At 52.2% G+C, this 70,687-nt stretch overlaps 3 long non-coding RNA genes and 1 pseudogene across 7 annotated transcripts; 2 read left to right on the forward strand and 2 right to left on the reverse strand.

Annotated features, from left to right (window-relative positions):
* Positions 1 to 200: 200 nt before the first annotated feature.
* LOC147571817 (uncharacterized) lies at positions 201 to 6,358 on the reverse strand. 2 transcript variants are annotated; one of them, XR_015246932.1, is made up of 3 exons: positions 6,136 to 6,358; positions 763 to 837; positions 201 to 509 (listed from the first exon to the last, which is right to left on the reverse strand). It is a non-coding gene; the product is annotated as an uncharacterized LOC147571817 (long non-coding RNA). The 2 variants fall into 2 exon arrangements; XR_015246931.1 differs by lacking the exon at positions 763 to 837.
* Positions 6,359 to 8,190: 1,832 nt separating this feature from the next.
* LOC147571818 (uncharacterized) lies at positions 8,191 to 19,196 on the forward strand. 3 transcript variants are annotated; one of them, XR_015246930.1, is made up of 2 exons: positions 8,191 to 8,991; positions 18,746 to 19,196. It is a non-coding gene; the product is annotated as an uncharacterized LOC147571818 (long non-coding RNA). The 3 variants fall into 3 exon arrangements; XR_015246928.1 differs by lacking the exon at positions 18,746 to 19,196 and adding an exon at positions 10,572 to 12,755; XR_015246929.1 differs by lacking the exon at positions 18,746 to 19,196 and adding an exon at positions 11,267 to 12,755.
* On the reverse strand, positions 15,650 to 16,089 carry LOC112859409 (glyceraldehyde-3-phosphate dehydrogenase pseudogene; annotated as a pseudogene).
* Positions 19,197 to 46,016: 26,820 nt separating the features above from the next.
* On the forward strand, positions 46,017 to 50,369 carry LOC147571819 (uncharacterized). Of its 2 annotated transcripts, XR_015247067.1 has the most exons (4): positions 46,017 to 46,567; positions 47,421 to 47,659; positions 48,113 to 48,541; positions 49,367 to 50,369. It is a non-coding gene; the product is annotated as an uncharacterized LOC147571819 (long non-coding RNA). The 2 variants fall into 2 exon arrangements; XR_015247066.1 differs by lacking the exon at positions 46,017 to 46,567 and having other exon boundaries at positions 47,112 to 47,659.
* Positions 50,370 to 70,687: the final 20,318 nt, after the last annotated feature.

Below are 70,687 nucleotides of genomic sequence, written 5' to 3' on the forward strand. Positions count from 1 at the left end.
TAATGTTGGGAGCCAGAGACACGAGGGCAGGCCAGGCCGGAGACGTGGGAAAAGAGTGTCTGGGACAAGATGGTTGCCTGGGATGGGCCCCTGGGGGTAAGACGTATGCGGAGAAGGAGATGTCAAAATTCCAGAGCAGAGCCGGTGAGAGATGCCAGGTCTTAGATTGAGCTTCCCAGAACCAGATTATGGCATAAGGATTTACGTGCAGGGACTTTATCTGGGAAATGATCACAGGGACTGGGAAGGTGAGGCAGGGAAGAGAGAAGGATGTCAGGTACACGCACGAGCAGTCTACCACGATGGGCACCCGGGGCTCGCTCCGACTGGGGTTCCCCGACAGACTGCAGAGATCGACTCAGCACCGTGGCACGGAGGGGCGGGGGAGCTGGACGTCAGCCACCAGCCTCCATCTGCCATTGTTTACTGGGGCCCCTAGAAGTCCTCGATTGCTCCGGCCTCTCCCACGCACGGGCTGAGTCTGCTCCTGCTCAGGGGTATCGTGGGTCCTGGGGAAAGAAGCAATCAGCCACCGAGAGAAAGTGGGTGCACACAGGCAGGGGCATGGTGGCTTTCCCTGGGACGTCGTTGGCACCGGACGAACCCCCGCGGACTCTGCTGGACTCATATGACCCTGCTCCGACCCCAGGCCACCTCTTCTGCTTCTGACCATTGCGGGGGCGGTGGGAGATAAACCCTGGTCTCACGGGCCCAGAGTCCCACCCCCTCCACTGTTGACGGTCTTCTAGAAGGAATGCTCACTTTCAGCACGGCCGAGGGAACCACAAGACCAGCCACGCCCTCCCATGCAATTCCGACTGGGTGAAACTGTGTTTCCTGCCAGGGGAATGAATATATGTATTTCTCTTCCCTCTTTATGACTTCATAAGCAATACTTTCCTACTCCATAAAGGTCTGGAAAAATACAGAAATGTGGAACAAAGGAAATGAATGACACCTGAAGTCCCCTTACCCAGAGATAAATATTGTTAACATTTTTGTAATTGATTTTTGCAGATTATTTTTTATTACATGCAATTTTTAGATGATTGAAGTTATAGTTTTATATATATATATATATATATATATATATATATATATATATAGTTATCCTATCTGGCTTTTTTTAAACCTAACATATCCCGAGCCTTTCTTTTCCCCTCCCTAAACAAACATCTGCAAACATGACTTTTATGACTGCTCTTGGCCCAGCATGTGGTTTGCTGTTATCACGTCCGCTCAGCATGTAATAGCTGGTCATCAAGGTTGTATCAAATATTTGTATTCTAGCAAACACTCTGGTGACTCTCCTTGTGCCCGGAGCTATTGGTACACCCCAAATTATTTCCTTAGGATTCCACCCCTCCTACTGACTCAAGAAGTGGGAGTTTCATGATAGGGTGTAAACAATAAAACTAAAAAAAAAGAAGAAGGCAGAATGGGAAGGAAGCCAGAAACGCATGGCAAAGTCCACCAGAAAACTTCTCGAGAACACGGAACCTCATACTGATCGATTTTCGTTTTTTCTTTCTTCTTAAAATTGATATGATGAGGACAAAGCATAGGAAAGGAGAAAGAGAAGGAAAGGAGAAAATGTCTCTGTCATCAACAACGTCTTTCACATTTTCTCCTGCGAGTAATGGAAGTGACTTCTAGCAGGGGCAAGGGAAATAAAAGCAAAAATGAACGATTGGGACCTCATCAAGATAAAAAGCTGCTGCACAGCAGAGGAAACAATCAGCAAAACTAAAAGGCGACCCATGGGATGGGAGAAGATATTTGCAAATGACCTACCAGATAAAGGGTTAGTATCCAAAATCTGTAAAGAACGTATCCAAATCAACACCCCAAAAAGCAAATAATCATGAAATAAATAGTGAAGAAATGGGCAAATAAATAGCAAGAAATGGGCAAAAAAAAAAAAACCCACAAATAATCATGAAATAAATAGTGAAGAAATGGGCAAAAGATATGAATAAACACTCTTCCCAAAAAGATGTCCAGATAGCTAACAGACACATGAGAAGATGCTCAACATCGCTCATCATCGGGGAAATACAAATCAAAACCACAATGAGATACCACCTCACACCTGTCAGAATGGCTCACATGAACAACAGATGTTGGCGAGGAGGCGGGGAAAGAGGAACCGTGTCGCGCTGTTGGCCGGAATGCAAACTGGTGCAGCCACTCTGGAAAACAGCGTGGAGGTTACTCGAAAAATTAAACATAGAATTACCCCATGACCCAGCAATTGCACTACTATGAATCCTCCCAAAGGATACAAAAAGGCTGATTCGGAGGGGCACCTGCACCCCCAGTGTTTATAGCAGCGTTATCAACAATAGCCAAGTATGGAAAGAGCCCACATGTCCGTTGACCGATCAATGGATAAAGATGTGGTATATATACACAAAGGAATACTACTCCGTGATGAAAAGAATGAGATCTTGTCATTTGCAGCAACATGGATGGAACTAGAGTGTGTTATAGCCAAGTGAAATAAGTCAGAGAAAGACAGATATCATCATATGTGGAATTTGAGAAACTCGACAGATAAACATAGGGGAAGGGAAGGCACAATGAGATGAAAACTGAGAGGGAGGCAAACCATTAGAGATGCTTAAATACAGGGAACAAGCTGAGGGTTGCTGGAGGGGAGGGGGGCGACGGGCTAGATGGGTGAGGGGCGTGAAGGAGGGCACGCGCGTTGGGATGAGCACTGGGTGTCTTGCGTAAGAGACGAACTGCTGGGTCCTACTCCTGAAGCCAAGGCTACACTAGATATCAACCAACTTGAATTTTACAAAAATGACTTGTAGCTGCCAATATCCACCTTGTTGGTAATGGAACCCCGGCTTTGAAAGGGGCACGTAGCTGAGCAGTTAAGAAACTACATCCCTGGGTTCCTGTGCACCGTGGTGACTATGGGACCGGCTTTTAGCCCACGGGAGGCTAGTGTCATAAGGATTGGGGTAGACCAACTGTTACTGCGGCGCCTGTGGCCCTTGCTTCCTGAGGCTCACGTCTTTGCATGATCCCCTCCCCTGGAGGTGGGTGGGAGCTTGACCTGCTGCTAGACCGGCAGAACACAGCCAAGGTCAGAGGATGCCCGTGAGCGTGTGGTGATCACAGGTACATGTACACACACATATGTACACAGGTGGCCATGTCCTACAAGGACACTTGCTCGTTTGATGAAGTACGTAGGCCAGTTAAGGAAGCCCACATGACAAATGGCAGGCGGTTCCTAGGAGCTGAGTGAGGGACGCTTCCGGCAAACAGCCCGAAAGAAACTGAGGCCCTCGGCCCCCCAGCCCTTCAAAGGACTGGAATTCTGGCAACAAAGCCACCTTAGCTTAGAAGTAGCTCAGAAGCCACCAGCTGGTACCTCCAAGGAGACAGCAGCACTAGCCTATACCTGGATTGAGGGGCCATAAGACTCTGAAGTAGAGAACCCACCTGAGCCGTTTCTAGACTCCTGACCCACAGTAACTGCGATGTGACGGATGCACAGCATTTTAAGCTGCTAAATTTGTGGTAATCTGCTACATGGCAATAAAAAAGGTGCATGAGACGTCCAGAAAATGGCCTTAAAGAAAAAGAACGCCTTCTTCTTACCCATCTCGTCCTGCTGGTGACTTGGAATTTGGGTGTTGCCATGGCTGGAGCTGTGGCAGCCCTCTTGGGCCATGAGACCTTGAGATCAAAGCTGTGTGTTAAGGATGGAGCAGAGAAATCAGAACCCTGGGTTTCTGGGGAGACTGCTCTACTGCCCTGCTGCCCCCAACTGCCTGCCTCTGGGCTCCTTTTACACAAGAGAGAGAGAACTTCCCTCCTATTTAGGCCACTGTCGCTTGGGATTCTCCGGCACTTACAGCAAGATCTAACGCTCACTGATGCAGGAGTACAGCGGGTCATAACCCAAGCTTGGAATTGGCCAACTAGGGCTCGAATCGTGGTCTGCTGTTTCCAAGCGGGTGAGTCCAAATGTTTCTTTACTCCTCTGAGCCTGGGCTCCCCCATCCGCCAAATGGGGGTAAGCCTTGCCTCTAACTCATGGTTTCGTTTAAAAGAACACGAGTGAAGACCTTAACACTGCATCTGGCTCAATGTTCATTCTTGAGAAAGAGAGAGAGCGGGGGAAGGGCAGAGAGGGAGGGAGACACAGAATCCGAAGCAGGGTCCAGGCTCTGAGCTGTCAGCCCAGAGCCCGACGCAGGGCTCGAACTCACGGACCGCGAGATCGTGACGTGAGCCGAAGTTGGACGCTCAACCGACTGAGCCACCCAGGCGCCCCAAGAGACTCACTTTAGATGTGAGGACACATGCAGACTGATCATGAAAGGAAGGAGAACAATATCTCATACAGATGGGAACTGAAAGTAAGATGGACCAGCCCCACTAATAACAGACAGAAGAGACTTTAAGTCAAAACTGATGATACACGGATGAATTCAGCAGGAAGATGGAACTGGTGTGAATGTTCATGCACCCAACATCAGAGCCCCTAAATATTTAAAGTAAACACTGACCGGATAGAAGGAGAAACAGCCATGCGAAAAGAGTAGATTTCAAAGAAGTCTCCATGCCATGAATACACACTTCTCTAAAGAAGACATCCGGACGGCCAACAGGCACATGAAAAGATGCTCAACGTCACTCCTCATCAGGGAAATAGAAATCAAAACCACACTGAGATACCACCTCACACCGGTCAGAGTGGCTAAAATGAACAAATCAGGAGACTCTAGATGCTGGAGAGGATGTGGAGAAACGGGAACCCTCTCGCACTGTTGGTGGGAATGCAACCTGGTGCAGCCGCTCTGGAAAACAGTGTGGAGGTTCCTCAAAAAATTAAAAATAGAGCTACCCTATGACCCAGCAATAGCACTGCTAGGAATTTACCCAAGGGATACGGGAGTGCTGATGCATAGGGGCACACGTACCCCAATGTTTACAGCAGCACTTTCAACAATAGCCAAACTATGGAAAGAGCCTAAATGCCCATCAACTGACGAACGGATAAAGAAGATGTGGTTTATATATACAATGGAATACTACTTGGCAATGAGAAAGAATGATATCTGGCCTTTTGTAGCAATGTGGATGGAACTGGAGAGTGTTAGGCTAAGTGAAATAAGTCACACAGAGAAAGACAGATACCACATGTTTTCACTCATATGCGGATCCTGAGAAACTCAACAGAAGACCAGGAGGGAGGAGAGGGAGAAAAAAAGTTAGAGAGGGAGGGAGCCAAACCATAAGAGACTCTTAAAAACTGAGAATAAACTGAAGGTTGATGGGGGTGGGAGGGAGGGGAGGGTGGGGGATGGGCACCAAGGAGGGCACCTGTTGGGATGAGCCCTGGGTATTGTATGGAAACCAATTTGACAGTAAATTTCATACTGAAAAAAATAATAGTAACAAAATAAAAATAAATAAATAAATATCAAGTGGAAAAAATACCAAAAAACAAAAAACAAAGAAGTCTCCGTGCAAGGACCAGCATTGGAGCTGAGATCTGAAATACGGAAAAGATTGTCTAAGGTAAAGAAATGAGATGGTACTTATTTTTTGTAAGACCATCGGCTGATTTTTTTTTGTGTGCATTGTAAAAAAGTTTATTTTTTTTTAAGTTTACTTATTTATTCGGACAGAGACAGAGACGGCGTGAACAGGGGAGGGGCAGAGAGAGAGAGAGGGAGAGAGAGAATCGCAAGCAGGCTCCATGCTGTGAACGCAGATTCCCGATGCGGGGCTCGAACTCACACACGGTGAGATCGTGACCTGAGCCATAATCAAGAGTTGGACGCTTAGCTGACTGCTTCGGATTCTGTGTCTCCCTCTCTCTCTGCCCCTTTCCCGCTCGAGTGCTGTCTCTCTCTCTCTCTCTCTCTCTCGCTCGCTCAAAAATAAATAAACATCCAAAAAAAAACAAGCCTTCAAGGGCGTAAAGCAGAAGGGGATTGATGCTCAGCCTTGCTTTTCTGGTAACTCGCCCCTGCTTCAGAAGGGAGGGGACGATGGAGGCCAAGGGAGAAGGGTGTGGGTAGGGAATAAACATGGTGGGGAAAGAGAGGAAGCATGACCTTTAGAGAGATATCCTGCCAAGTTCAAGCGATAGACACTCACAGCACCAACTCTGTGCGGGGCCCCGTGTTGGGTGCTGTTGGCATAGTCAACTCCAAGAGGTCCTTCCACGGAGAGCCGCTCCTGGAGGAGACAGACCCGTCCAGCCCAGGAGGGTGGTATTACCACACCTCCTCCCGCACGCGTGTGCGTGCACACACACACACACACACGCACCCGAGACAAGCCAGGGCAGGGAGGTTTCCCAAATGTCAAGCCATGGGTTGCACTGCCGGCGACGTGAAGGGTTGCCACTGCCTCCTTCAGGAGAGGAAGCCAGAGGAGGAAAAGCTTCATTCTGCAGACGGCTGTTGGGTCCCCACTGTGTGCCAGGCCCCTGGCTCGAGCCAAGAGCTAAGGACTGAAGATGAAGGTCAACATGCCCCTGACCTCCAGGAACTCAGCTTAATGAGAGACCTGCGGAATGAAACAGGTAACCAGAGATGCTTTGAGAGGCTCAGCCAGTTAGCATCAGAAATGCCATCATGGAGGGATGCCAGGGTGGCTCGGTCGGTTGAGCGACCGACTTCGGCTCAGGTCACGATCTGGCGATTCTTGGGTCCGAGCCCTGCGTCGGGCTCTGTGCTGACAGCTCGGAGCCTGGAGGCTGCTTCGGATTCTTTGTCTCCCTCTGGCTCTGCTCCTCCCCGCCTCATGCTCTGTCTCTCTCAAAGATAAATAAACATTAAAAAAATTAAGAAATGCCATCACGGAACAGCAACAATAATGACATCAAAGCGGGAGGCAGCGGTCTTTGCATGGCCCCCTCGTATCACACACGCCCGCAGCCCGCAGTCGCTGCTCTGCTCCCTCAAACCCTCAGGTCCTACATTGGGGTGCCCCCCTCCACGATCTATCAGCTCCCAGACCTCATGCAGTTGGGAGCCAACCCTCCCAGGCTGCAGGGAGATCCCAGACCCACCATGCCTGTTCATCTTTCTCGTGTGTTTCCCTTAACATTTTCCGAAACATTTCCTCAGCTCAAGGAACCTGAAGACTGGCTTTCGGTGCATCCAGAAGAATATTCTTCCTTGGAGCGTTTTGGGACAAGTCCCAGCAAACCATCGTCTGCACATTTTTATCAGCTAGTCTGAGTCAGAACTGCCAACCCAAGCGGGGCAGAGAAGGACCGTCCACCGTGGAGTCAACCCCACCCCACGAGGCAGAAGGCACGTCCCGCTGGGGAGCCTGGGAGAGCCGGGCTCGTTGCCGGGAGCGTGGGCAGCACGGGAGATCAGGAAGCTCACAGAACGCACGAGAAGGCTGGAGGAGCAGAGTGAGGCCGAGGGCAGGAGGCAGGGAGCCCGGGGGACTCAGCACGGACTGAGTCTTCTCTGGGCTTCTCTCAGTTTCCTGTGGCCTCTATCTACTGCAGCCACACAGTCGGTGCCTTAAGGCAACACGCGGTTCGTGTCTTAGGGTTCTGCAGGCCAGAAGTCTAAAATCAAGGTGTCAGCAGAGTCGTGTTTCTTCTGGAGCTTCCAGGGGAAAAATCTGATCCCTGCCTCTTCCAGCTTTCCCCGGGGCCGCCCACATTCCTTGGCTCCTGGCCCCACGTCTCACCGCCTTTTCCTTCTCCGTTTCCGCGGTCCCCTCGCCTCCTTCTACCGGACTGATCCCCGGCCTCCTTCTCGAAAGGACTCTTGTGATTACATCAGCCCGTTTCAAGATCCTTAACTTAATCACACCTGCAGCGTCCCTGTTACCATGTAACACAACGTATCGGCAGGTGCCGGGATTAGGAGCTGGGACATCTTGGTTGGGGTGGGAATCTGAGGGCGACGAAGGGCCGCCCAGAGCGACACCGGCCCGCTCTGTCCCGCCGCGATCGTGGGCGCCCTGCCAAGGACTGTTGTCCGGGATCGGCTGTGGTCCTTGAACACGCTGCAGAAGCTTCGTTACCACACCTGTTTTACACACAGAAGCGAGGAAACGGAGGCTCCGAGAGACTGAAACGTCTTGCCCAAGAGCACCCCTGTGGTAGGGGGCCGAGTGCAGAAACCCAGCTCCAAAAGACTTTAAAATCCAGGAAATGGTGGAATCCAGTGGTAGGCTGCTTTGTTTTCTTCTTCTCTATTTTGTTTTCCATGGAATTCAAGGTTGGGTGAGTAAAGAAAGGAATCTGATAAACTCGAGCAGGCCTGGAACTTTTCCCAGAGCCCGTGGGGCAGAGAACCAAATTGTACAGACACACCCTCTCGGCCAGAGCGTTCTTTTAAAACAGCCACTCCGGCCGGCTCAGTTCCTGTCTGTACCTCTGGGAAAGGACGGCCCTGCTGTCAGAGTGGAAATAGAGGGCTTCACTCCCCTGCCTTCCCTTGAGCCGAGCATGCAGGAGACGCAGAGCAGAGAGAGGTCAGGCGGCCTGCCCGAGGTCACACAGCAGGGAAGAGGGTGCTCTGTGTGGTACAAAGGAAATCCTGCCAGACCACAGAGCACCCATGACCAGCCTGCTGGAGTGGCTCTTGGAAGAGAAGTCGCTTTGGAATCAAAGGTCACGAGCCAAGGACTACTCCCCAGGGGCTGGAGGGAGACGCCCTCATTCCTCCCCAGACCCAGACGGTGAACGCGTCTCTCCTCTTCCCTGGCCGCCGGTGACCTGAGGTGCCAACTTCACGCACAGACCTGGCAGCTCCAAGGGGCCCAGCAAACTCTGTCCCGGGAGACCTCAGCTCGTGAGCCAAACGAGAGGCTCCATGACACGTTGTGTTATTGTTTTGTTCCCAGACCAACAAAGAAAAGCTCGGTGGGCAGCGCCAGCTGGCTCATCTGGTAAAGGAGAACTTTGAGGCCGGGAAGCTTCCAGATAGAGGCCGCGCGCTGGCTCAAGCAGCCCTGGGCACCTGCGGGCCTCTCCAGGTAATGTGACCTCAGGCCATCCCAGCCCCTTCTCTGGCTCCAGCTGCCTCGTCTGTGGGACAAGAGGGACGGGAGGGCTTCAGGGGTTTTCTGCAGGTGACACTGGCCCAAAGAAGGCTGTTCCTCTGAAGGGGACAGCCCTGACCGTCCCCACCACCCTGTGTGCCTCAGCATGAAGAAGTTCCTGGCGTCTCCACCCACCACAGGCTCTGATCCAGGAGGGGGGGCAGGGCCAGCCCAGGGGCAGATCACAGGGCAGGCAGGAAATAGGGGCTCCTCCTGTCCTGCCGGGGACAGAGGTTTTCCCCCGTGGAGAGCCTTCTCCTGCCTGCCTGCAGCCTCCCTCCGTGCCCACGGGACCTTGGCCGCACCGACCTCCAAGCAGACAAAGCCCTTCTCACTTTAGGGACCTCTCCTCCGAGATACAAAGATCCAGAACCCGAGCCCCTGGCCAGGCTCTCAGCCTGGCCAGCGAGACTTCCTGCCTGACCCGACCTAACTGCGTTCAGCCCTCAGTTTCCTCTTCTGTTCCCGGGGGGCTTGCGGCAGCTGCAACTAAGACCCCTCTTTTCTCCAGTTGGAGGATCCCCTCACCCACGGGGAGAAGCCACAAGAGAACACTGTCATCCCTGCCGAGTCCCCTGAGGGCCATCTGTCCCTTCTGCTTGGTGTCTCCTGGGGCCCTGTGAAGGGGGGACCAGCTCGTTCTGCTCCTGTCAGAGGAGAGGGCGGGCAGTCAGAGAGGGAAGCCGGAGTCACACTGCCCACGTTCAAAGACTCCCTTGAGGAGTCGGGGAAGCCCAGGGACCCCGTGGCGGGTTAAATGGTGTCGCCCACCCCCAAGAGATCTATCCACCGGGAAGCTGTGAACGTGACCCTGTTCAGCAGCGGGTCTTCGTAGGTGTAATTAAGGATTTCTAGATGAGGGATGGAACCCTAAATCTAATGACGGATGTCCGTGGGAGGAGAGGGAGGTTGGAGAGGCAGAGGGACACAGGGCAGAAGCGTGTGAAGACAGGACTCACGCGGGCGTGATGGGCCTACAAGCCAAGGAATGGCGGGGGTGACCGGAAGGAGCCCACCTGCCAGGGCTCCGCGTCACTCCTGGGGCCTCCACCACTATGACAGAACACACGTGTGGGAGAGCAGCCCCGGGAAACGAGGACAGACCCCATATCGGTGATGTTTCCAGAAACAGGCAATCCAATGCCTTGGAGGCTAAAGGAGACCATATGTGACAAACTTCCGTCTCCCTCCCGCCAGCCAGCTTTGCAGGCTCCCCGACTGTTCTCACTTCCCCTGCTGCAGCCCTGAGGTCAAAGAGGAGGAGAGTGGGGGGTTGGGGAGGGGGGAAAGACAGGGAGAGAAAGAGAGAGAGAGTGTGTGACCCGGTGTGAGTGTGGTATGCGTCTGTAGTGTGCATATGGGTGACAGGCGGGATGTGCAGGTGTGTGTGCAGAGCTGAGAAGAAAGGCCTACGGAGGGGGGGCCCAGCTTTGGCCCCCCCGTGCCTCTCCCGCCTCCCCCTGCCCCATCCACCCACCATCCAGGAGACAAAGCACTCTCCCCTCTCCCTAAAGCCAAGGGCCAGGCCACCGTCACCAATCGGCAGTTGTCCCAGGGGCAGAGACACAGCCCGGATGGGTGCAGGGAACGACGGGCCTGCCCGGCCCCACCGCCGGCACCGAGCCTCGCTGGCCCTGCTTCATCTTCGTGGGCACGACGCCGCCTCGTGCACAGCGGTCTGGGGAGGACACCGCCATGCCTCCCAAGATCTGGACCAGCCCGGCCTGGGGTCTCTTCCAAGGACACCCGTGTCCCTCCAGCCGACATGGCAGCTGTGAACGGAGCAGCTGTGCGGGTGTCCTGGCCGGGCCTGGCCCCCTCCCCCCAGCCCTAGCGCCGGGCCAGGGGCTCAGGGAGGTGCCTGACGACCGCCCCCACCTGGCCCAGGGCCTTGCCACGTCGGAGGAGAGAGAGGCCCGTTGGTTATGTCGTCGAAAACACTGGCGGGAAGTCACATTTCCCTTTTGTGGAAGCAGCTGAGAGGCCTGGCCTGAGCTCTGGGGTCTCCAGGGCTTACGCCCAAGAGACAGGGGCTGGTGACCGGCCTCCCCTACCCTCCAGCTTATGGGGAGCTCGGGAGCTTCCCAAAGAGCTCAGCCCCACCGTCCCCCACACCCGGGGGGCTCCCGGGTGCCTCCAATAAAGCCCAGCCCCTCCCCACCAGCTCCGGGGCCCTGAGGGTCTGGCCTCCTGCCCCTCTTACCCTCAGGCCACCGGGCTCCCCGACGCTCTCACGTGCTGACCCTCGCTGGACATGCCCGGCGTTCGCCCCCTCGCTGCCCTTCTTCACTCTCCGAGTCTTGGCTGAAGTGTTTCCTTCCGGGTGAAACTTCCCTTCAGCCACGCGGTCTGCGTCGGCTCCCCTCTTCCCAACCTCATCATTTCCTGTTCCCTCATTTTCCCTCATGTCCTGACCACATGAGCATCTGTATGCGCTCGTTTGTGGGTTCGCCTGTTTACGGTGTCTTGCCCTCACAAGGCCGTGTGTTCCCCCAGGGCGTGGATTATTCTTTCTTATCCACCTGCTCAGGCGCAGTGTGTAGTTTCTGGCACGTCGAAGAGGCCTGCGTCAGTCAGGATAAATTCGGTTATGCCGCAGCGACACATATCCCCAGACTGTACGTAAGGACTTAAAGCAACCCTCAGGGGTTCAGGCCGGTAGGACCGCCCACCTTGACTTTCTGCTTTCCATAGCAGAAAGAAGGAACTATGGGGAATCACACACCGGAGTTTAAAGTTTTTACCCAGAAGTGACCTACTTCCCTCCGTTTCATTGACCAAAGCAGCTCACACAGCCCTGAAGAGTCAGAAGGAAACAGAGGCAAAACATTTCGGAAGAGCCCCAAGGTCAAGAGCCAAAACGGTCATAGTTGTCCAGGTCTTCTGTATTCATGACCCTGTACACAGAGATTCTGTAGCTCTACCTTCAAGAAATGGTGGAATCCATTTCTGCCTCCTGGAGTCTTGGTTGGCCATGACTCACTATGACAAACACAATGTGGAGGAGATGATGCCATGGCATCTACAACCTAGGCTCAGAGGCCTTGCACCATCCCACCCGTTCTCTTAGAACCTGGGTCGGCCTTCTGGAAAACGAGACCTGTGGCCCAGTCATACACGAGCAAGCCAACTGGTGGACATAGGAGGGAGGTCTTGTAATATCAGCCAGCCCCCGGCGAATCTGCCAGAAAGCCCAGCCAACTTCAGCTGACCCTTGACCAGATGATCACTGCTTCCCCCTGCCCCAGTGGCTTGTGAGAAATAATGAATGCTTGCTGTTCCAAGCCACCAGTTTGGGGGCAGTTTGTTACACAGCAACAGCAGACTGCTATCAACCCTAATGACAATACGGTGCTTTGTTAAATACTCGTTGAATGAAAGACGGAGAGCAGAGCAGATTCTTTCCCTCTCTTGCTTTCTCTACCAAAGCCCAGGCTGGGCTTCCAGGAACTAGGAATCCTGACTTAAAACATAAAGCCTCGGGGTGCCTGGGTGGCTCCGTCAGTTAAGCATCCGACTTCGGCTCAGGTCACGATCTCACGGTTCATGAGTTTGAGCCCTGCATCGGGCTCCATGCCGACAGCTTGGAGCCCGGAGTCTGCTTCGGATTCTGTGCCTCCCTCTGTCTCTGCCCCACCCCTGCTTGCGCTCCGTCTCTCAAAAATGAATAAACGTTACAAATTTTGTGTAAATGTAAAGCCTCTTGTGAGTTGGTGGAGAGATTTTACGTTCTACCTCTGCAACTCACAAGAGTGGCTCCTTGGGAAACTTCTTTCTCCCTGTGTCTTAGTTTTCCTAGAAGAAAATGAGGGGCTAGATTTGACATGCTTCAATGCCTCTACCAATGTGCAGGCTGGAGTTTTCTAAGCTGTTCCCTGCAGGCTGCATCTCCCAGAAAAGAGAGACCACTGAGGGAGAACAAGATTCCAAATTGTGTCTTGGGACAGCTGGATTGAACTGGAAACCATGGTTCCATCCCAGGGAGATGGGACCATGCTGCCCTTGAGTACAGGAAACATAGACAAGAGACCGGGGTTAGGGGTGGGGGTGGGGTTAATTCCCTGGGCTCCTCAAGGGCTCACAGCCAAAATCAGACACCGCCATCATTTAAGCAAGCCCCTCCAATTAGCCAGAACCAGGGGTGAGCCCTCGGGGTACAGAAATGGTCATCCCAGCCCCCAGGTTTCATGAGCCTTTGGTGCCCTGCAGGAGGCAGGGAGGTCTCCACCCGAGATTAGGATTATATTTCAATTCTGCTTCTGAGCCCATCACTGGGCTTTTTATTTCACTTAGTGTATTTTCAGTTCCACAAGTTTCATCGGGTTCTTCTTTTATATCTTCTCGGGTTTTGGTTGGTTGTTTTTTGTTTTTTGTTTTTTTTTCCCTGAGATTTTCTGTTTCTTTGCTGAGGCTTTCTATTTTCTTCATTTGTTTCACGTGTGTTCATAGTTGCTCGCTGAAGTATATTTAAGATTTCAGCCCTAACGTTTCAGCCCCAAGTTTCTTTGCATAATTCTAAAACTTCTGTGTTCATGGTTTTGGAATCCACTGATCACCTTTCAATCGGTTTGAGAGCTTCTTGGTTCTTCCTGGTGCTTGGCATGAGGGACTTTCGGTTGAAGCCGAAAATGTGTGTTATGTGACAGAGACGCTGGATCTCACGTAGACCATCTGTTTGGCGTGGCTTTTTCTGACACCGCGGCAGTGAGGAAAGACAGAAAGAGGTCGGAGTTTGGGGGTCACTCTCTGGCCTCCAAGGCAGGGACGCCGGGGGGCTCCTTGTTAATTGTCTCTCAGTTAGTCCTGCTAAGACCCTACCAGTCAGGGGAAGCGGGTGCCGTTACCGCCCCGGCTGTGAATTTGACACCGAGGAATGGAAACGTTCATTACTCGCTCAACCACACAGCCCAATGTGGAATGACAACGGCTGGACCCTGCATCAGCGCATCCACCAAAGCATCAGCTCTCACCCATTCTGGTCCACGGCCTCTGCATAGAGGCTGTGATCATGCCCTGGGCATCCCCGTGTGCCGAGGGATGGGGACAGGGCCTGGCCCGCCATAGATGCCCAGGGCATGTGAAGAGCTAAACCATCACCGGAAGTACCAGCCGAACGTATAAGGACTTGATACTCAGGCAGCACGGGGAAGCCTTGTGGGGGGCCCACCCTCGGAGTCGGTGTATGCTCTGTCCGCCTGGCCCAAAGCAGGCCACTCCACCTCTCTTAGCCTCAGTTTCCCTATCTGAAAGCTGGGGCTAACGAGACCCCAAATTTCAATAAGGTGATAGCTGTAGGAGCATAGCAGCTCCTGGGGTGCCGTCAGCCTCCAGCGTGTCTCTTCCCATTCCTGCCGGTCCGAAGTCCTGTGGAACCTAGCGAGGAAGAACTCATATGGGCCCGAGGGACGGTCACGCACCAGAGAAGCGAGGCTCTGGGAGCTCGGGAGGACATTCGGGGTTAGACCAGAGGAAGACATGGGTGGAGGCCACAGGCCTGAGGGGCAGGCCATCCAGAACAAACAGGAGTGGGGAAAGAGCTTTCTGGAAACAGGCTGTGTGTGGAGGAGCCCTGGCCGGCTCTTACTCGGGGCCTCACTAGAATCCAGCCTCACTCTGAGAGGAACCCAGGACACTGCAGCCTGGGAGGCAGACCCTGCAGGGTGGAAAGGCATTGGACTTCCCTCCTCGTGTGACGAAAGGAGAGACGGGGACGTCTGCCAGCCCCAGACTCCCCGGAGCCAGGTGAGTGCTGGGAGCCTAGTGTCACCGGCAACAGAAGGCCAACCTGACTGTCTCCTTGGAATTCCTGGGCTCTTTTCAAGAGGCTGGGGCAGCTTCAGTATGAGATCCGGGCCCAGATCAGAAGAAATGACAGCTGTCAGTGGCTTCTGTGGAAGCCCAGGAATGAGGAAGATCGTACACACGGCGGCGAGGGCCTATTCAAAAAGATGTCAAGAAAGCTTGGTTTCCAGTGGCTTCCAGCCCTGCAGCAGCCGGGATCACTGCCTCTCCTGTTCCTCTTCGGCTTCTCCCCAGCTCCAGGGCCTTCTCCTACTTCTTCCAAGCAGATCAGCGCCTTCTGACCTGAAGACCTTCGATTACCATCTCCCCCCCCCCAAATGCTACCCCCTGACTCTCCAGGGATGAGTCCTTGTCCCCCTTAGATTTTGGCTGAGGTACCTGCCCAGCCGGCTTCATCGAAATCTGCACCACCGCCCTCCGGAATCTTGTCCTTTGGGTCACGATGAATTTTGTGACTGCTTTTCTTTTCTTGTTGTTCTTAGCATCTCAGGTCTGGCTCCAGGTTTCTGGAAAGCAGAGACATTGCACTCTCTGTGCACTCACGTCCCCCCCGGCGTTCAGCATGGTGCCGGGCCCCTAGTAGATGCTCTTAGAAATTTCCTGAACAAATGAAGGAATCGTGTACAGAAGATCTGCTTTTCCTAGGAGGGAGGGACTCAAGAGAACTTGCTAGAAGGAGACACAGAGGAAGCTAAATAGATAAATGCATTTGTGACAACCCTGGACAAAGTTAGGAATTTAATCCAGTTCATAAATTCTTTCTTTTTTTTCCCCCTAAACTTGTAGCTTTTGACCACCATCACCCATTTTACCCACCCTTCAAGTGAGCCCCAGCCTTCTCCATGGTGGTGAAGACCCCAGTGGACTCCACAACATACTCAGCACCAGCATCACCCCATTTGATGTTGGCGGCATCTCGCTCCTGGAAGATGGTGATGGGCTTTCCATGGATGACACGTTTCCCATTCTCAGCCTTGACTGTGCCGTGGAATTTGCCGTGGGTGGAATCAGACTGGGACATGTAGACCATGTCGTTAAGGTCGATGAAAGGGTCGTTCATGGCGACAATGTCCACTTTGCCAGAGTTGAAAGCAGCCCTCGTGACCAGGCGCCCAATACGGCCAAATCCGTTGACTCCGACCTTCACCATCGTGTCTCAGGGATGCGGCTGGCACTGCACCAGGAGATGCGGCTGTCTGTCCAACGGGGAAGAGCAGAGAGCCACCTCACCTCAGGCAACCACCAACCTGCTCTCTGTATCTGTGAGTTTTGGGGTCAGTTCTAATATTAGCATTCTAACATCCCCATTCTGACTGGACTGAGAGGATAACTCATCGCGATTTTGATTTGCATTTCCCTGATGATGAGTGACACTGAGCCTATTTTTCATGTACGTGTTGGCCATCTGTATATCTTCCTTGGAAAAATGCCTATTCAGATCCCCTACCCATTTTTTAAGGGGATTTTTAAAAGTTTACTTATTTGTTTTCAGGAAGAGAGAGAGAGAGAGAGAGAGCATGCACATTCGGGAGGGGCAGAGACAGAACGAGAGAGAGAATCCCAAGCAGGTTCCACGTTCCGCAAGAAGCCTGACAAGGGGCTTGATCTCATGAACCGTGAGATCATGCCCTGAGCTGAAATCAAGAGTCAGACGCTTGACCGACTGAAGCACCCAGGCACCCATTTGGGCTTTTTTTGCTATTGAGTCGCCCATAAATTATTTCTGAATATTTATTAGGAGCCTATTATGTTCCTGCTATGATTAATTCAGCGGCTACAGCTTCTCTTTGGCCAGGACATTCCTGTGAAGGGCTCCATATTTTGAGTATTGGCCTTGACACCTATACTGTTTATGTAATTAAATAAGCTAAAGTCCTTGATCTACAGTCAGGTGGAAACAAATCGATATGTGAATAACCCTTTATCAGGAGACGGGTAGTAAAGTATATTAGAAAGGTTCAAAGGGCTACTAAGACCTGGGAAGGGAAGATGAATGCGGAGCGTGGGTTCGTGGAAGGTTCCTGGGGAGAAGGCGAATCCCAACTGGACTTTTGTCAGGACGTGGTGTTGAATGGGGGTGTGGGAAGAGAGCCCCAGAAAGCTGGCCTGTAGAGTTCAAAATGGTGTGAGTCTAGAGCAACCCACGATGTGGAATATAAATCGAGAAGTCCTTTTCCTTCTGACTGGCCAAGTCTTTTCAACTGTGTGCCAGAGAAAGCCACAGAAGGCCTTGCAACGGGTGAATTGGTGTGCTCCAAGCTGCCGTTAGGAAGGCCCTTTGGCGGATGGAGCAGGAGATACCAGATCCGGCAAGGCAGCCAGAGAAAGGAAAAGTGGACCAATTCAGGAGACAAGGCACAGAAAGATGGGACAGGATGTGACGTCTGGTTGGATAGGAAGCAGGGAGGCATGGGGGAGGGGGGAAGACCAACTGGTCTCAGCAACTGGTCCCAGAAGATAACATGGGACAAAGCCAGCCCTGTGGACAGTTTTGTGCGGAGGTGAGGCTGAGGAGGCCCATTTGAGACATGCCAGGTTTGCAGCAGCATCCGCAGAACATTCCAGAAGGAGATGCCCAAGACAGAGCCAGCACCTCGACCCAAAACTCAGGAAAGCACAGGCAAGTTTCATGGTTGCCACTGGTCTCTGGCTTCTTGGCCGCGATAGGACCCGAAAGCCCAGCTCTGTGTCCTGCCATCAGCTGGGGGGTGAATGGCCTCCAGCTCAAGCCAACGGGGTGTCCATTTCCGGCCCCTGTTTCTAGGGAGTCCTTTGAACTACCTGGCTTGGCTCACACCCATGACCTACTGAAGCTGGCCCCCGGTTTCTGACTCCCTCTCTGAAGAGTTTCTCCATTCCCTCTGCCCCTCAGTTCTGCCCTTCACCCTTGACTTCTAGCATGTTGGGCCACCTGGGCTTTCTCTCCACAGAGCCCCTGCTGACCTTCAGGACAGACTTTCTGTGAGTGGGTGTTATCACCCACATTGTACAGATGAAGAAAACTGAGGATTCCAGAAGTGGGTTGCCTTTTTGAGGCCCCCATTCTCTGTCCTCAGGGAACTCATCTAGTGACAGAAACAAATCCATAAACACCCACAACACTACCCACATTCTACGTGAATGTGAACTGTGTGATTTTTGAAGATCTGCAGCGTAGAAATATAAACCATTCCCAGTCGATGTGCCAAATGTGAAAGAACTCAAGTCCCCCACCCCCTTCAGCCACGTATCAATTACATAACTTCCCAGTTGGCAGGCGGAACAAGCTCCAAACTGTGTCTATGCTCCTGCTCTATTCTATACCTGTGCTACTTTAGCTGGAGGACAGAAATGCTCATCATCACCATTGGTGGCATTGGTCTTAAGTGCACACGTTCACAATCGTGAGCAATCTTTAAGAGCACACTCTTCTTTTTTCTTGTAAGTTTATTTATTTTGAGAAAGAGAGCAGCATGAGCAGGGAAGGGGCAGAGAGAGAAGGAGAGAGAGAATCTCAAGCAGGCTCCTCGATATCAGGACTTGGAGCCCAGTGTGGGGCTCGATCTCATAAACCGTGAGATCATGACATGGGCTGAAATCAAGAGTCAGAGGCTAAACCGACTGAACCGCCCAGGCGCCCTGAGGAGCATAGTCTTCTGATGAGATTTATGGAGTAGGTGCTTCAGGGGCATCTTTATCAAACAGACCGCTGATGGTGTCCGGGCAGAGCAAGGTCATGTCTACCCAGGAGACGAGGGGAAGTCATTGTTTCTTTTAAACCCCTCTGCAGCCCTAGGAGTCGAGTGTTCCTATTATTTTATAAATTAATAAATTATTTTATAAATGGAGAAATTGCCTTGTAATTTAAAATATGCCCATACATTCTTTTATCCTTCTTCCTTTGAAGGTGGAGCCTCATTGTCCTCCGTGTGCTCGTGGGCTGCACTTGGTGAATCCAGTGGATAGAATGTGGCAGAAACGATGGTGCTAGACTTCCAGGAGTGGATCCCAAAAGGCACCGTGGCCTCCTCTTTGCTGACTGTTTGGGTCACTCATTCTGGGGAAGGCCAGCTGCCATGTCACGAGGACCGTCAAGCAGCCCTCGGGAGAAAAGCATGTGGCAAGGAACAGAGCACCCCCCTCCACCCCCCACCCCACAGCCATGGGAGCGAGCCATTTCGGAAGCCCCAGTCAAAGCTCCTGGTGACCACAGCTCCAGCCGTTGAGTGGACCGCACCTCCTGGAAGAGACCTTGAGCCAGAATCACCCAGCTAGGCTGCCCTCCCCGCCATTCACCCCCACCCTGTCAAATTCCTGATTCACAGGAGTCACAAAATAATAAATGTTGGTTGTTTGCAGTGGATAAGTTTTTGGATAACTTGTTACATGGCAATCGATAACTGATACCCTTTCCTTAGGCCACATAGCTGGGAAGTGATTGGGCTGGGGTTTAAGGTCAAGTTGACAGGTTTTCAAGTCCAAGTTCTCACCGCTGTGACAGATACAAGTTGTCCTCCCATGTCCATTCTTCTCTTCTTTTGGAGTGATAGACTTTTCACCTGGGCACAAGAATGCCCAGCTAAAACATGCATTTCCTGGAGTCCGTTGAGGTTAAGGCCATGTGACCAAACTCGAGTCAGTAAGATATGAGAGGAAGTACTATATGTAACTTCTTTTCCCAGTTCATGAGATGGAATGCGAATGTGATGGGTGGAACTGAAGCAGCCTTTTTGGAACAGGAGATATAAGTTTCACAAGGAGAATTGCAGGGCAATGAGACGGAAGAAGTCTGAGTTCTGATAACTGTGGAGTTGCTATGCAAATCCTGGACCACCTCCTCAGGGGATCTTTATATGGCAATGATCATTAAATTTATTTTTTTAAGTTTATATATTTATTTTGAGAGAGACAGAGAGAGAGACAGAGATAGAGAGAGAGAGAGAGAGAGAGAGAGAATCCAAAGCAGGCTCCTCACCGTCCACGCAGAGCCCGACACGGGGCTCAAACCCACGAACAGTGAGATCATGACCTGAGCTGAAGCCAAGAGTCAGACGCTGAACCGACTGAACCACCAGGAGCCCCTGATCATTAAATTTAAATTTTTGTTTTAAGTCATTATTATTTTAAGGCTCGCTGTGACAGCAGCCAGAGTAATACGATGTGCAACCACTATGTTCTGCTGTCTACAGTTTCTTAGACTTAGAGCATAAGGGGGAACCCAAAACCACGTGTGTCCTTGGCATTGAGGGCACAGTAAGTCTTGTCTCACACAAAATGTACTATCAGCTTAAATACCCATGGGCATTGCTAATCAGGCACAAATTTATTTGGAAGGGTCACGGAATTTAAAAGTCTGCACCAGGAGAAAAGGAGACAAATAATACATATAAGCACCTGACATTGAGTATTCAATAGAGACTTGTTATTATAAGGCCAAAAAAAAAAAAAAAATGTCTCCCAATCAACAGTTGGCACAATGGTGGGGATTCACTAAAAGTCTTGATGGTAAAGGACTGGGCTGCTGTCCCGCTTGGGGGTGGGGGGGATGTTGCGTATGGCAGACTTCAGCTGATTATCTGAGGAGGTCCTCGGTCACCCTCACTTGCCCCGGTGGGCAGACACCTGACAACCCTGAGCTCTCCTGCCCACCAAAGCAGGGGTCAGGCTGCTAATCATTGATAGGCCATGTGACAGGCCGGGCCCCTGGCCTCGGGACTCTGGTTCAAAGTGAGACCAAGACCTTGGGAGGCAAGGGGAGAGCCTGATGTGAGCTGGAGTGGAACGGGGGCAGTCCAGCCCCCAAGTGATGTCACCTACACGGCCGTCAGCATCCTCCTCCCCACCTGAAGCGCAGATGAAAACCTCAAGTTCCTGGTGGGTCCTTGGACTGGGTATCCTCCCTGCCTGCAGAGCTGCTCCCCAAGAAACACTTGCATCCTCACCACCCAGAAAGTTCACGAAGCATTTCCCGTCCACGTTGGATAGCACGAGAATTCCTTCTGGAGGTATGGAGGGATTTGGAGGCCCCATTCTGCACAGTAGGAACCTGATGCTCAGAGAGGTTAACTGACTTGGCTCAAGCCACACAGGTGGTGAGAGGCAGAACAGGGCAAGTTTTGACGCCTTTCCTCTTCATCGATTGCATTTGTCCTGCTATCCCTTGGCTTATAGCAAGCGCGCTCAGCCCAACAGTCGGGTAGGAGAACTGAACTTGTGACCACACCCGGTGGCTTGGTCACTTCATAGGGCAACCATGCATCATTGGATTTGAACAAAGGTTCAAGGGAAGTGTTGGACCCCTGTGCCTCGTCTTGTGCCTTTTCTGATCCATTTTCTTCACATCTTACCTTCTGAAGATTATTGCACGTTCTCAGCCACCCGGAGAGAACAGGGCGGGTACGCCCAGCGTGCGTGCCCATGTTGTGCCAAGTGAAAATACAAGCAGAGAGGGAGAGAGTCACAGGCACTGATCACTGCCAGTGGGCCAAGCACTTTATGGAGGTGGTTTTATCGTATTTACTCTCTTGGAGACTTATGTACTTTCTATCCTCCTTCTACACCAGGCAATGAAACTCGGAGAAGTGATATGGTCAGGTCCCCCAGCATGAGTGACAGACAGGATTCCAACACAAGGCCTGTTGGCTTCAGACCCCATGTTTCTACTTCAGAAGGCGGCCTGACCTTTTTATTGCCTCACCTTTAATTTCTACAGATTTTGACCATGAATTTCAACTTCTATTTTGCTCTGAAAGACCCAGTGTTTTACAAGAGCGACGTTTACTTTCTGTGATCCCATTGGGCGATGACCAAGTCAAGCCGGGTTCGTTGGAACATCAGGAGAGAGGAAGCTTCTGGAGATTGTGTTTTTTCAGCCTGTTTTTCTACATATTGTCTCTATGTGAGAGAAAGATGAGAGAGGGCGGACTGTCATGAGGGTGCGAGTGCTTGTGAGTAAGAAACCTTTCCAGGAAAAACAAATCAACATTTATAGAGGAAATGATTTCTTCCGTTGGGTGAAGACCGCTGCCCACTTACTCAGCCAACGTTATTTCCAGTAATCTCTCCCAAGTGAGTCCTCAACCCCACCCACACGTGCTTCTCTTCTGAGTCCAAGCATTCTGAACTGTGCCCCTTGGCCATCACCGGGGGGCTTCAGGTCCCCCAAAGCTGGGTTTGTCAGGGGATGGGAACATCCTCAGGTCAGGAACGGTGACTGTTCTTTGTATCCTCACAGCCATGTTCCTTGCCTGACAGCTCGTATATTCTCCATACAGAAGAAACATCTGAGTGCCAAGACCCCAGGGGGATAGCGCTGAATGCCTTTCCTGTGCCTGCCTTGGTGGGTCCCACCTGTCCTTTGAGAAACTGGACCAGCTCTCCAGGACCCCAGGTGTCAGAACTGGGACCACTGAGTAGTAGTTTCATAGTCATGATTACCAGAGGTCATGATTAAAAGTGTCACTGAAAATTTGTTTGGCGGGGACGGGGGTCGCCTGGGTGGCTCAGTCGGTTAAGTGTTCCACTTCGGCTCGGGTCATGATCTCACGGCTCTTGAGTTCGAGCCCCACATGGGCGTCTCTGTTGTCATCACAGAGCCCACTTCAGATTCTCTGTCCCCCTTCTCTCTCTGCCCCACCCCGTGCTCATTCCCTTTCTCTCTCTGTCTCTCTCTTTTTCTCTCCAATAAACAAACATCAAACAAATTTTTTTCTTCATGGCCTCAGATTACAACACAATGTAAGAAAGAACATTCTGGTTGTAGACATTCTCTAAAGATGAAAAGAAAAGTAGTGAGTTCCTGCCACCAGATACGTTCAAGCAGAGACCGGAGAAGAATTATCCTTACAAAGATTATTTGGATATTCTTTCAACAAATATTTGCTTCCAGCAACCACTGGATAGATCAGAGCGTGGGGTTTGGATTAAAATTGGGATGATTCTGGAGGCATCGTCATCTCTCTTATCTCTGGCACATTAGCTTTCGGGGTCTCTCTTGTGTCATCTATAAAAGGAAGGAATATGGAAGGGTGACAAAGAACAGGACCTAGTCGTCCCACTGTGGCAGCATTTGCTGAAAAATACAAGTGTGGGGCTGTAGGGACACCTGGGTGCCTCAGCCAGTTACGTGTCCGACTCTTGGTTTCAGCTCAGGTCGTGATCCCAGGGATCGTGGGTCAAGCCCCGCATCAGGCTCTGTGCTGACAGCAGGAAGCCTGCTTGGGATTCTCTCTCTCCCTCTCTCTCTTCCCCTGCCCCATGCTCAGCTTTTCTCTCTCTTTCTCAATAAATAAACAGACACTAAAAAAATAAAAAATACAAGAGTAATGGTAAGGGTATTTGTACCAGATGTCTTTTACAGCAGGGTTTATATTATTTGAAAAGCAAGTGGAAACCTTGTCATTATATCAGTGGGAGTTACTTATTGGTAAATAAATTACAGTATATCCATTAGTGCAACTTAACAGCCTAGTAGTAGAAAGCTGATGCTAGAGATATGTGTGCCTTGGCCTGGGAATTTGACCTTGATACACACACACACACACACACACACACACACACACACGTGTGTGTGTGTATGTATCTGTATATATGTACATATGTATATATATGTATATAAATATATGTATATATATGTATATATGTATATGTAAATATATATATACATATATGTAAATATATATATATGTAAATATATGTATATATACACACGTGTATATATATGTCTATATATATGTATATGTATATCGATAAGCAATTACTACGTGTGGCTTACTGCATGATTCAACTATATGCATGCACACATAAATCTATCTTTGCCATGAGCGTAAAAAAATCTCATGAGCAGATGCGATTGGTTAATACCAGTCGTGTCCAGAGGTGAGACTAGAAGAGGAGGAAGGCTTATCAGTTATAACTAGATCCAGGACCATTCAACGGAAACCTCAAACCACCACCACCACGGAAACAGGGGCTTAAGTCAATAGGAGCTTTAGTTTTCTCTCACAAAAGGAAGTTGAGAAGTAGGTGGTCCAGAACCAACGTGGCGATAGCTAGATAGTCATCAACTTGGGCTCTGTCTTTCTGCGTCACTATCCTTGACTAATGGCCTCTCCTCAAGGCCACTTGTGGTCAGAGACGGTGGTTGGTGCTCGGGCAGCCTCGTCCAGGTAGGAACATGGGGGAAGCTATTTGTGCCTCGTCCGCAGGCGCGATCTCAGAAGTCCTGTCAACCGTACCTAATTGCAAAGGAGGCTGGGAAATGTAGTCTTTCAGCTGGCCGCAATAATTGCATGGTATTATATTGCAACATATTACATTTTATGATATCAGGCAGGCTCAATAACGTTAGAAAACTCTAAGAAGGCTATGGAGAATAGATATTGGGTAACCAAGTAACGGTCATTGCCACGAGACGATTAACATTAAAAAAAAAAAAATAGACTTCCATGTTATCTGGCTAAATGCAATGAGAATGCATTGCTTTATAATTTAAAAAATCCAATTAGGAAAGGTTTAACATCTTTTTTTACGTTCATTTATTTTTGGAAGACAGAGACAAGGCATGAGAGGGGGAGGGGCAGAGAGAGAGAGAGGGAGACACAGAACCGGAAGCAGGCTCCAGGCTCCGAGCTGTCCGCACAGAGCCTCACGCGGGGCTCGAACCCACGAACTGTGAGATCATGACCTGAGCCGCTCAGCGGACTGAGCCACCCAAGCCCCCCAGGAAAGGTTTTTAAAAGAGAAGGAAGGAACTAACTTTTCTTAGCACACACCATGAGCCAATCAGGCATTTCATGTGTCAACTGATTTCATCGTCACGGTGACCCCGAGGAGGAGAGTGACGACCCCTTCTCCTCTGGTCTACCCCCTCTGGTCCACGATGCAGAAGGATGACACAGATTTCCAAAAGTCTCGTTGTCACCGAGGAGCAGAGTCAGGATTGGAATCCGGGTGTGTGTGATTTTAAATTCTGTGCCACAATCTCTAAGACCCTTCTCAGGAAGGAGGGGAAAACACCAAAAACCCAAACACAACTCGTGTGTGATTCTAGAACCCCGGATCTGGAAGGGACGGGATGCCCTACCCTATCATTAGGACGAGTACTGGACAGTGAACACGGAATGTTGAACTGTCTGATCTCTGATGGATGTTATCTAATGGGCAGGCTTAGGAGGGCACCAACCTGTATTTCCCTCTTGGATGTATTCATTTCCCGGCAATAGGAATTTTTTCACTTCTCCTTCCTTTTTTGTTTCTCTTGCCGATTTTCACGCAAACATTCAAACAAAGACAAGGAGGTGAAAAATAAAGAATACGTTTTCATTCCCCACCCCCCGTTTCCTAATATAAGTCTCATTACGTCAGAGGGACAAGGACAAGATCAGTCTTTACACAAACACTGGGTTCCTCTCAGATTTTCATCCATGTGACTTTATGAGGGAATCATGGAGGGGAACGTACCAGAATAATACCGTTCCAGCCAAGATGCTGTCTTGAAGTACTTTCGATTCTAGACCGGACAGAAACAAACATAAAACGAAGATACTGCCTTCCTCCGTCCTGCACCACATTGAGGCTGGACCCTTGGTCTCTCTATCTTACCAGAGATATAGTTTTGTCTCTGAAATGTAAGTGTTCCTCAGGGAAATAGGAACACCCTCAACGCAGAGTCTTTTCCATCTGGGGTCTTGGCGTGTCCCCTAAAAACTCCAATACGGGACTCGTCCTGCCCTCTTGAAGCCTCGAGAACGAGTTGGAACTTCCAACGAGAGCCTGTTGAATATTGGCACATGGCGGGCACTTCTGCTAAAGTGCATCACGCGCTTGCTTGGGGGTGTGGAAGGGAGTCTTCCCTCCCCTTCCCTTGCTGGGGTGGAGTCTGAGTTTCTTTCCTCACCTGCTGTGGGCACTCCGGCCAATCGCTGCCCTGGCTCTGTCTCCTGGTCTGTGAGATGGTGACAGTCGGTTCGTTTTTTCTCCCCCTGTAGACTGTACGTCCTCCACGGGTGGGAGAAGGTGTCCTTACTCCTGCCTCCAGGCAACAGCCACCTCCAGAAAATGTGGCTGCTTCTGGGGTCAGAGCTCACCAGGGGCAGGGCAACCCGTCCGGCTGTGCCCAAAGGGTTCCCAGACCCGTGCTCGGGCCCGCGCCCCGAGGGGAACCCCCAAGACGGAACCTGAACGAACCAACGCGTAACTGGAGAACAACCCGTCGGAAACGGGTGAACGTAGCCAGGTTTCGACCTTCACCTCCCAGCTGCACCGACAGCGGGACCCCGGGATCAGACAGAACACCGGTAAGTGAGGCGAACAGCCAATTTCTCAGCGGGGAAGACGTTCTTGGACTGGATACGCTGTGCCTCCGGGGCTAATCCAGGACCCTTGAGCTTGATGCTTTTATTGCGTATCTCGGCATATTGGGTTCGGCCTGACTTTATCTCAAGCAGTTGGACCGAGTGAGCGCCTACTGGATACCGGCCGTTAGGTTAGCTTCCTTGCATATTCACTCTCTCAACAGCCTAGCTGAGTGTCCCAGTCAGTGCTAGGCGCCGTTGCTCAGCCTACGTGGCCCCGCTGCAGCCTGGCGGGTGAGCCGGCAGGTTCTAGAGTCCGTCCGTCTGGCTGTGAGTTGCGGCTCTCCCACTTACTCACTCCGTGGCTAGAGCAAGCTGACTGCACTCCGCAAGCCTCAACTTTCTCACGGGCAAAGTGGAGGTGACGACGCCAGGGAGCATAAAACAGGAGATCCGCACAGAGTGCTTGGCCACACTGTGTTCTCTGCCACGTCAGTAGATGCCAGCTCTGAGATGCGGGGACCTAGATGGCCCGGGCCCTGGGGGTGCACAGGTGATGGAGGCACAGTCTCAGCTCTGAGACATTTGTGGTCTAGGGGGAAACACGGCAACATGAGGCTGGGATCCCAGGGCCCTCTTTTCCTGAAAGAGGACATCAAGGTCACCAAGGCTCAGTGACTCACCAAGAACCCCCAGGACACAAGTGGAGGTCCCAGGATTGTCCTTGGGGCGCTTTATGCTGACCTGTCTAGTCCCTGTCATGTGGTTCTTCTCTTCTTGGGTGCCTCCTCTCGCCCAGAGGGAGATCATCGCATTTAGAGAACGCCTGGAGCGACCCTGCCACCGTGTTTCTTTCTGGGTCTGGGTGAGCGCCCAGGACGTGGGTACGGTCAAGGACAGGAGGGGCCTTGACCTTGGCAGATCTGCCTTTATCTGGAGGCCTTTTGCTTTGCACAGCCCAGCAGAGGAAGGACGGGAGGCTGGGGAAAAAGCCGGTAGGAGTCGGTGAGGCTGGCCCTGTGTAGAAACGTGGGAAGGAGACTCAAGAGAGATGTGGGGGAACTTTCCAGTCTCTGCTGCTGCCCCTATCAACACACTCACCTTCAGCATGATCTGTGGCGTCTAAGTTACGCTCAGCGACAGGTGCTGACATCGGGGCTCCGGCAAACGTCTTCAAGGTCCACAAGCCAAGCGTGTATATTCGCTCTTCCTTTGAAACGCCCCCTGCCCAGCATTCCTCTGCCTTCTGGTCCTCTGCACATCTGGGTGTCAGGAAGTGGCTTTCACCCCCACCTCCTTGCACAATCTCCATCCAGGCTGGGCCCCAGTGGGGTGCACCTGCAAAAAGGAGCTAATTCCTACACTGACTTTAATTTCTAGCAGAAGGGAACCTTCCGACCGGCGACCTAGTGGGTCGGCCCCTTCTGTAAAGTGGAAATAACAAGAGTGGCTCCCAGAGGCTTTCCTCTGAGGATGAGGGGCCATGGACAGCTGGAATCTATTGCCCAAGCGTGGCCTAAGTGCTTCCCCAGAAGGAAATCATTTCGTCTTGACCGCACACGCTGAGGTAGGTATCGGTGCGGTAACCTCGGCTTTACGGAGGAAAGAAGCAAGTCCCGGAGAGCTGGGGCGAGTTTGTGCCTGTGTCTAAGTGGGAGGGAATAAAGGAGTTGGGGAGCTGGGGACTGAACCGGATGGCGCAGAAACTGAGTCTGGGACCCAACCCGAGGCTGGGGGCAGAAAGAGGGAGATGGGTCTGGGTTCAAATTCGGCCACCGTAGCTACAAAGGCACTGAGCACTGAGCCTCGATCTCCTCTTTCGAGCAAATAAAACGGAGCCCTGAAGGGTTTTAAGCAGGGTGGTGACATAGTCTGTCGTGTGGCTAATTGTGTCCTTCTGGCACGCTAGCCTGGGAATCCATGCCAAACCCCCAGGACGGTACCCGGGCCTCCGTGAGAGATTCCCCCCAAAACAGTCCTTGCTCCTTGGACAGGTTTTGTCTTCCCAAATAAATTTGCAAAGGGTGAAGACCTCTCGCTTCCTCTTGGACCCCCCCAGGTGCTCTCCAAGCAGAAAGGGTATGAGCAATGCTGTAGAAATTCTCGAAGCCAGAGCTCTTGGAGGCGCCTGCCCGAGGCTGAGCCCAGGGGGGGGGGGGGGGGGGAAGGAGAACAGAAACCGCCCGGGGAAACAAACACACCAACCTATGAACAAGGCCTGTGTTTGTTACAGAAAGAAAAAGGGCCCATTCAGCTCTGGGCCCTGGGTGCCCAGCGTTTCCTCCAGGCCCAGAGCTCCAGGCGGCTCCGCCTTGTCCTGGGACACGGCTTCCCCAAAGCCACCTGTGACCCCTGGCTGCAGCTTTGAGGCTCTGGGCTGAGGCCTGATGCATCCCCCAGTTGATGAGGATGAAGGCAACTGCCTTTTCCCCAAATGCTCACCAGAGCGGCTGAGACACCTCTGGCCTTGCCACACAGCCTGGGTGGGGTTTCCTTTTCCCTTCCCCTTCCTCAACTCGGTTCTTGGTATCTTCTCTCTTCATTCACTTCTGAAGCCCAGGGCCAACAGCGGAGCCATGGCTGGAACGGAGAGAATTCCTCCAGCTATCTTGGGGTGGGGCGGGAAAACGTAGTAACATTTATTGAATGCCTACTACGTGCCAAACATTCTGCTGAGCCTTATTAATCTACTACTGCCCTCACAGCGCGGAAATGGTTGGATCTGACTGAGAGTCCCTTCTCTTTCCGGCACAAAATCCACCCCACGGAGGTTGGGATGGTGAGAGCTAGGGTAGGGAAGAGGAGAGGCTACAGCGAATGAGGAAGCCCCCAGCACACAGCAGGTGTCTTCAAGAAATACACCCGTATCCCGGCTCTGAGTTTCTACGGTACACTTGTAAAATGGGAGGAGAGAAAGAACGACTCTGCATAAGCAGTTCGTTTGTTTCATTCCACGAGCATTTAACAAGTTATTTACCCAGTGCCTACCGTGGGCCAGAAACTGTGTAGGGGCCAGAATACATCAGTGAAAGAGGCAGAGAGTGCCCCTGCCTTCGTGCAGCTCGCATTCCCGCGTCACATCAGGGAGAGGGATTCTTTCCATGCGTTTATCCAGCACGGCGTGTGGACGGCCTGCCTGTGTGCCAGATGCCGTTCTCCGCCCTGTGTTCGCAGACCGCGTCCTGTGAGGCCAGGAGGCAGCGTTGCCCAGGGCCGGACTGCACCTTTGTGGGAACTTGAGGAAAGGGGTCTTCTCCTCTGACATCTGCCAGAGAAATTGTCCTGACCAGTAAACGAATAGAGAGTAACAACCATGTGATGGTGTCGCCTGGCTGTACCCCGTGGGGCCACTCGGAAGCCACTAAAGCCTCCAACTCTGAGGAAGGCTGTCAGTGCTGTTCCGTCACGACAGCGGCAATAATAATTGCTTTTAGTTTTTTTTAAGTTTCTTTTTATTTTTGGGACAGAAGGAGAGAGAGCAGGAGCAGGGGAGGGGCAGAGAGAGACAGAGAGAGAGAGAACCCTAACTAGGCTCTGCACCTCAGTGCAGAGCCCGATAAGGGGCTCGAACCCAGGAACCATGAGCTCCTCCCCTGAGCTGAAGTCACGAGTCGGAGGCCTAACCTACTGGGCCACCAAGGTGCTTGGCAACAATAATAATTATTAACGAAAATTAGAGCTAGCATTTCCTAACGACTCCCTGATATTCCAGAAACTGTGCTATGTGGTCCTGAATTCATTCAGTTTTCCTAGCACCCTATGAGGCAGTGTCATGGGCTGAACTGCGTCTCCCCCAAATTCGTATGTTGACGTCCTAACCCTCAGGGCCCCAGAATGTGACCGTTTTTGGAGACAGGAACTGTGAAGCAGTGATCAGGCTAGAATAAGGTCAAGAGTGTGGACCTTGGTGTAATAAGGCCGGTGTCCTTGTAGGAAGGGGGATTAGGACACAGACAAGTACAGAGAAAGACAGGGAAGAGGAAAGACGGGGAGAAGACAGCCGTCTACAGGAAAGAGGCCTCAGAAGAAAACGCTGCTGATACCCTGATCTTAGACTTAGAGACACCAGAATATTAAGGAAAGAAATCGTTGTTGTTTAAGCCACCCAGTCCGTGGTGCTTTGTTATGGAGGCCCCAACAGACTAACGCAGGTTAAGTGCCATTTCCTCCATTTTCCCCCTAAATACAAACTAAGTCTCAGAGAGGTTATGTAACTTGTTCCAAGTCACACAGCTAAGAAGTGGGGAGATGAGGTTAGAAGTCAGATCAGCCTGACCCCAAGCCCATGTGCTTAGCCACACTGCACTGGACAGATTTTTCGTCTTTGATGCTCTTTGGGGCCTTTCGGAGATTCGGTTTTAACTACATCCCTGCAGGTTAAGGAAGTCAGGGGGAGGGAGTCTGGCACTGAGCCCGCCTCCACACCTACGTACCCTTCCCCAAAGCAGACGCTGAAGAAGCAGGCCGGCGGGCTCTCTTCTCGTCTGGGCGCTGCCCTTGGAGCCGGGCCAGGCTGAAGAAATTGTCCCTTCATTTTGTTTTGTTTTCTAAATCGTCTTGGTCTTTGGAGGCAGTGACCTTTAGAAAAAGAAAGAAAAATACAGAATATTCCAAAGACAGTGAGTCATCTGAAAAAGTCAACTCGAGACCAGGGCGCAGGGAGCTTTGTCACGAGTAAGATAGTAAATATCTCAGGTTTTGCCTGTCACGCGGTCCCCACGGCAACTACTCGGCTTTGCTTCCGTAGCCGTAGAGGATATGGAAATGAATGCGCGTGGCTGTGTTCCAATAAAACTTTATTTATAGGTACTAAAATTTGAATTCTACATCATTATCCTCTGCCATGAAAAATGTTACCTCTTCTTCGGATTTTTTCCTACCACTTGAAAACATAAGATCTGGGGCGCCTGGGTGGCTCAGTCGGTGAAGCGTCCGACTTCGGCTCAGGTCACGATCTCACGGTCTGTGAGTTCGAGCCCCGCGTCAGGCTCTGGGCTGATGGCTCAGAGCCTGGAGCCTGTTTCCGATTCTGTGTCTCCCTCTCTCTCTGCCCCTCCCCCGTTCATGCTCTGTCTCTCCCTGTCTCAAAAATAAATAAAACGTTTAAAAAAAATTAAAAAAAAAAAAGAAAGAAAATGTAAGATCTATTCTTAGCTGGCGGGCCCCACTGGGTCGGATCCGGCCCGTGGGTTGTGGTTTGCTAGGGGCTGCTGTAGACAATCGTGTTTGACGCTTTCTGCGAAGTGATTTGTGAGCTCTCTGGAGTTGCCGAAGCCTGACAAGAACGATTTTGCGTGTCCCGAACCGCACCAACTGCGTGTCATGTGGCCCGGGTTGTTACCGACTGCCCAGTCAACCCCGGGCATCCAGCTGTCGGGGTCGCCTCTGTCTCCTGTTATGTAAGAGACTCTTTCTGAAGCCCCCGATGCAGGGATCAGGAGTCCTGGGAAACATTCCCAGACTGCCCGCCCCCTGGCTGTGCCTGCATGTGTGTGCCTCAGTTTACACAGAATGGTTTTAAGGATCGGATGATATTAAAGATGCAGAGGGGCACCTGGGTGGCTCAGTCAGTCGGGCATCTGACTTCAGCTCAGGTCACACTGTGTCTCCCTCTCTCTCTGCCCCTCCCCCACTCATACTCTGTCTCTCTCTGTCTCTCTGTCTCTCTCTCTCTCTCTCTCTCAAAAATGAATAAACATTAAAAACAATTTTTTTAGGGGCACCTGGGTGGCTCAGTCGGTTGAGCTTCCGACTTCGGCTCAGGTCAAGATCTCATGGTCCGTGAGTTCGAGCCCTGCGTCGGGCTCTGTGCCGACAGTTCGGAGCCTGGAGCCTCCTTCGGATTCTGTGTCTCCCTCTCTCTCTGCCCTTCCCCCCACTCACGCTCTGTCTCTCTCAAAAATAAATATTAAAAACAAAATTAAAAAAAACTTTTTTTTAAACAAAGTCAGGGTGCAGATAGCACAACTATCACGCAAGTCACACACGTAATTTAATACGGAAAATGCTCCCGTAACCATGTTTACACAATGAAAAGAAGGAAAAGAACTTGACTCAGATTTCATATTTCTATTTAATCCAACATCTCCAATATCATTTCAATATGTAATTAATAATTAAAAATGGAGATATTTTATAAGCTTTTCTTCGTGCGAAGTCTTTGGAAACCGGCTGGCCTGTCTTGCGGTCGGGCTGAGCTGGGTTCGAATCTCAGCTCCTTGCATAAGTAATGGCCCCAGTCTGAGCCTCAGTGTCCCCACTCTGGCCTGGGAGGATTGCAGAGAGGATTACAGGAAGAGGCTTGTATGGAGCTTTCGTCAGAGCAACCTCCCCACACCCTGCACATCGCCCTGCACTGCCTTAATGTCCAGGGGGTGAGGATGGCTGGTCAGAGGGAGGACAGGACCCAGGTGGGGGGGGGGGGGGAGGCGGAGGCGGCCAAGAAAGTGGAAAGAACTAGAAGCAGCAGGTGTGGTAGGAAGGAGCCAGGAGGGAGGGGCTGCCCCGCCCCCGAGCCCTGCCCTGCCCTGGGCCCTGCATCTGGCACCGAGGCCCTGAGTCACCTCTTGGCCTTGAGGGATTCCTGGGAGGGGCGTGCAGGGCTGCACGTCCCACTGAGGCAGGCAGGGGAGAGGGAGGGTGCCTGTCCGTGCCAGCTCTCTCTCTGCCCCAGCAGCACCAGTGGGGAGAAAGACCCAGGTTTTACAAGCAGTAGCTAAGGGCCCTCTTGGGGCTCAAGGAGGCCAATCCCGCCCTAGCCCTCCTGGAGCCCACAGTTCCACGAGGGGAGATAGACCTGTAATTTTATCCCAAGGCAGGTGGGCGTTGAGTGCCAGGCCCGCCTTCCAGCTGCCGTGACCCTGGCCTGGGCTCCCATCTCTCTGAGCTGCTGTTTACACGTCTGCAAAAGGAGCCTAAATAACACTTTCTGTATTGTAAATAACGCTGCTCTAAACATAGGGGTGCATGGATCCCTTTGAATGAGTGTTTTTCTATGCTCCGGGTAAATACGCAGCGGTCCCCTCGCAGGGTAGTTCTATTTTTACTTTTTGAGGGGCCTTCACACTGTTTTCCAATGTGGCCGCACCAGTTTGCATTCCCACCCGCGCAAACCAAGAAACAGACCCTTAACTCTAGAGAACACACTGATGGCTACCAGAGGGGACGGGGATGGGGGGTGGGGGGTGGGGGAAAGAGGGGAAGGGGATTGAGGGGTGCACTTGTCACGATGGGCTCCGGGCGATGTGCCCAAGTGCGCCCTCCCTCGATCGTACGCCTGAAACTAACCGAACACTGTATGTTAACTAACTGGAATTAAAATAAAACCTTAAAAAAAATTCAAGTCAACGGAAGAGTTAAAACAAAACCTTAAAAAACAAAACAAAACAACAACAAAACAAAAAAATACCTTCTCTGCCCTGTTCTTTCCAGACTGCTTCGGGCAAGTATCAGGGAGATGGCCAAAGGCTTCCGTCTGGACAGGTGGAGAGGCTCCACGGAGGCCAGGTGCCTTCAGTGGCTTGTTCTCCACTGTGTCCTCAATTTCTGGGCTTCATGAGCCCTCGGGAAATGTTTGTTGAATGCATGAAAGAGAACGGGTGGCAAAGGGCATGCTGAGAATGGTGTCCACTCGCCCGGGAGGTCTTGTGATTCCAGAGCAATTCCCGGTGAGACCCCAGGTGGGTCCCAGGATCCAGAGAGGTGAACCCAGGCTTAGGGCGCTCCCCGCGGGCTCCAGGAGCCTAGAAACACCACGAAAGGAGAGGAGACCCACTCCCTAACCCGGAGTCCCGGAGGAGTAACTGACATCAGAGAGAGGACACTAGGAGACACTGGGCTCCTCCCGGCCAGCAGGACACCCAAGGGGGTCAGCGGGGTGCAGAGCGCTGGCCGACCGGCTTGGGTCTGGTTCAGCTGCTCAACACGTGCTCTGCGCCCGACCATGCGGGCCTTTGTTTCCTCATCTGTAAAATGGGCAATTTCAAAGATACGCCGGATCCAGCCAGAACGTTCCCTGCTTTCCAGAGACACCCGGGTTCCCCTCCCTGGTCAGTATCTGCCCTTCCCCCTGAACTAACCCAGCTCTCCGCCTCTCCCTCTGCCAGTTCGCCTTCCTTCGCCGCACTTCACGTAAAAGGAATCCCGCAGCGACTTGGTGTCTTTGTGTCTTCTCCCTTCCTGTCCCTCCTTTTCTTCCGGTAAAGGTGCTCCCGTTTGCTCTTGGGGACCCACCCTCTCCCGGACTCCATGCCTACCCCTTCCTCCCCCAGCCCTGCATCCGGGAACGGGCAGGTGAGCCAGACCGTGTGGTAGCTTCCTAACGTTGCCCTAAGAATCTACCAGAACGTTAGCGGTTTAAAACACCAATTTACTCTCTTACCATTTTGGAGGTCTGACATCTGAACCGAGTTTTACTGGCCAAATTCGGGGTACCGGCAGGGCCACACTCCCTCCGGAGGCCTTAGGGAAGAATCCGTATCTTTGCCTTTTCCAGCTTCTAGAAGCCATGCTGACCTCTGCCTCAGTAGTCACGTCACCTCTCGCCGCCTCCCTGGTTAAGGACCTTTGTGATTGTGCTGGGCTCACCTCGATGGTACAGGACAATGGATGTCCCCATTTCAGGATCCTTAATCTTTTTTTTTTCAAGTTCATTTATTTATTTTGAGAGAGAGAGAGAGAAAGAGGGCGCCAGAGGGGGAGGGGCAGAGAGAGAGGGAGAGAGAGAGAATCCCAAGCGGGCTCTGTACTGTCAGCACAGAGCTTGATGTGGGGCTCAAACTCATGAACCGTGAGATCATGACCTGAGCCGAAGTCTAGAGTCGGACGCTTAAGAGACCGACCCACCCAGGCGCCCCTCAGGATTCTTAATCTAAATATCTGTGCAAAATCCAGTTCCACGTAAAGTTACATATTCCTGGGTCCTGGGGATTAGGACGTGGACGTCTTTGGTGGGTCATTATTCAGCCAACTACGTCTGGCCACCGGGAGCATCCCTGCATTCCTTCCTTCCTTCCTTCCTTCCTTCCTTCCTTCCTTCCTTCCTTCCCTCGACCTCCCCGCCTTCTTTCCTCTCTCTCTTCCTCTTTCTCTCTCTCCTCTTCTTCCCTCCCTCTTCCTCCTCCCCCTTCCCCCTTCCCCTTCCCAGAGCCACTACTGTGCCCTGCCTGCCTGGTTCCTGCACCTGCATTTTTGAAACTGTGGGGGCCTCAACCGACTTGTTGCTGGGGAAAGCACCGGGTAACTACAGTGAAATGACTTTAAATCCATCTTAGGGGTGTCTGGGTGGCTCGGTCAGTCAAGCGGCCGACTCCTGGTTTCAGCTCAGGCCGCGATCTCCTGGTTCGTGAGTTCCAGCCCCGTGTCGGGCTCTGTGCCCACAGTGCAAGGCCCGCTTGGGATTCTCTCTCTGTCTATCTCTCGCGCTCGCTCTCTCTGCTCCTTCCCCACTCGCTCTCTATCTCAAAATCAATAAAATAAACTGTAAAAAATAAATAAACAAAACCATTTTAAAACGCAGACTATCAGGGAAGGGAGCCAGGCAGGAATGTAAATGACTATAATCCAGGGCAGAGGAGGAGACGAGTCTTGGAGATAACAGACCGACTGCTCAAGTCCAGGCCTTGGCCCCTGGGTTGCTGCATGCAGTTCATGGGACAGAGACCTAAACAGGTAATTATGGTGGTTAAGATAAGGGCTGTAATAGAACCCGTTGCAAAGGACTGTGGGAGCTGAGAAGAAACCAAAAACTTTGCCCCAGAAGCCAAGGGGAAGCTTCCAGAAGGAGGGGCCTTGTAAGCTGGGACTTGCAGAAAATGTCAGGGCTTGAAGAGCCCAGAAGGCGGGGAGGGTGTCCCAAGCTCAGGAGCGGCATGGCCAATATGCAAAGGCTCAGAGTGGACTCATGGGGTCTAGAAACGGCCGAAACAACAAGTCTGTGGAATTGGGAAGCTTGGACTCACGTTCTTTGCCGCTCCCCACTTTCCAGGGGACCCAGGCAGGCGACACGGTCTCCCTGAATGTTTGGAAAATGGAGAGAATCACACACACATTCAAGGCTGCTGCTGTAGTCAGGGTCTGGAGAGATGGGCGTGTGGCACGTGGACCTGCCGGCCGGCTGTTGACCAGAGCCGGATGCGACAGCAGGGTCTGGACTCGCGTTCCCCCCACGCGGGAAAAGTCCCCCCTTGTCAGCATCTCTAAGTCTGTGACACACCAGCAAGACACTGTAGGGTCCCCGGGACTTCCCAGGGACCTCAGACCTCTTCATGACTTCAGGAGTGATAACAGCTGTCATTTATTGAGTGCTTAGGGTATACTGGGTGCCTCACATGCCTTATTTCCGACCCTCTGCAATTCGACGTTATCGCCTGCACTTTATAGATGAGGAAACTGAGGCACGGGACAAATTATGCATCTGGGCTGCACAGCTAGTTACAGACAGAGCTGGGATCCGGGCTTTGCCCTGCCTGTGCCTGGGGGGAGGGGGGACGGGGACACGCAGTAAATGTCTGAGGACAGATGGGCAGTGCTTAGCAGTGGAAAGGGGTGGGCACAGAACGAGAGCGTTAGATCCTGCGGGTAGGGGACAGGACACCCAACGGTCCCGACTGCTCCCTCACAATCTTTTCCGCTGTGCGTTCTTTATTACCTGCGGGGACAGGGAGCTCAGTCAGGAACCTGAGCTCTGAGCTTGGCATGCGATTCAAGGGACCTTGAGGAAAGTCTCTCCCTGGGCCTCACTCTTCCCGTCTGAGATATTTGGGTGTAGCTCACTCCCATTATCAGACCCTGCCCCCACAGGATCCGGTGAGCGTGAGCAAACATTTTATAGCAGGCAGGGCCCCTGTGGCCAAGATAAGCAGTTCAGGAACCTGGCCCAGCCCTGGTAAGTGGGACATGGGAGGAAGGAGAAAATTCCTTTAGTGTTGGTTTGGGTCTTGAGGAACAGGGGGGAAGGGGGTGAAGCGTGGAGAGGTGCGGGCAGGGTGCTGCGTGAGAAGGGCAGCAGGGAGTGCCAGTGCCCAGCCCTGGAGGGAAGCCGTGTCTCCATCAGCGCTCACCCTGGGGCACCCACTCAAGGGGGAGGCTCACGTAATTCAAGTGCCTGCTTTCTCTCCTGTGGAACAGGTGGTAAGTTACGTAACGTGTGCGTGGCGTGACTGTGCTCAGCGTATGCGGATAGAACTATAAACCAGCCTGTTGTGTTCTGCCTCCAGACACCCGGCCTTCTTGGTCGGGAGGATTTCTCTGTTTGGTTCCCCTGGGTTCTGGACTGGTCATAACCTCTCGGGCCAGCTGGGAAGGCCCCAAGCTGCGGTATGGAATCTGGAATCTCTGACCCCATGCGACGTCCAGGAGCTCAGTGAAAACCCACCTGCCCACCCGCCCTGGCGGTTCTGGTTGGTTGAGCGGGACGGGGTGGGGCCAGATCCCCCGTGGGATCTGGTGATTGATGGTTATCGTGTTTGTTTCCCAGGGCCACCTTAACAAATTACTGCAGACTGGCTCGCTTAAAATAACAGCCATCTATTCTCATAATCCTGGAGGCCAGGAGCCCAAAGGCAGTTTCTGGGCCCCAATAAGGGTGTCAGCAGGGCTGAGCCCATATCCGGGAGGAGAATCTGATCCTTGCCTCCTCCCGCTGAGCACAGCTACTGACGATGGCTGGTTTATGGTTGCACCACTCTGAGTTCAGCCTCTGTGGTCGCATCACTTCCTTCTCTGTGGCCAAAATCTCCCTCCGCCCACTCCTCACAAGGACACTTGTGATTGCATTCACGGCCCCCCTGGGTAGTGCAGGGTGATCTCCCCCTCACAAAATGCTTGGTTTCATCCCATCCGCAATATCCCTTTTGCTGTATGAGGGACCATTCACAAGTTTCGGTGATTTAAGATCCGATCTCTTTGGAGGCCATTATGGAACCGACCACAATTATTGCCCCCCCCTGGCCTTCCCTCGGGCCGGGCAATGGCTCAGCAAAGCTAAGTGACTTCCCCGAGGGCACACAGCTCTACAGAGACCCCAGCCTGGATTCGCTCTCTTCTATATTGCAGTCATCCCAGCACAACTAGATTTACATATAGTGATGGGACAATTCATAGGAGAGGCTGATAAATGGTGCAGATCGTGTGCATCAGAAAAAATAAAATAGGATGTTTTCATTTGGGAAAAGGATATGGGCACTATAAGTAATTGCCTGCCCACAAACAGAACAAAAAACGTCATCACTACCAAGGCGCCCAGGCTTCTCACTTCGGGAAAAGGGAATCACCGCGTCTGGACTGGCTGACTCCTGAGAGACGTGATCGTCTCTGGAGTTCACACTGTGCCTGATTCCTGCAGGGTCACGCGAAGTTATAGCTAATTCCAAGAATTGCCCCTTCCTTAATAAGGAGGTGCTGGGTTCCCAGACAGTGACTCAGAGAAGGAGCTGGTAAGGTCAGCAAAAACAAAACAAAACAAAACAAAACAAAACGAAAAGAAAAGAAAACCAAGAAAGAAAGAAAGAAAGAAAGAAACTGAGAAAAGAAGGCACGAAGCCCTGAGATAAGTGCCATCAGCCCCTCCCTGTCACTTCTACCTTCACTGCAGTGAAAAAGTGAAGCTTCCTCTCATCCAGGATACATGAATCATGAGGGATTTTGCTTCCTGCTTGAGAACCATCTGCGGTTTTCGCCTGAACGCGATGTCGTCTAGATAAAACTGTTGAGGGACAGGCGGGTGGGTGGAAGGAGGAAAGCAGGATGGTGGAGGGTCACGTGTTAGAAAGAAGCACGACACACAGAATGTTCCGGAAGGACAGGATCCAAGATGGTGGATCGCGACGGTCGAATCCCTTCCCGCCGTCCACGGCACACAACGGCCGGCCTTCCAAGCGAGGCCATGTGACCAAACAGTGGCGTGTGGTTTGTGAGCAGAAGCGAGATGGACAATCTCCAGAGCGAGTCTTGAAGGGGAAGCACGTCTTCGGCCCTCCCGCTTCCTCGCCTTTCCTCGTCACGGAGGTGGCAGAGAGTGGCGACACCATGTAACACGGGTCCGGGAAGCCCTGATCTCGTTGGGTCCCGTGCAAGGGGCCCCGTGGGTTGTGCAACCGGGGGCCCGATGGATGGTGAGCCATCGCCAACTCTGTGGACTGAAGCAACACCCCAGGGACGTCAGAACAAGTGCGGGAAAGAGCCGGTCCTCTCTCCTCGACGTGGACTTCAACCATGGCCGCCCAAACCCAGACTGTGGCGTGAGAGAGAGAGAAAGTTGTGTCTCGTTCCGGTCCTGGTTAGTCCTGGTCTCTGTCGTGACAGCCGACCCTGTATTCCAACAAATAGACCGGATAACCCTCTATTACTGGGCAAGTCAACTCTACAGCAATCTGTTCCTCAAACACCGTGGGGAGTTCTGGTTAAGACCTTTCTTGAAATGGGCATGATTTGGGCAGCAAATCCCACCTACAGAGTCCTGTCTAGAGTGCCCCGATGGCCGGAGAGCAGCTGGCCATGCAGTGCCACGTATGACCGTAAGCCCCAGCCGGGCAAAGATCATGGAGCCCATCAGACGGTTCTCCTCACGGGACCAAGGGTCCGTGGCTCCCACCGCACATGGTGGGGCTCAGCAGGCACCTGCAAGCTTAGCTTCAAACAAGCCAGACTGAGCAAAAGTCACAGAGGGTTCCCACATACCTCCTGCCCCTACACAGGCACAGCCTCCCCCACTATCGACATCCCCCCGCGAGGGTCGTGCCTCGAGGGTCGTACATTTGTTACAACCGATGAACCCGCACTGGCACACCATGATCACCTACAGTCTACGGTTTACCTTCGGGCTCCCTCTTGGTGCGGTACATTCCGCGGGTTGGGACAAATGTATAAGGACGCGTGTCCACCATTTTACAGAATAGTTCGACGGCCCTAAAATTTTTCTGCGCTCTGACTACTCATACTTGCCTAGCCCCTCCTCCCCCCAGGCAAACACCGATCCTTCCATTGTCTCTACAGTTTTACCTTTTCCAGAATGTCATAGAGCTGGAATCATACAGTCAGTACATAGTCTTTTCAGACGGCCTTCTTTCACTTAGTGACGGGCACTTAAGTTCCTTCTATGTCTCTTCACAGCGTGGTGGCTCGTTTCTTGTCGGCGCTGAATGGGGTTCCGTTGTCCGGATGGACGGCGGTTTATTTATCCACTCCCCTACTGAAGGACATCTTGGTTGCATGATCTGTGTTTTAATACACTCTCCAGGTGATTCTGAAGGTCACGAGCACTTGGAAACAATATCTCGGGGAGCCTGGGTGGCTTCGTGGGTTGAGCTCTTGGTTTCGGCTCAGGTCATGGTCTCATGGGTCGGGGGTTCCAGCCCTGCGTCGGGTTCTGTGCTGCCAGCAAGGAGCTTGCTTGGGACTCCCTCTCTCTCTCTCTCTCTCTCTCTGTCTGCCCCTCCCAGCTCTCTATCTCTCTCTCTCTCATCAAAATAAATAAATAAACTTAAAAAAAAACCAATATCTCCACACTACACTTCTACCATTAAAAAATCTTTTAATGTTTATTTATTTTTGAGAGAGAGAGAGACAGAGCACAAGTGAGGGAGGTACAGAGACAGGGAGACACAGAGGCCGAAGAGGCTCCAGGATCTGAGCTGTCGGCACAGAGCCCGACGCGGGGCTCGAACTCACGCCGTGAGATCATGACCGGAGCCGGGGTCAGATGCTCAACCGACTGAGCCACCCAGGCGCCCCTCTACGTCCACAGATTTGACATTGCAGCCATTCCCTTTGCCTGAATGCCTTTCTTCCTAGCTCTGCTTACAGCAGTCCTGCTCATATTTGGGGGGCACCCAAAATGCCACCTTTTCCAGAATGCACAGTCTGAAATCATGACTCCCTGGGGATGTCCGTTCTGGCCGGAGCTGCTGGCCTCCCCCCAGTGGAATGGGAGCTCTTGCAGAAGGCATCCGGTTTTCTGCAGCTCCCAGCCCCTCGTTCCAAGCGGGGTTTACAGTAGCGCATAATAAATGCTGTAAGCTTGAATCATGCGCTAGGACGGCAAGCTAGGAAGGCCTGCGTCCGGACTCACAAGCAGACAAGCAACGTGGCAGACGGATTCGTATCACACTCCCAGGAACGACATCTTACATACACATGTCTCTCCAGACCAAAATGCACGTCCAAAAAAAGAACTGATAAGATCGTTTTTTGTTTTTTGGGTTTTTTTCCCCGCAACGGTGAGGAAAAGAAAAGAAGTGAACATAAACCAAGCACTGTCCATCTGCCGGCGCTGTTTTTTGGTGTTTGGTTTTGGGGTTTTTTTTTTGTTTGTTTTTTTCTATCTTCTTACTCCTCGCCACCCAGGTGGGTGTGCGGAATTGTCTCAGGTACAGACGGGTGATGCTCAGAGACGTTCAGTAACTTGCCCTAGGTCACACAGCTTCAACGTGGGCCCAGAGACCCATAGGACACATAGGACCGCCCTTCTTCTGTGTCAGTTCACTTCGAGGGAAGGGCCCAGGGGGACGAGAAGGAAACCTCTCCCAGCCTGCTCTGTGTCCTCTCGAAATCGCCACCTCTTCTAGAGGCACCACACCTCGGGCAGGCTGGGCCAACGGGAGGCGTCGCACGGGACCTCTGCAAAGCCCAGCAGACGCACTCGTCATCCTACAGGCCGTTCGCTGGGCCAGGCCTCGTCTGGCTAGACGCCGGCTCAGTTTATAAGCGGAAGTCGTAAAACAAGCAGCGTGGAAGTGAGTGGCCTGTCCCCGGCTGGCGGAAATCGACTCCGTGAACATTACCAACAGCCGGTGGCAGGCGGACGTGGAGGAGGGACAGGGACGCGGGCCACGCGAGCCCGAGTTGGCCTCTGTGGGCCCTCACGGGAACACCTTTGCGCGGACGGCGGGCAGTGGAGATGAGCGTCCGTGCTCAAAGCCTCGTGTTTTAGGAGCACCTGCCAGCTCGCAGGGGGTTAGAAATCCGGGGACCGCCACGCGCTCGGGCTCCTGCATCACTCTAAACTTCAGTCTCCTCGTCCGTGACAACAATAAGGGGATCTGCCTCTGGGTGGCTGTGGCGATTCGGGGACACAATGTAAGCCACGGGTGCCTGCTCAGGACAACCTTGGAGAGCGGCCACGACCGCTGTCTCTCCAGCGCCTGCTCTGGCCCAGGATTTCTTCGCGCGCTGCTTCCTGAGCACACAGCAAAACGGGGAGGCAAACGTAATTCCCGGGGCTCCCGAGAGAACAGTGTCAGGAGGAGAGCCAGAAGGTGCAAGTTCCTCTCCCCAGTTCTGGCCACTGCTCCTGCTCCTGCGGGCCAGGCCTCTGGGGCTCGGTGAGGGGCTGTGTGGTTCGCCCACCGGGACTGGAAAGCCTAAAGCACGCTGAGTGAAGGGCAAGAACTACCCGCATTCGGCTGCTACGTCCCTGTTTGAAATCCGCGTGCCGAGTTCACAGGATGCATCCAATGCCTCGCCTGGTTTTCCCTGCGGGGCTGGGGCGGCCGGAGGGGCGGGGGGACACAGCAGGAACAAGGGGACAGAGACAGGCACGGGGGCGTTGGCGGCTAGAGCATGCCTGTGCAGACTTGGGTTCAGATTTCAGCTCTGCCCGCTTAGAGCGTGTCCTCAGGCAGATCTGCTACCACTGAGGCTCCGCGGTTTCCTTCCCCGCGCAAGGAGGTGAGGGAGAAGAACCCATCTGTTCTAAGGATCCACAAGTACGCATGTAGCCTGCCAAGTCCAGGGCAGGGCAGGGAGGGGCTTGCAAATGGAGGCCACCTACCCCTTCCCCCACTAAGGCAGAGATGTTTAGTGCCATACCCAAGGCCTCCGGGGTAGTGAGGGGCAGAGCTGGGAACTGAACCCCAGAACTGACTGGTGGTAAACTCACGACTCCAATGCCCTTTCCCCCCCCCCCCCCCCGCCCCGCCATGGGTCTTGCATGACACCAACCTCTGCCCTTAGGAAGTTTCCAGTCTCTCTTGGAGAACAGAAGCAACGCACGGGTGCTTTTTCCAAGCGCCTGCCAAAAAAAAAAGGTACAAGGAAAGAGGTGTGGGAGATCCCAGGAGCCGACCATCCCAGTTTGGAGAAATCACCCAAGCTTCCAGGAGGAAGCGACACAGGTTGGGTCTTGAAGGGTGTGTGGGGCTGGAGGGGTGCGTGTGCCGAGCCCCGGTGTCTCGAGTCTGCCAGTCGGCATCGGGATGGCTCCGCGGGGGCTTCGGGCAGGCTGGCGGGGCAGGACCTGGTCACCGCTGAAGGCTTTGGCAGGCCAGCACAGGGAGCCAGAAGCGTGGGCTCCTTTCTGGATTCTTCCACGCACCCCTCCTCCCCCCTGAGCCCCAACCCCCCACCTATTGCCCTCTACTACTTCCTGGAGCCCCTGAATTGGTAGAGGAACCAGAATTCGTGGTGGCCCTTTTGGCTAGGTGCGATGCTAGGTCTCGAACATACAGACAAAACTCTGGAACATGAAAATCACATAAAAGAGTCACTTCGAGTCACACAGAGGGTAGGAGAGAATCAGGATTCCAGCCCTTTTCCCTCCAGTTCCCAGATCCAGCATCTTTCCATTAAATGCACTGGCTTGAAGGCCAAAGAAACCTTTGTGGTGGAGAAAAGCAGAACCTCTGGGAGCGATGCTCCGGCCTCCCGAAGACCTGCCCAGGGGGATTGTTAACGGCTTGTTAGCAAACATCTACTGATACTGTACTGTGTAAGCCTATAAGGGTTTTAAATATTTCACCTAAATTCTCACCACTGCTGTCCACAAGGGAGGCATTATTATGATCACCAGCCTCTATTTCACACCAGGAAATTGCCACATAGTGTTTAAGTGGCTGGTCCAAGGACACATGATTCATGGGGTTGAAAGGTTGGATTTGAATCTGGGCAGCCTGGATCCAGCTTCCTTCCCTAACTAGAATGATGTGGAGGGCTGGCCAGGCTGTGCCCTGCGCAGGTGGAGGCTGAGATCCAGTGTGAAATCTGCTCTCTGGGCTGTGCAGGCTGGCACGGGCTGCTGGGGGGGGGGACGGGGCACCTTTGTGTGACTTCCACCCAAGGACCGCAAGCCAAGCTTGTCCTCCTGGGAACGACAGCAGCTGACCACATCGCACCTTTGTCATTTGCACCATTGATTTTTTTTTTTTTTTTTTTTTTTTTATCTTGACCTTCTCAAAGCCATTTAAGAGCATGGATAAAAAAGCAAAGCGCAGGGAGGCTGTGAAATGCAGCTCAGCGGCCAGCCACAACGGGAAAAGGCATTTAAACGCGGCCAGCTCAGACAGTCTTCCTCCGGTGGATGGAAGTGAGCTCTGGACCAGTCTGCCCGGTGGGCAGCTCGGCAGGTGTGGCTGGCTGGCAGGTGTGGCCGCACCGTTGACCTGGCGATCCCTCTTCCAGGAATCCATGTGGCCGAAATGCTCATCGGCCCCAGCGAAGATCTCTGCGGGGAACCTGGTTTGTCAGAGTGGAACACCGGAAACCACCCCGCACGCCCTGGGAGGAGACTGGTCCGATCCACTATGGTGCGCTCAAATTTGGAGTACCAAACAGACCTTGAAGTGAAGGCAGTAGCTCTGCCTGTGATAACAGCGGATGTTCACAAGGTCTAGTTCAGGCTCAGGACGTTTCGTACAGTGCGAGGCTGTTGGGGTGAATGCGGTTTTCGTGTGGGCGTATGGATTCACTCGCCCTGTTGCAAGCAGCAGAGAGCGGGGCTGACGCTGGTCTGAGCGCGGCTGAGGGTGGACAGGTTCCACAGCTCTCAGGGCTAAGGGCCCGGACCCGGAGCCAGGTTTCCCGTGTGACTTGCACCGTGTGACTCACTGTTGCCGTGCCTCGGTTTCCCTGGGCATGCTCGCTTCTAGTACTTTCCTCTGGGAGGTGTTTCGAGGATGCAATGCGTGCAACCCTGCCAGGCTTTGTCTCTGCAGGCCCGGAAGACAGTAAGTCCTGGAGTCTTCGCTATGTTGAAGCCCGGAAGAAAGTGCTGGAGAAATGTGCTCAGCCGGCACCGGTCACTGGTTGTCTCTGAAGAGTGTTGATTGTTGAACTCACGCATTCCACAGCGTTTAACATTTTTGGAAAAAGGAATGCAGTCGGGCAGAGAAGCAACTGATGTCCAAAGGAGACCCTTGTTACCGGCCTTCGAGGATAGGTCAATGCCTCCTTCTACTGCATTCCCTGGAAAAATGTGTGGGTAGACTCCGGACTCAGGCACAGGACTCACCACCCAGGTTGCCGACTCTCCCTGCCCACCACCTCCCTGGGTCTGGTGCTCATCACTGTCAGTGTTCTTAGCCCCTGGGGTTGTCCCTTTATAAATCGGCTTCCCCCGCAGGCTCGGGAGCTCTCCAAGGACAGGGACTGCATCTAACCTGTGTCTCTGTGTCTCCACGCCTGGGCTGGGGCCTGACACACAGTAGGCGCCGAATGAGGGTTTGCTGAGTACTCAGTCTGGAAGGCATTACTCGAGGGTTGGTACGTGACCCAAGGGTTTATTGGAGGAAGTTTCTTCCACAGTCTGACAGTAAACACTCCCTCTGACCCCTCTGGAATGCTCTTGGCACTTGTTTCCAAGTCAGGCCCTGAAAAATGAACCCTGTGTGTTAATTACAGAGCGAAACAATGCATTCTGGACTCCACCTCGGGGCGGCCATGTGGTCGGCCAGCTGCTGCAGAGGCTGTCCCCAGGGAAGGGACCTCCAGTCCCTCCAGGCCCCGGGCGATAGTTCCTGGCATCCAGGTCCTCCAGGGGGCAACCACAGAAACCAGGGACCCACTTGGCATATCAACAGGAAGCGTTGTTATTGCCATGCTTGTGGGCACGCGCCCGTATGCACACCCACAGCCCCCCAAACAGAACAAAAGCAAAACCAAAACGTGATGAAAGAAGCAATGAGAAAAGGTTGGGGAGGGGGGGGCAAAGAAAGGGACAAACAAATGTGTTTGTGGGCCATATAAAGCCCGTGAGTTCCCAATTCCCAAAGCTCTTCCCCATTTTACAGATGAGTACGCTGAGAGGCAACAGAGTGCCCAAAGTCACCAGGAGTTAGTGCGTGGTCCGGAATGAAGTTTCTGATTTTCTGGCCCAGAGTCTCCCCTCTGTTTTGTCCTTGAGGCCGAGGGTCTTCAGGCTCCAGGGGCAGGACCTCTCAGGAGAGGAACAAGGGCCACCTGCCTCCCCGGCAACCCCCACCCCCACCTTTTCCCAGGAACCCTTTGTGACAGGGGGTGCCCAGTACTCGCGCATCAGGTAGCTGATGCTGTCACCCCAGGAGGGGGCCAGAGATGAGGGACTGGGGCTATCACGTGAATACTGGGATCCGGGTAGACAGAGGCTTCTCTGAAATTGAACGTTCATGGGGAAGGAGGACCGAGGTCAGGTTTGGAGCTATAGACCAATCTGGGTTGGAATGCGAGCTCTTTTCCTTCTAAGGCAGGTGAGTGTGGGTAAGTGATGGAAGCTTCTGGGTGTCAGCGTACTCGGGTTTAAAATGGGACAGCACACAAGTCTGTGTGCAAGATCGAGTTCGTATAAACGAGGCCCCAGGGCCCAAGCAGGTGCTCCTAGGTCCAAGAATGCTGGATGGGCCAGAGGTGGGTCTTGCAGGAGAGAATGTAGTCCTGTCCTGTGTGTTTGTAGGAGGTGAGATCAGTGCTTCCCTGAAGGTCAGCACAAGGCGGGGTCCTACTCTTTATGCTGAGACAGTTGTAGTCAGGGTCACAGCTAGTACTGGGGACAGAGACTCTCAGAGAGACCAGCTCAGGGCTTATAAACTCAGCTCCCAGCTCCCCCAAGACGGGCCTGGAGCGGGGAGCGGAGCAGAGGTGGGGGAGGGGAGGCTTCAGGGCCCAGATAGGGGGAGGGGATGGGAGGGGTGGATAGCACTGGCCCAGGGAACAAAGCCTCCAATCCCCAGGACCTCCATTAGCTGTGCGACTTCGGGAAAGTCACTCAGCCTCTCCGAAACCCAGTTTTCACAACTGTAACAGGAAAAGCAGCATCTCGCGGGCTGGCGGTAGGGAGTAACCGAGGACGTAAAACGCTAGGGCGCAGTAGGTCCAAATCCACATGACGCCGGAGGTGGCCCCTCCCACACACACCGGCTGTCCGGCCTCCCCTTCCAGGGCCTCATCTTCCCTGCCTGGGTTCATGGTTTGTGTCCGAGTAATAGTTACCAAATGGCAGTCTTTGGCGTATTACATTTATGATTTTTGTTTACCATAATCCAAACACATTTTGCAAAATTTATTACTTCATATCTTTTGAAAATTTAATGGATCCCCTTATAGAAGCTGAAATAGAAAAAAAAAAAAAAATTAAGGCGAACACGACGCTGCCGCTCTAAGTGGAGAAGCCGTCTTGCTGGTCATGAACTGAAGTCACTGGTGAGAATAATCACAACCCAAAGCCAATGGGGTGTTAAATCCTGGCTGGGAAGGACCTGGGCACAGAGGCGGCTCTCCTTGTGCGAGAAGAAAAAGCATCAGGGAAGCATTCGGACCAATGCCAAATCAAGACTCGCTCCCTGGTAGGACCAGGAGGGCATAAGGGGTTAACTTGGGAGTCATTTCCATCCTCCGTGATTCATTTAATGCCTCGAGTAATTCAGAAAGTGATGCTGGGGGGTCCCCACCCCATCTCCGTGAGGTTCACACACCAGAACAGGGCGCCTGGGTGATCCTGTCGGTCCCTCCTGCTGAGGCTGTCAGGAATCTAGAAGGGCCGGCAGGGCTGGGACATCGCAGCTGAATGGGAAGGAAGGTATGTGGGGTGGGCAGAAGCCTGGATGGGCAGGGCTGGGGGGGTCAGGACAGGAGCACAGTCAAGGATGCCCGAGGACGGCCAGATTGCCAGTTTCCTCTCGGCACAGGCCTGTGCCCATGAGCAAGCTAGGAAAGGGCTCTCAAGCTAAGAACCAACTCTGCCTTGATCTTTAAAAAAAAAAAAAAAATTGTTTTTAATGTTTATATTTATTCTTGAGACAAAGAGAGACAGAGCATGAGCAGGGGAGGAGCAGAGAGAGAGGAAGACACAGAATCGGAAGCAGCTCCAGGCTCCAAGCTGTCAGCACAGAGCCCGACGCGGGGCATGAACTCCTGAACCGCGAGATCAAGACCTGAGCCAAAGTCGGATGCTCGACCGACTGAGCCCCCCCAGGCGCCCCGACTCTGCCTTGATCTTGGTCTTGCAGCCTGCACGGCTATGAGAATAAACGTGGTTTAAGCCACCTGGTCTGTGCTATTTTGTCGCAGCAGCCTGAGCGGACTGAGGCAGGGAGCACGGGGCCCGTGGCTGGGTGTCGAGAGACCTCATTTCTGTCCCTCTTCTGCTAGTGTGACTCTTGGCCGGGGTTGCCCTTCTCTGGGACTCAGTTTCCCCATCTGTAAAGGCAGGACCATTAACTCTACAGGTAAGGGGTTCTGACCTTCTGATTACAGGAAATGTCTGCACCTTAGCTGACCAGTGCTGAGGGTCCGGAACAGGATGGCACCTGGGGCTGGCAGGCTTCAAACCGCCTAGAAGCACCCCCAGACGCCTGGAAGCACCCCCAGACGGTGGCGGCAACCCGGGTCAGGAATCTCACACAGCACTTTTTGGGACGGTCTGGGGTCAGCACTAGGGAATCTCTGCAGGCTCTGGGAGGCACAGGACACACCTGGTTAAACATTTGCCCGCTTTGGCTCCTTTCCAGAGCAGCGGACACCGCCCTGCGCACACAAGGGCCCAGGGCTTAGGCAGCAGTTTTGCGATCCGGGTTTTTATTTAACTGGAAGACAGATACAGAGATACTTGCTCCCTCCCTCCCCCGTCCCCCACCACGCTGCCCAGCTGACCTTGGCTCCACGCAGGATCAAGGTCAGGCAGGGCCTCTCAGGCCACCCTTGCGGGGCAAAGAGCTGGAGGTCCTCATGCTGAAAGTGGGGGTCTGGATTCCCGCTCTGCCACGGGTGGGGGGGCGGTGCATGTGGGCAGTGTCCCCACCTCTCTGAGCTCAGTCTGTACTCCTGTAAAATGGGCTAATAATCAGTCTGTGGGCTGAGCCCCCTGGGTCTCAGCCCCGCCCCCGCACAGCCTGCTCTGTGAGCTCATTGCCGTTCTCATGGGCCACTCTTCCCCTTCTTGACCTTCGTGTTCCTGCCTGGGCCGCGTCTGCCCTTCCCTGGGGAGGCCGCTGGTAGGGGTCAGGCTCCGGAGTGAGCGGTCTCTCAGAGGGGTTTTTTCGCCTCCATCGCAGATAACAGGTGATGCTAGAGAAAGTCACCTCTCCAACGTCTGTGCAGCCGGGGGATCGGCATTCGGGTTTTCTTCTCGGGGCCGCGGGGAGGACGAAGGAACGTTCTGGGCCGTCACCGCTAAGAACCTTGATGAAGGACAGAGTCACTTCCAGCGATGCCATCCCTAACGCCGTTGGCTGGCTCACTGTGCCCTGCCCCGCCTCGGGTTGAGTAAACATTTCCTCTTTTTGCCCCTGTGCCACACTTACCTCTAAAGGCATGTCCCCTGCTGGGTTTTACCGTGGCTTTGGCTTGTGAGGATGGTGAGTGCCTCCAGGGCAAGGACTGGGTCCCATTTACATTCCAAGCCCCCAGGTCAGCAGCCTCTGACCAGAGCCAGCTTCTTGAATGAATGAATAAGTGGGTGAGTGAATAACTGAAACGACAATGACCTTCAAGCCCCGTGGGAAAATGCTCTTGGTCTTTGCCAATCAATAGTGATCTGTGCCCCACTTTCTAAGTCACGCCCTAGGCAGCGGTCGCCAGGCTCAGATGCATGCCACAGTGATCCGAGGACCAGACAGCTGGGCGGGGCGGGGGAGGGAGGCCGGAGAGGTCACACGGCCCGGCCCCTGTGCCATACGCCTCTCTCCTGTCTCGGCGGGCGAAGAAGGAGTGTCGCACACGCCCCATCTTTTCATTCAGCCCTCCCTGGTGGTGGGCTTGTTGGGCTCATGGGTCGTGCGGGGACCAGCTTTCAGAGAGTTTCTTTAAATTGCACGCGAGGGTTGCCCTGGATGAGCTTGCCAGATGCGAAGGACCTCCGCCTGAGGGAGAAGACCCTGATGAGGTTGCCACCACCCCATTTTCACCTTCAGCCCCGGACGGGCCTGCACCCTAGAGGAGCACTGAGGCAGACTGGCATTTTCTTAAGGATCTCAATCAAATACCAAGAGGGGACCCAAAGAGACTATATCTCTTTTTTGGGGGTGTGCCATGCTTCATTTTATTTTATTCTATTTTGTTTTGTTTTATTTTATATTATTATATTTTATTATTTTATATTATATAAATTATATAAATTATAAATAATTATATAATTATATAATTAATTATATAATATAATTATAAATTATAAATTATATAAATTATATAAATATAATATTTTATATTATATTATATTATTTTATTTTTATTTTATTTTATTTTATTTTATTTTATTTTATAGAACACCACAACGATCATTCGTATGCCTACTTCCTCAGAGCCAATAGTGTTCACATTTTACTTTTATTTTTGCCTTTATTTGCTGGGGCATTTGAAAGTAAGATACAGACGCGGGGACCCACTGACCCCCGAATACTCCAACAAATATCTTCTAACAATAGAGGCACTATCTCACCTAGCCACATTCTATACCTCAAATGAGAAGATGAAGGACACATTCCTCATATGATTAAATACTCGGTGCAGATTCAAACATCCAGAATTGTCCCCCAAGTCATTTTCATGGCATTTTCCCCCAAATCAGAATCCAAATGAGATTCATGCAGTGTTTTTTGTTTGTTTGTTTTATTTGTATAGGATACATTTTAAGTGTCTTAACCTAGACGCGTGTCTCCTGTCTGCACCTTTTTTTGTCTGCATTTCTTTTCCCTGACATCGGCTGCTGGTCTAGAGGAGGCTAGAGGTCGTGACGAATGACCCACACCCTGGAAGTGCCCACCGTCCCCTCATCCGCCTGCCACTGGTTCCCAGCTGGGCCTGAACTCAGCCATTTGCAGAGCTCCCCGGAGGTGTTAGTGAAGGAACTTTCGTGACCTTCTCAGAGGTAAGGGGGTGGCACATTCATGGGGGCCCAGGAGGGCCTGAACAGAAGACGTGCTCTGCAGATGAGGCACCATGGTCACATCAGAGGGCACCCGGCAGGAGGTCAGGCAGGTGGGGGCATCTGGATGACTCTGGACCCTCGCACACCTGTATCACCTGCCGGGCCTCCTCCGGCCAGAGTGCCGTCTCCCTCCCCGTGCCACACCCCCACTGCCTTCTCCCCTCAGGTCCAGGAAAAGCCCTGCACCCCCACAGACTTTGCCTCCACCCCTGCCCTGGTTCACCGTAACTTCCAGATTGATGAAAACGTTCCACATCCCATCTAAAAATGCACACATACATACAAACGTGAAACGAGAGAAGAAATACAGCTGGATGTCAGTGGGCTTAACTGGGATGAGAAAGAGCCTCAAGCATGACCTGAAAAGCTGAAACCGTGCAGAGAAGAAGGGATAGATCTGACTAAATCAATCAGCTATAATGAAAAGTCAGACAAACTCTGGGGGGGAGAAAATGAACCATGAAAATTAACTTCTGACAGTTCATATCTCCAACCCGTGAGCTTTGATCTGTAGAACTGACACCCATAGTGAGAGTTTGGGTTCTCTCTTGGGATACAACAAGCTATCCCCAAAGTAACGGTTCGTAAAGACAATCATCGTAGGCATCTGCTCCTGATTCTGTGCCCGGACAGGGCTTGGCATGGCCAAGTCTTCTGTTCGGTGACCCCGGTCACCAGCGAGGTCGCCACCATTCACCTGGCTGGCTGTTGGGAGCTCAGCCAGAGCCCTTAGCTGCAGACTCAGTTTTCTTCCTGAAGCTTCTCTTGGTGGCCAGACTGGGCCTCTGACATTGTGGTGGTGTCACCCATGCATGGCTGCCGGCTTCAAACCGAACACGGGCAGGAGAGGGGAAGCTCCCTGACAGCTGAGCCCTAAAACCCTCCCCGTGCTATTTCTGCCTCATTCTATCTGTTACAGGAGGTTGTACAAGTCGCCCAGATGCAAGGGGGGGGGAGGGGGCACAGGCACTGAACGCCAGGGGACGCGGTCCATCGGAAACACCCAAGTAACATTCTGCCACAATAAGAAATTAAACAAAATCCCAACCGAAAAATCGACTATCGGTAAGAATAAATAATTCATATAAGAAATACAAAAGGCCGGGGGTGCCCGGGTAGCTCAGTTGGTTAAACGTCTGACTTCGGCTCAGGTCATGATCTCATGGCTTGTGAGTTCGAGCCCGGCGTCGGGCTCTGTGCTGACAGCTCGGAGCCTGGAGCCTGCTTCCGATTCTGTGTCTCCCTCTCTCTCTGCCCCTCCCCCACTCTTGCTCTGTCTCTCTCTCTCTCTCTCTCTCTCTCTCTCCCTCAAAAATAAATAACCATTTAAAGAAAAAAAAAAAAGAATTACAAATGGCCAACAGACAGCAAAATATAGCCAACCTAACTACTGTTGAAGAAACACGCATTTGAATCTCACCTAATTTCTCCCTACCCGAGGAAGGAAGAGGGCATTGACAGGATTCACAGAGCTCGGTTGGCGTGAAAATTTCTGTCAATCTTCTGGAGGGACATTCTGATACAATGTGTCAAGAATCCCTAAAAAGAGTGCCGCTTTTGAGTCAGCAATTCCACAGTTGGGATTTTCCAGAAGCTTTTCGTAAGGAAATACTTGTAAAAGTGTACAACGTTATTTCAAATAGTGAAAGACTGAAAGTAGATGAAATGAAGTTGCATTGATTTGGTCGGAATACAAGTCAGGAAATGACATCTCAGTGAGTTTGGCCTTTAAGCCACTGACCTGGCATCAGAAAATACTTCCCAACCTTCCTGCCTTGTGTCATCCACATTCACTCACTCATCTGTACCACAAATGTATCGAGTGCCTCACGGGGAACAGTAGTTCCCTGCGCTCCAGCCCCTGCCTTTGGCGTGTTTTCACAGCCTTTGGAGAAAAATAAATACAAATATTAATTACTAAGTCTAACACGATATGAACAGCACGGATGAATGCGCATTGACAAGCCCGCCTCTTCCATCCAGAAGGCAACTACAATTAGGTCCAAAAATGAATAAAAAAGGCAACTAAAATTAGGTCCAAAAATGAATAAAATCATACCTAATGCTGGCAAAAATGAAGGCAGACAGGCCCCTGGGGGGAGCATATTAAGTGACACACCGTCCTTGTCTTCCAATAGAAGCTCGTTTAAAGAAATTATTATGTATCCATTAAATGGAGCTCTACATAACTGAATAGGGAATGATGTGAAACCATCGCCATGATATTGCTACACGAAATAAAAAGATTTCTTTTTATTCTATTTATTTGATTTTTAAAAAATTTGTTTATCTTCTAACTGAACAGTTTGGACAGCATGTCCCCAATTGTGTAAAGCATACAAAAGGGAAACTTTTGGAAACATAAACAACCATTGTGTGGGTCGGAACATCTGGGGAGTGGTCTTTGGAGGGGGAAGAAAGACTCACTGCTTAATTTACGCCCTTGGGCACTGCCATGGACCCAATGTTTGTGTCCCCCACCCCCAAATTCATATGTTGAAATTCTAGCCCCCTCCCAATGTGACGATACTAGGAGGTAGGGCCTTTGGGGGGGGTGATTAGGTCACAAGGGTGGAGCCCTCGGGAATGGAATTAGTGTCCTTAGGTAAAAGACACCCCAGAGATCCCTCACCCCTTCCACCAGGGAAGGATGGAGTGAGAACACTGCCGTCTGTGAACCAGGAAGCTGCTTTCTACGGCCTTAGTCTTGGACTCACAGCCTCCAGAACTGTAACAAATAAATTGTTGTGTAAACCACTCAGCCAATGGTGTTTTTGTTACAGCAGCCGAAATAAACTAAAACAGGCACTGTGAGAGTTTTTTTGGACTCGGTGTGTGTGTTTTATGAAAAAAACTGTAATAAAATATTTAAAATGTCTCAAAGACAGTGTTTTCACTAGGGCGTCTTAGGTTGCCTTTGAAATTCACTCATGGACTGATCCGTTTGTTGGTTGATTCATTCAACAATTTGGTGGCAGTCACATCCCAGGTAGGAAGACGCAGAGGACTGGACTCAGAGTCTAGGGGACGACCCACGGGAGCAGGCCCCAACCAGTGGGGGGCTCAAGAGACAGCGACGCCCCGGGTCGGCTGAGTGCATGTTGTGGGGCCGTGGAGGGGGCAGCCAGCAGGTGACAGGCTACAGGAAGAAGGGGCCATCTGAGATGGGCTTTGAGAGGGTGAGTGAACTTCTGCCAGGTGGGGAAGGCCAGGGAGGAACTTGGCATCCAACAGCACAAACAATTAATGTTTCCAAATCAGCTGACCTATTTGGCAGGGATGGGAAATTCACAAGCCAGAGGGAAGAGAGAAAAGAGGAGAGGCAACCAGATCGGGCAGAACATGGGAGGCATTTTGTAGCTCATCACAGAAAGAACCACACTTTTTTTTTCCCCCCTCAAAGAGAGCAGAAAGCTTCTCTCGCCATTCCCAGTCACCATGACAACCGAAGACCCTTCTGTTCAGAGTGACGGGCTTTGTGTCTTCTCTCCCGGAGTAGCTCGAGATGCGCATGAGCCTATGACATCCAGGTGGGCTCCCGTGAGGATGAACCACACCCTCTTTTAGATGCTGAAACACCTCTCAGTGACACAGCGGCAGACGGCTGAGAAGTTCTGGTTGGACCTCTCACCTTTCTGTCATTCGGGGTCCCAGTTAACAGGACTGGCATACCCATGGCTTGATTCCTGGAGGTGTGACCCTGGGCGAGTCACTTTTCTCTCTCTGAAGAACTAGCGTCCCAGGATCAACCAACTCTCAGGATTGGTCCAAAGATTCATGTGACATTGACCTTCCTCTGGTGCCACCCATATGAAGCTCATCGTCATCACGTGCCTGAGCTCTGTCCTCCATGCATGTAGGTGAAGGCTGGCCACCCAGGCACCTGTGGACAACAGCCATGTCAAGCCCCACCGTGCTCTTTCTCTCCTGCGTCTTAAGCGTCCTTCAGCCAAGTCCCCTTCCTGGTTCCTACAGCCACTGCCTCAGGTCAACGTTCGTCATCTCTCCCTTTGGACCAGATCACCAATGATGTGTCTGCTCGGATACTTCCTTCACACAAGGGAAGACGTCAAGCTTTTCTGAAAACACAAATCTGACTATGTCTTTCTCCTGCTTGCCGTCCTTCCGCGGTTCCAAGTTACCCAAAAGGCAATCAGAACTCTCTTGAGGGTACACAAGGACCTTCCTGGCTGGCACCAATCTACCCCACAGACTCAGTTTTCGACTTTCCAACCCCTGTACTTGGTGCCCAGGAAAAGTGATCGCTGATCGGTCCTGAAGCATGCCATGTTTCCTCCTGCCTCCTGCCCTCCGCAGGCTCTTCCCACTGCCTGGAAATATGCCCTTCGATCCCTGCCTTTGTCTGGAAGAGTTACCTCCAGGGTTATGGTCCTTCCGCACCGCCCCGATGCCTGCCTCCCGGGCTGGGTTAGGTGGCCCTGGTCTGTGCTCCCATAGCTCTCGGGGCTACCTCAGCCATCACAGTTAGCGCACCAGCCTGGGAAGCCGAAGGGGCCTGGTTCGGGGAAGGCGCTAATCGAATGACGGAATGGATGACCCCACGCCAACCTGGTGCACGAGTGAAAGCCCTTTGTTTGCAGCTCCAGATACAGCCGCCCCTGCCTGGGAGCTTGCATGGCCCGTGGAAATGACTGGGGTGTCACCTTCCTCTCTGGGAGCAAGTTTTCCTTCCAAAGCCCTTTCCGGATGTATGGAACATGGCGGGGGGGGGGGGGGGGGGTGGTGGTTAGTGTCTTCCCATTATCAGAAGAGAGATTATGTCTGAATACATAGATTTCCCCTATGAGTGGCCATGTTCAAATTAACTTCACAGGGCTTCTGTGGACCAGTGGGCCCCAGAACACATCTTGTGAGTTCTGCCTCTGTACCTGTTTTGCCGATGGGGCAACTGAGAGCAAGAGACTTCAGGCCCCAGGCCCGCTGGTGGACGGGGCCAATCCTGAGGTCGTCCCAGCATGCCTTGCCCTCTGGGGCGCGGCCCGACTCTTCTCTTCTCTCCACGTGGACCTTTACGGATCTCAAAACTCTCAGGGATGGGACTATTGTTCACACTTTCACAGAAGAGGAAACAGACCCAAAGAAGCGCAGGCCATACACCTGCAGCTAAGACACACACACACACACACACACACACACACACACACAGCCCATATCCCGAAAAGCAAAGAAACATATTTCTGGAGACTTTAAAGGGCAAAGGCACATGGAGATTGCCGGTATCTTAGAGGCCAGAAGGAAGTACAGAGCAGAAAGCAAGGCAGGAATTACTGAAGGAACATGAAGTAATACATTCCCTAAGTGGTGTTTACATGCCTAAAATTCCACCATGACCCTCCAGAAAGCACTTCTTCCTGACCTACTTATTTCCTTCTAAAAACCGAATGGCTCTAAAAGTAAATATCCTGTGCTATCTGGAAGTCAACATCATAGACTGCATGGTCCGCGTCCACATGCAATGTTTAGGAAACACGTGTAATGCTCTATCTTTAATACAAAGGAGGAATCAAAGGAAAACGATTTGTAGCACGCCGATCTGGATCGCACTGTGCAAATACCTGGGCCCGGCTGCTCTGAAAAACCATAACAAAGCAGTCAGCTTGCCCACACCTATAAATAAAAAATCACCACGAACACAATTACAAACGCAGACCGACATGGGTGTGTTTTGCCAGTGACTCAAAGAGCTTCTGCGGGTGATGTGATTTTCCAAAACAGTGAACAATTCTTGGAAAAACCCCAGAAGCCGACAAAGCACAAACGTCCCTTGATGGGTACGGTAGTTGCATTCTAGAAACTTCAGGGAATGTGAAAACCCTGCAAAACCCCCTCGGGCGTCTACGTAAAATGGAAGTAGCCTCTGAGCTCAGATCCCTAGAAAACACGATTTTGCTTGCGTGGATGGCCAGTGGGAGATTTTTCAGTCGGGTGGGCTGTGGAGGGAACTGTGTTGTATGGTAAACGAGCCAAGCAGGGAAGGGCAGTGTGCCCATGGCATGGTACGTGAGGGTGGAGGCAGATAAATAGGATGGTAAACATTATCACTGTCACTTGTATACTTTTTACCATGTGTCAGGGGCTGTTCTAAATGCTTCTGATAGATATATAGATATAGATGATACATATAGATATAGATATACACACATATGTGTAAATACACACACACATATATTTTAATTAATTAATTAATTTATTTATTTATTTATTTTAATTTTTTTTTAACGTTTTATTTATTTTTGAGACAGAGAGAGACAGAGCATGAACGGGGGAGGGGCAGAGAGAGGGGGAGACACAGAATTGGAAGCAGGCTCCAGGCTCTGAGCCATCAGCCCAGAGCCTGACGTGGGGCTCAAACTCATGGACCGCGAGATCGTGACCTGAGCTGAAGTCGGACGCTCAACCGACTGAGCCACCCAGGCGCCCCATATTTTAATTTTTTTTAACATTTATTTATTTTTGAGAGACAGAGGCAGAGTAAGACCAGGGGAGGGGCAGAGAGAGAAGGAAACACAGCATCCGAAGCAGGCTCCGGGCTCCGAGCTGTCGGCACAGAGCCCGACGCAGGGCTGGATTGAACTCACGAACCGCGAGATCGTGACCTGAGCCAAAGTCGGACACTCAACCGACTGAGCCACCCAGGCACCCCTATATATATATATATATATGTATTTTTTTTAAGTTTATTTAATTTGAGAGAGAGAGAGAGGGAGAGAGAATGAGTGGGGGAGGGGCAGAGAGCGAGGGTGAGAGAGAATCCCAAGCAGGCTCTATGCTGTCAGCCCAGAGCCCAATGCAGGGCTCGATCTCACGAACCGTGGAATCATGATCTGAGCCGAAATGAAGAGTCGGGCACTTAACCGACTGAGCCACCCAGGTGCCCCTAAACGCTTCTCATAGATTAACTCATTGAACCCTCACAAAAACCCTATGAGGCTGGTCTTATGAACATACCCATTTTACAAATGAGGAAACTGAGGCACAGGGTGCTCACAGGACTGCCTTGGGGTCACGCCGATGAAAGGTGTTTAGTTAACCACAACAAATGCCCATGAGTCCCCACCATATGCGGGGTGGGGGGAGCCGTGGGGAGCATGGAAATTCGTCCTGCTCGGGGTCCACGGGAGAGAGAGCTAATGCTTCCTGAGCACCTGTTCTACCTCAGGTTCCATGTCGGAGGCACAGCAGCAAGTCCTCTCAAAGGCATCTCGGCTCTGTCCCTTCCCTCCACGGGCACTGCCCACCCCAGGCCGGGACTGTCTGTCACGGGGACAGATGCCATCGTCTCCTCCCTGACCCGGACATTTCCAACCTCACCGCCACACCTCCACACGGCAGTCAGACGCATCTCCCCACTGCCCCCCACTGCAGACCTCGGGGTCGCTCCTCACCCTGGACGGGGCCGGGTGCTTCTGGCCATGGCCGGTTCCTTCCTGCCCTTCGGGCAGATCTCAGAGCTGAACCGAGGGCCCTGATGGCGTAGGGCCTGCCACCCACCCTCCCCTCACTCTGGCTCCCTCCTCGCTCGTCTGGCGGCTCAGTATCACGAAGTCGTGTCACCTGCCTCCTCTGGAGTCCATGGGCCACCGGGGCAAACACTGGTTCTCTAAGGCACCCCGGATTCTCCGTGCGGGCACACAGCCGGCCTCCACGTAGCCGGCTACACGGGTGAACGAGTGAGTGAGAAATAACGGAGCCCCACATTTAATGCCCACGCAGCTTGTGAGGTGAACGTTATTATGCTGCTCTTGCGAGGGAGCCCGTGACGGCCTCGATGAGTCTACAGCCGCTGGACCCGGACCCAGCCCGGCCCCTGGGTGGTCCTCCAGCCCAGGAAGTGGGGGTGGCTTTCACAGGAGCGGGGGGCACCCACACATGAGGCTGGGCGGCCGGGCGGGGAGGCCTCCGGGGGCTCCGACCTGCACTCCTTCCCAGAGTAGATTCCTCAGGCTTGACTCACCCCCTTCCCAGGAAAACGTGAAGCACCGCCTTGAGAAGGTTCCAGAAGGGCTACCGCGTCCGTGGGCCGCGCAGCGGGCCGGTGGCTCCGCACTTTTGGGAGTCAGCCCCGGGAGAAGCGAGGCCTCGTCGCTTGGCTCCCCAGATAGATGGCTTAATAGAACCCCGCTGGTAAATCCCTGTGGGGCCTCATTAGGCCCAGGCCCAAAACCTTGGGCCCGTTGTTTCTTTAGCCAAGACTCGGGGTTTGCCAAATTGCAGCCAGAGGACAACACCCACAAGCCCAGAGCGGAGGGTGAAGTCATCAACTGGGGAGGAAAGCAGGAGACAGGACAGGTAAGCTGGCAGAGAGCGTGGGCTCAGGCCATCGGACTCAGCTCCTCCCACCCGCAGGCAGCCATACTTCCTTCCGTCCTCAGTTTACCTCACTGGAAAACAGAACGGGCCTGGGCGTGTCCATCACTGGACACGTCCCCGGATTGCTACCCAATTAAAGGAAGACAGCGATGTGAAGCAACCGCCTCTCCCTTAGCCTGGGAGTCTCTCCCACATGAGTGAGACCCTGGGATCTGTCCCTGATGCGGGGACACCTGTACGCCCAAATCGTGTGGCCGTTCGTTCAAAGAAGGAACCGGCCTGAACCTTGTTCTCGCTCATCTTGGGATGGCAGCCTGCTCATCCTGGGCTTGGGAAGAGAGCTGCAGTATCACCCCGGGGCCAAGACAACGGTTTCGGGGCTGGGAGGCAGGCAAGGGGAGGGAAGGGGGAGGAGGAAGCAGGGCCTGTGCATTTTGCCCGGACTGTATCGCCGGCAGAGTGCTGTGACATTCCGTACCTCGCTTGTGCCTCACAAACAACTCGGGGGCAAAGTAATATTAAGTCTGTTATGCGCTTGAACACACAGAGGCACAGAGAGGTTAGGCGGCCTGTTCCAGGGCGCACAGCTGCCAGGATTCAAACCCACGTCTTCGGATTCCAAGCCCAGGCTCTTCTCTCCTGCTCTGAGCACGTTCCAAGAGCATTTGGCGTCGTAACTGGTAGCTGGGGAAGGACTACAGGTGTGGTGAAGACGACACGGGGCTGGATACGGACCCTGACCCAGCTGTCTAAGGCCTTTCGTGACCCTGGTCCAGCCAAACATGAGCCTCCGCTCCCACGTCTAGAGTGGAAATTATACATACTCTTGCGGTGGCCGTAACAATTAAAAGGCACACACATCTAAACAAGGCTCGGCACTGGGCTTAGCACATACTCGGTGCTCTACCGAAAGCAGAGGTCTTCAAAGAGTGACGGGTGGTTCATGCCTCTCAACTTTCTCCCACTGAACACGCAGGAGAGGCGATGACATCGGTGATGCACTGCTGGGAGGAAATCTCACTTCTGCACAATTCTTATCAAAGGGGCTGTAGCCGCACCCCTGGGGCCCCTCTCAGGATGCAGGTGGAATGAGAACATCCTCATTACAAGGTCACCTTGAGTCAACAACACGCCATTCCGGGGCGCCTGGGTGGCTCGGTCGGCTAAGCGTCCAACCGCGGCTCCCATCATGATCTCGCGGTCTGTGAGTTCGAGCCCCGCGTCGGGCTCTGTGCTGACAGCTCGGAGCCTGGAGCCTGCTTCGGATTCTGTGTCTCCCTCTTTCTCTGCCGCTCCCCTGCTCTCTCTCTCTCTCTCTCAAAAATAAATAAACGTTAAAAAAAAAAATACAACCCACCATCCCCACAGGCTATGTAATAAAGTGGTCCAGTGAGCCAGCCCTAAGACCCAGGCTGCCTGCATTCAAACCCAAGCCCTATTGGTGAGCCTCGTGATGTAGAGAAGCTTCTTTGAACTTTACTCATCCTTGCTCAGTCAGCTATAAGTGGGATCATAATCTGACCTACCTCTGAGGGCTGCAGTGAGGATTCCAAAAGGTAGCATGTGTGTTTCGTAAAGGGATTTTTATTATTCCCCCAAAGCAGCAGATATTTTGTACCTTCACAGTTAATAGTGATAGCACTTAAAAAAAATTTTTTTTAATGTTTATTTATTTTTGAGAGAGAGAGAGAGAGAGAGAGAGAGAGAGAGACAGAGTACGAGCGGGAGAGGGGCAGAGAGAGAGAGAGAGAGGGATACACAGAATTGGAAGTAGGATCCAGGCTCTGAGCCGTCAGCACAGAGCCTGACGCGGGGCTCGAACTCACGAACTGCAAGATCATGACCTGAAGTCGGACTCTCATCCAACTGAGCCACCCAAGCGCCCCAACAGTGATAGCATTTTAGTATGCATGCATTAACAGCCACTCCAGTGCAGAAGGGGTTAGCAACGCGATCCCTTTCAGGTTAAGTTTGGGACCATCTATCTATTTCTGGTCCATAGAGTGTGAGCACAGGTGACTGGGTATCAGTTTCAAGCCCTCATGCTCCCTCCCTTTTCTCACCTACAGCGACCTTGCCGGCCACTGTGCTCCCAGTGGCACAGGTACTACAAGGGGGAGGGCCCCCTGACTCAGATCTGACTTTGATCTAAGCAAGAAATCACTTATTATGAGAAGTCCCTGAGACATCGAGGATTTTTGTCATTGCTGCATAGCCTGGCCAAACCCGCCTAACACAGTGAGACGTATCAATCCCGACTCTGGCGAAAGAAATTCCTAGTGGTGAAATCCCAGAACTTGTGAGAGAGACCGTTCGGGTTTGGGTCGTATTGCTCAAGCTGCACTGGACTGTGCAGAAGTAAAACCCCAAATCTCAGTGCTTTAAACCACAAAGTTTTATTTCTTACCTGCCCCGTGTGTCTGGTAGACTGGGTGAGGGTCACACACTATGTTGTCCTACCTTTCGGGGCTGACAGGACCACCCCATCAGGAGCGTGGCCGCTCACTGTCGCGGGGAGAGTGACCTGCCCTGGCTCTTAGAGCTCCAGCTCGGAAGCCCCACCCACCACTTCCTGCTCGCACCTCATTGGCCAAGCCGGGTCACATGGCCACACCTTGCTTCAGGTGGCGAGGGAGTCGTGCTTCTCGAGTACCCTAAGTCTGTCCAGAGAAGGGGAACACCTGGCAGATGACATCAATAAGAGCCTCCAAGTTACAGAAGAGCCACCGTTATCTTGCCTGCTTCCCTCACCTTGACTTGAGCCTTATGCTCGAGCTTCTTTGGACTCATTGCCTCGGTTACCCTACCTCGACAGAGTTCCCTCTGGCTGTCTGAAACCCCATCGGCATCCTCCAGGGAGAAGGCTCTCCCCACACGTTCGCCTCCATTAGCAGACTGAGAACTTCTCAAGGTCAAGGACAGCGTCTTGTTCCTGTTTCCCCACTTCCCAGGCCGGCAGAGCTCCTGAATTACTTTTGAGTGAATGAATTCTTGTTGGGTGTTTGGGCAGAGGCACGGGCTCCCGGATAGCCAGTGTCAGCCTCGTCAGACTCCCACCGAGGTCGGCAGCCACGGCAGAGGCAAGGCTTGCTTGCCTCCGAGGGCTGTTTTGACACGTGCTGTTGCAATTTAAGTCATGGGCATGGGAGCAAAAAGCCCAGTGGAAATCACTTCCTGACGATTCAATCTGGTTTTAAGCCTTGTCTGGGATCCTGGTCCGGCCACTGGCTCACCACGTGCCGTGGGCAAGTTCTGTCCCCTGTCCGGACGTGGGTATGTCCCGGAGCGGGCAGGGAAGGACCCGCTCAGCTTCCAGGTTGCAGGAGCCCACGTGGCCCAGCCTCCTGCACAAAGAACCCTGGGCCTCCAGCTGCTTCGGAGATGCACGAAGCCTGTGGGTATTCACTCTCAGAACTTCTTCATGCACGACGTCTGCTCACCTAGGGCCCCCGGGGGCTCGGGGAGCCGGGTGATGTGTCAGACCTGATCTAAGCCTCTGCTCTCTCGGTGGGCTTTTGTGGTTTCTGGAGAAGCCAGGGGAGCTGGGGCTGTGCTGGGGCTTTAGTGAGCGCCCAGAGCAGGGCCACGTCTCCCAGGACCAGAGCACATCCCCCTATTTTGTCCCACCTCCCTGGGCCACCTCCCTCCCCGCCACCCCGCCTGTCCCTGAAGACGCTTTGCTCCAAGTAGCAGAGGGCTGTGACTATAGCTTTACTCGGCCTGTTTTGTCTCTTTTTGCTGTGGAGGAGTCATTCGTATGCAAAATACGTACTGAGTGTCCACTATGTGCCAGGCACTGTTTTATGCACAGAGGACACAGTAGTGACAAAAACAGCTGGGGTTCCTGTCCTCCTGGCCTTCCAGCCTCCTGTGGAAACCAGGCAACAGACGAGCTAGCGGAAACACCTTCTTCCATCAGCGCTGACTGCCACGGAGCAAACGGGAAATAGGTTCGTGTGATAGAGGAGAATGTGGTGTGGGCATCTTTGGATAGAGGCCATCTGGGAAGCCCTGCTGTGTGGCTCAGAGTTGAACTGAGATCTGGATGGCATCAGTGCCCTGGCTGAGGAAGGCGGGCACGCCCAAGGTGTGCCCCTTGGGCAGGGGATTTGTAGGGAAAGAGAAAAAATTAACATGGGTTGAGAATGTATTACGTGCCAGGTTTTTAACATACAGTGTTTTACTTAATCCTCCTAAGACATTAATGAGGTAGGATGGTTTATGTCTATTCTAAAGATGGGAAAACTGAGGCTTAGGGGAGGAAGTGACTTGCCAGAAGTCACTCAGCGGGGAAGTGGGACTCAGGATATGAACTCAGCCCCTGTGGTAGCGCATTGAGGTCTCAGTCGCTGGGGCCTTAACGTTGCTTTGTGTATCAGATTACTTTATTCCACTGACAATCTGGACTTGTGTCGGTTGCCCTGTGCACTGTTGGGTGTTTAACAGCATCACTGGCTTCTAGAGATACCGGTAGAATCAGATACATCTCTTTAGTTCGAAAGACTGAAAATGTCTTCGGACATTGCCAAATGTCTCCTGGAGGCCAAATCACCCCAGTTCGGAACCACTGGCCCAGAACTTCCATGACTGTATCTTGGGGAAGACATTTCTAACCTGTGGAAGGTGAAGGGATACGCCCTGTCTTGACAGGCCACCTACAACAGGCTGAGCTCTCCAGATTAGCTCAGACCTTTCCTTCTTTTCCAGAAAGATGTAACCAGTCGCCCACGGGACGTCTCCAAGACCATGTACCCCACGTACCTCAACTTGCTTGAAACCAGGTTCAGAATCTCTCTGTCAACCCCCCTAGTGTGTCCGGTCTCTGTGAATAGCTTCTCCGGGCTCAGATTTGCTCAAGCCGGAAACCTAGGCATCGTCCTCACTCCTCCCTCTTTCTCGTCCACCTCAGGCAGCCAACTGAATCGTGCCGATTCTATCTCGGAGCTCTTCTCGGTTCCTATTGGGACCACTGGCTCAGTTATGCATACCGTGCCCTGCATAGGGCACTTTGAATCTTCCAATATTCCTAAGGAAAGAGCTCTCAGGAACAAACAAGACAAAGACTAGAAATCCAAAACTGGGCAAAAGATACCAATAGAAAGTTTAGAAAGTTTTTAGTACAAAATACAGACCGCTTTCAAACACATGAAGAAGGCATGCATAGCTTGACACGACATAAAAGATGATCAAATCAAACAGTACTGAGGGACCACTTCTCACCTATCAGATCGGTTTTAAAAATTAAATATTAACGACACGTTCTGTTGGTGACATTGGGCGCAAACTGGATTATTGCTGGTGAGACTGTAAATCGGTACAAGTTTATGGAGGGCAGTTTGGCAATACTAGGAAAGTTATAAAAAGCATTTACCCTTTGAACCAGCAATCCCACTTTGGGGGATTTTACCCAACTGGAAATCTTGCTCAGTTACCAAGTGACACGCGATATTGCAGCATTGTTTGTGGTGAAAAGCTGGAAACATACCTAGTATCTATCAAGTGAACACTAATCAGATTCTCTAGTGATCCGTTCAGTGGAATGCACGTAATGTCAAAAAAACACTAGGATATTCTTTATGTGTTATGAGCGTCAGGGACTATTGTTCCTTGAAATAAACACGGTGCAAGGTGAGGTAAACAACGTGCTAATTTTCACACAATAGAAGCAGGGGTGATGATCAGGGAGGGGGAGCCCGGTGGCCCAGTGGGTAGAGCATGCAACTCTTGATCTCAAGGCTGGGAGTTCAAACCCCACATTGGGTGTGGAGCCTGCTTAAAAAAAAAAAAAAAAAAAAAAAAAGAATCATGATTACAAAAATAAACTTCTTCCGTGAAGTGGGGTGATAATCGTAGATGTTCATACAGGAGTGTGTTTTCTCCAGGAAACTCAGAACGGATATACGCAAAAGTAAGATAAATGGTTTTTTATGGTGGGCGGGGCGGGGGTGGGGGTTGGGAGCACAATGGAGAGACAGGAGTGGGAATAAGAAATGTTCACGCGTCCCGCTTTATATTGCTTATTTGTTAAACTATTAGACTATATTCCTTATCCAAGTTGACTTAATGTTGAAACAGTAGCAAAATTAGCACAAAAGCAGTACAAAGGAGAGGGAACCGAAGTGAGAGGGGAGAGAAGGCTCCTCAACCCCCGTGATGAACCCACTCAGGCCCCTTGGGTTCTTGGCCCACAGGCAAGGAGCTGGAGGAGATAATGCAGGGTTTAAAGCTCCCGGTTCTGCTAGAACAAACAACCCCAGACCATCCAGGCAGCCCTGAGTCAGCACCCAGCCCTGTCTCTGCATGCGGAGCAATGACTACAGATGAGTCCGGGAAGAACGTGTTCCTACCCCAAGCTGACCTGTGTGGGCCCAAACACAGGTGTTTCCCAACCACCGGAGGAACCACACAACTGTCCGTGATGGAAGCCAAGGCTGGGTCCCAGAGTCAAAGCCAAATGGGGGCTGAGGATGTTGCCTGGATAACTCAGCAAGGGCAGAGGAGAAAGAAAGCTTCTGTAATTGTCAGCCTCATGGGATCACAGTGTGGCTGAACGGAAGATTCCAGCTCTGCCTCGTAACAGTCACTGAAAGGTCCTGATAAGTCGCTTTTACTCTCAGAAATCAGTTTCCCCAACCTGTAGGATGGGTATACTTGTGCCTAGCTTGCGAGATTGTTGGGAGGTCAGAAACAAGGTGTTGCAAGAGCTTAGTCTTCTGTGCTAAGTTCTGGGTAACTTAACACAGGATCTTTGAACATGGAACTTTCAGCTCTACCTGGAGGAGACCTACACCAAGGGGAGGGCTCTGAGCTAGTACCTAGCTATTCACTAGCTTTACTGGGTTTAACCAAGGAACCAGCTCAGGGATGACAAATGCCCTAACCGTGTGTATATGTTCCCATTTTTGTTCTTTGCCCAGGGCAGACATCACTAGTTGTTATGAAGGACAGACATCACTAGTCGATATGACACAGAGAATTCTCAATACAATATACTCCAGGTGGCCATTTCTCATCCACCGCCAGGTGGGAGAGATGAAATCCATTTATCCACTCCAGACTGGCCTTCAACGCCCCATTACAATTTTGCCCGCTGGTATCTCTGATTCCATGAGAAAATAAAAAAAAAAATTTAATGTTTATTCATTTTTGAGAGACAGAGAGAGACAGAGCATAAGCAGGGGAGGGGCAGAGAGAGAGGGAGACACAGAATCCAAAGCAGGCTCCAGGCTCTTAGCAGACTTTGAGGTCAGTATTAGTATCCCTATTATTAGGGATAATTTGTCACCTATTATACAGGTGACAAAACTAAGGCTCAGAGAGTTAAGATGGCTGCTTCTCCAAGGTCCCTGAACTGGTAAGCTGATTGAAGGAATTTCTTGCCTGTTTAAATAACTGGTAGGTGGCAGGACAGACCCCTCCAAACTAAACCTGTCTGGGTCAGACTTCTGCCCCATGATCAATGACCCAGGTTTCTTCTCTCATTGTTGTTACATTTCATTCTGAAGTTTACCTCATGGTCCATCGTGGCTGCTGGAGCCCCAACCGTTGCATCTCATTCTTGCCATCATTAACAAGGAAGCAAATTTATTTATGCATCCGTCCTCCCTTTAAGCATATTTCTTAGATTTCAGCTACTTCTACTTCGAACTTAGTATTGTCCAAAGCTTAGTCACTTACAAGGGAAACTGGAAAATATATTTATTTGGGCTGGTTTTGTGTTAAAATCTGGTGTCCTGTTATGGAGAGTGAAGGGGAAAATGAATAGAACCCATTCTTTCTTGGGTGATTTGGGGCTAAAACAAGGGCTTGGGCTGGGCATTAGTTTGTTCATTGTTCATTCATTCATTCATTCATTCTTCAAACAAATATGTGGGAAAGGTCTACTTTGCGCTCATCTGCTTTTCCATTCTGGGGATTCAGGGAGACGGAGACACAATCCCTACCCGCCTAGGTTCACACTCCAGCTGGGTATCCTGGTTCCAATCAGAATACGTTTTGTGGCTTCAATGAATCGTATTCCTTCTCTGAGCCTCAGTGTTTTTGGTTGTAGAATTGTCGGAGCCCATAACTGACGCGGATCCCCCAGTTACAAAACTCTCTGGCAGGGTGTGTCCAAGGGGGAGGGGAAAAGAAGAACCGCAGAGAACTTGGCCTCCGTTTTCTCCTCTTGGAGATAACACTCACTCACTTGCAGCGTTGGACGGACCCTGGGGGAAAGACCCAGCAAGGTGCCTGGGGGAGAGGAGAATCTTTTCTTCTGGCCCCAGGTCTGTTGCTCTGCTCCAGGGCAGGGGAGACTCCTGGCCACGGAAGGAGATCCGTTTGGAGTTTGAGAGCTCCCAGAGAATGTAGGGTTCCCAGGGTTTAGAGAGCCGTGAGGCAGAGCTGGACTTGGGAGACACCAACCATCGCTCCCTGTCACCCCCTCCAGGTGTCCCCTGCTCCGGGACTCCTCCGGCCTCGTCTCTGTCAGTCACTGTGGCAATTCTCTGCGAGCTGCAGGAGATTGGAGCCACCAGCCTGGGTTCAAATCCTGGGTCCGCCTCTGTGTCCCCCTCGAATTCATATGTTGAAGTCCTAACCCCCAGGACCTCAAAGTTGACTGGAGATCGTCACTTTCTAGAACTAGTTCAGTTAAATGAGGTCATTAGGGCGGGCCCTAATCCATTGTGACTGTGTCCTTATAAGAAGAGATTAGGACAGAGTCACACAGGGCGGGGAGGGGGGAGACCCTGTGAGGACACAGGGAGAAGGTGGCATCTACAAGCCAAGGAGAGTGACCGCAGAAGAAACCAGCCCTGCTGATACCTTGACCTGGGACTTCCAGCTTCTGGAATTGTGAAGAAATACACTTGTGTAGGGTAAGCCCCGAGTCTGTGGCACTTTTGCGAGGCAGCCCTAGCAGACTCATCCAAGCCGTGGGACGCTTTTTTCACTTAAATTCTCTGTGCCCAGGGGCACCTGGGTGGCTCAGTCAGTTGAGCATCTGACTTCTGCTCACGTCACGATCTCCCGGTTCGTGACTACGAGCTCTGCATCGGACTGGCTGCTGTCAACGCAGGGTCCCCTTGGGGTCCTGTGTCCCCCTCTCTCCGCCCCTCCCGCGCTGGCGCTCTCGCAAGAATAAAAACGCACGTTAAAAAAAGTTCTCTGCGCCCACTTTCCTCGTTTATAAAATGGGAATCACAAAAGTATCTCCCACGTAAGAATCTTCGGAGGCTTCCAATATAGAAAGCACTTAGGACAGGACCCGCGCGGAATCAGCACGCACTGAGTGGAAGCTATGATCGCGATGATCACTACCCATCTACCTGCCCGACCAGAGGTCAAGGGCGGGGTTTCCTCATCAGTTCCTGGACCTTCCAGCATTCAGTGAAACAGCGGAACACTTTGCTCATAGTAGGCAATATTGTGGGACAAGTGGGTGAACGAATGAATGGATGGATGGATGGATGGATGGATGAATCATCAGTCAATCAAGCAAGGCTGTTTCAAATGTTTCTTGGAAGAAGATTAAAGTGCCACAAAACTGTGTGGTCAGCTGATACCTCTCTAATACCTAGTGAGAAACGCTCAAAGACAAAGTGAGTGCCCGAGTGTGAAAAGAGGGGCTTTCTTTACTCGTGGGGAGGAGGGGCAGTGGCGGGCACAGTCACCACCTCCCAGCAGGGGAGAGCACCTGGGCCCTGGCCAGAGGCTTACTTGCATCTTGGGAGGCTGACGCAGCGTGCGTGGGGGACGCAGCGGACGAGGAGGACGTGACCGAGCACGCAGGCAAGCATGGGCAGGGTTGAGATGTCAGAGAAGCAGTGAGATGGGGCTCCGGCTGGGCTGAGTGATACCCGCACCTGTGCTGTGCACCCAGAAGGGCTTGTCTACCCCAAATACCCCACGTACATCGGCCTTTCTCCTCCTCTTTGGTCTATTGAGTTTCGGCTTCCCCTCCCCTCCCCTCCCCTCCCCACTTTCTGGTCAATGATCTCTCAGCTCTCCTAGCTGTCACCCCAAAGCCTGTTCTGTGAACCTAAGAAAGCAATGGAGAAATCTGGGATCACTACAGAGAGTTCTCTGGCTCAAAAACCCGTATGATTCTGCCCAGAGCTGGAGGTTGTAATCAGCAAAGATTTCCTGGAACTGATGAGGTTGAAACCCAGTTATGTTGGAGATCAAAGCCAGATGCCCCAAACCAGCCTGCCTTCTGGTAACATATCCATCCGTCCATCTTGTCAGCATTTATTAGGCACCTACTGTGTGCCAGCCGGGGGTATGCCAGTGACCAGGAGATTTTTCTCAAAGAGCTAGCTAGCACCCAAAGAGAAGAGACAAAATTGCAATAGAAAACGAGGCCTCTCGGGGCGCCTGGGTGGCTCAGTCGGTTAAGCATCCGACTTCGGCTCAGGTCCTGATCTCCCAGTTCGTGGATTGGAGACCCGCGTCGGGCTCTGTGCCGACAGCTCAGAGCCTAGGACCTGCTTCTGATTCTGTGTCTCCCTCTCTCTCTGCCCCTCCCCTGCTCGTGCTCTGTCTCTCTCTCTCTCCCCAACATAAATAAACATTAGAAAAAGAAAATGAGGCTTCTTTTTTTTTTTTAATTTACTTTTATTATTAAGTAATCTCTATGCCCAATGTGGGGCTCGAACTCATGACCCCAAGATCAAGAGTTGCATGCTCTACTGACTGAGACAGGAAAAAAGAAAAAGAAAATGAGGTCTCAGCGGGAGGTGGGCATCCTATGTCCTTCCTCGGGGTGCATAGTGAAAGCTTCACCTCAAAAGAGCATCCTGGAAGGCCTCAGAAGTGACCCACAGAGGTGCCTCCAAAAATAAGGTGGCCGCAAAATCCCCATGAACTGGAATACTAGAAATCGTTCGAGCTGTCCCTGAAAACTGGTAGAGTGGACAAAGTTTGCTTCCCGACGCTCCCTGGGGGACTGCCCTGTGCTCATTGGCACCATCTGCTAGAACTTTCTGCCATGCTGGAGCTCCATCGTGTGTGCTGGCGAGAGGACAGTGGCCACTGGACACGTGGGGCTACCAAGCCCTTGAAATATGACGACTTTTAAATGTCATCACATTGGAATTAGTTTACAAGTAGCCGCCCGTGGCTCCTGGCTATGGCG

Source organism: Puma concolor, chromosome F2 (assembly GCF_028749965.1).
Source record: "Puma concolor isolate L17-30 chromosome F2, mPumCon1.1.hap2, whole genome shotgun sequence".
In the NCBI taxonomy this organism is placed as follows: Eukaryota; Metazoa; Chordata; class Mammalia; order Carnivora; family Felidae; genus Puma; species Puma concolor.